This window comes from Scyliorhinus torazame, chromosome 10 (genome assembly GCF_047496885.1).
Source record: "Scyliorhinus torazame isolate Kashiwa2021f chromosome 10, sScyTor2.1, whole genome shotgun sequence".
Lineage (NCBI taxonomy): Eukaryota > Metazoa > Chordata > Chondrichthyes > Carcharhiniformes > Scyliorhinidae > Scyliorhinus > Scyliorhinus torazame.
In genome coordinates, this window is record NC_092716.1 from 34,976,227 (window position 1) to 35,048,315 (window position 72,089).

Sequence of the window (72,089 nt, forward strand, 5' to 3'; positions counted from 1 at the left end):
GGACTTCAACACAGTTATGGACCCTGGCTTGGACCGGTCAAGCTCTAAATCGGGCAGAGTGCCAGCAATAGCAAAGGAACTAAGAGGGTTCATGGAGCTGGTGGGGGGTGGGGGGGGGGGGGGGTGGGGGGGGGGGGCTGGATCTCCTTCTACTCACATGTGCATAAAGTGTATTCCCGGATTGATTTCTTTATTTTGAGCAGGGTCTTTCTGGCAGGGGTGGTGGACACGGGGTAGTCGGCGATCACAATCTCAGACCATGCTCCGCACTGGGTTGACCTGCAGGTTAATAAAGACAGTAACCAGCGCCCGCACTGAGGTTAGATGTTGGACTTTTGGCAGATGAAGGGGTGTGCGAGCGGCTGAGGAAATGCATTCAGAACTACATGCAGGTCAATGACACGGGGGAAAATTCGACAGCGGTGGTTTGGGAAGCACTGAAGGCAGTGGTAAGGAGGGAGCTGATCTCGACCTGGGCTCATAGGGAGAAGGTTGACAGGGCAGTGATGGACAGACTGGTAAAGGAGATATTACAGATCGGATGTAATGTGGATGGGGCAGCACGGTAGCCTTGTGGATAGCACAATTGCTTCACAGCTCCAGGGTCCCAGGTTCGATTCCGGCTTGGGTCACTGTCTGTGCGGAGTCTGCACATCCTCCCCGTGTGTGCGTGGGTTTCCTCCGGGTGCTCCGGTTTCCTCCCACAGTCCAAAGATGTGCAGGTTAGGTGGATTGGCCATGATAAATTGCCCTTAGTGTTCAAAATTGCCCTTAGTGTTGGGTGGGGTTACTGGGTTATGGGGATAGGGTGGAGGTGTTGACCTTGGGTAGGGTGCTCTTTCCAGGAGCCGGTGCAGACTCGATGGGCCGAATGGCCTCCTTCTGCACTGTAAATTCTATGAAATTCTATGAAAAGATCGATAGGAGGTATGCGGAGACCCCAGAGGCAGGGCATCTCAGGGAATGGTGGAGGCTGCAGGCGGGGTTTAGCTTGCTGACCACAGGGAGGGCGGTGGAGCAGCTGAGAAAGGCGAGGCGGGCGTTTTATGAACATGGAGAGAAGGCCAGCAGAATGCTTGCACAGCAGCTTAGGAAGAGGGAGGCAGCTAGGGAGATAGGGAAAGTAAAGGACAGTGAGGGGAACCTGGTTGGTGATTCGGTCGGAGTGAATAAGGCATTGAGAGATTTTTACAGCAGGCTGTACTGGTCGGAACCCCCAACGGGGCCGAAGGGGATGAGGCGCTTCTTGGAGGGACAGAATTTCCCAATGGTGGACGGAGAGCGGGTAGAAGGGCTGGGGGCCCCAATTGGGCTGGAAGAGATAGTGGAGGGCTTGAAGGCCATGCAGACGGGTAAGGCCTCGGGTCCGGACGGGTGCCCAATGGAGTTTTATAAAAAGGTCTCGGGGATATTGGGGCCGGTGTTGATAAGGATGTTCAATGAGGCAAGGGAAAGAGGGGTGCTGCCCCCGACGATGTCACAGGCAACGATTTTGCTGATTCTTATGAGGGAGCTGTGTGGGTCCTACAGGCCGATCTCCCTGCTGAATGTGGATGCCAAGTTGCTGGACAAAATCTTGTCCTTCAGGATTGAGGACTGTGTTCCAGACGTTATTGGGAAGGACCAGACGGGGTTTGTTAAGGGTAGGCAGTTCGTGGCCAATGTAAGAAGGCTGTTAAATGTGATCATGATGCCCCCGAAGGTAGGGAGGTTGAGGTAGTGATTGCAATGGATGCAGAAAAGGCTGTTGATCGGGTAGAATGGGACTATCTGTGGGAGGCACTGGGATGGTTCGGATTTGGGCGGGGCTTTATTGACTGGGTCAGGTTACTGTATCAGGCTCCGGTGGCAAGTGTGCGGACGAACAGGACAACTTCGGACTACTTTAGACTGCACCGGGGGACGAGACAGGGATGCCCCCTCTCCCCACTGTTGTTTGCACTGGCTATAGAGCCGTTGGCAATTACTCTGAGAGCTTCAAGGGGCTGGAGGGGACTGGTCCAGGGGAGTGGGGGGGGCGGGGGGGGGGGGGGGATGTTGGAGCACAGGGTTTCGCTCTATGCGGATGATCTGCTTCTGTACATTTCGGACCCAGTAGAGGGGATGGAGGAAATCATGAAGATTTTAGGTGCGTTTGGCCGGTTTTCGGGGTATAAGCTAAACATGGATAAGAGTGATATGTTTGTGGTTCAGGCGAGGGGACGGGAGGGGCGACTGGGGGAGCTGCCGTTTAGGTCAGTAGGGGGTAGTTTTAGGTACTTAGGCATCGAAGTGGCGCGGGAATGGGACCGGCTGCATAAATTGAATCCGGCCCGGCCAGTGGACCAAATGAAGGACGGTTTCCGGAGATGGGACGCGCTCCCGTTGTAGATGGCCAGGGGGGTACAAACGGTGAAAATGACGGTCCTATTTGTATTTCAATATCTCCCCATTTTTATTCCTCGATCCTTTTTTAAGTGGGTCAACAGGGTGATCATGGGCTTCGTCTGGGCAGGCAAGACCCCACGGGTAAGGAAGGTAATGCTCGAGCGGAGCCGGGGAGAGGGCGGGCTGACACTGCCAAATTTTAGCAATTATTACTGGGTGGCTAATGATAGCCATGATCAGGAAGTGGGTGGTGGGGGAGGGGTCAGCGTGGGTGCGAATGGAGGCGGTTTCTTGTAAGGGCACCAGTCTGGGGGCGTTGGTAACTGCGCCTCTGCCGCTCCCGCCGGCGCGGTACTCCACCAGCCCCGTGGTGGTGGCAACCCTGAGAGTTTGGGGCCAGCGGAGGCGGCATGTGGGAGCAGTGGGAGCATCGGTCTGGGCCCCAATTTGTGATAACCACCGGTTTGCCCCGGGGAGTATGGATGAGGGGTTCAGGATACGGCGGAGAGCGAGGATTGAGAGGATGGGGGTTGTGTTCATAGAGGGGAGTTTTCTGAGTATGAGGGCATTGGAGGAAAAGTTTGGGCTGGCGACGGGAAACGAATTCAGGTATCTGCAGGTGCGGGACTTCCTACGTAAACAGGTGGCAATCTTCCCGCTCCTATCGCTGAGGGGGATTCAGGACAGGGTAATTTCCAGAGGGTGGGTAGGAGCAGGGAGCGTCTCGGACATCTATAAGGAACTTATGGGGTTGGAGGAGACGCAGACCGAGGAGCTGAAGCACAAGTGGGAGGAGGAGCTGGGAGGAGAGATAGAGGAGGTTTATGGGCAGACGTGTTGAGTAGACTCAACGTGTCTGCAACATGTGCCAGGATCAGCCTGATACAATTTAAGGTTGTGCACCGGGCTCAGATGACAGTGGCCTGGATGAGCAGATCCTTTGGGGTGGAGGACAGGTGCGCAAAGTGTGCGGGAGGACCGGCGAACAATGTCCACATGTTCTGGAACATCCAAAGCTTCGGTGATTTTGGCGGGGTTTTGCGGACGTCATGTCCAAGGTTTTAAAAACAAGGGTGGCGCTGGGTCCAGAGGCGGCGATTTTCGGGGTGTCGGAAGATCCGGGAATCCAGGAGGAGAAAGAGGCAGATGTTCTAGCCTTTGTTTCCCTGGTAGCCCGGAGACGGATAGTATTGGCATGGAGGGACCTAAAGCCCCCGAAGTCGGAGGCCTGGCTATCGGACATGGCTAGCTTTCTCTGTATGGAGAAAATTAAGTTCGCCTTGAAAGGGTCACTGTTAGGGTTCACCCGGAGGTGGCAACCGTTCGTCGACTTCCTTGCGGAAAATTAATCGTCAGCAATGTCGGGGGGGGGGGGGGAGGGGGGAGTAGTGTAGGTTAGAATAGGGGGGTAATAAGGGTGGGACCTGTATGAGAGGTAAACGGTTTTTGCACTATGTTTATGGTTTCATGTATCTTGTTTATTTTGTTGTTGTTGCTATACCAAAAATACCTCAATAAAATGTTTATTAAAAAAAAAGAAACAGGTATTCCTTTGAAATCATCAATGAGCTGAAGACATTCTTTAACTTGTGGAGTGAAAGATCAATACACACATCTGCTTGGTTCACATGCAGCTCTCTAACTGAAAGCGAAACTAAACACAGAGCCAAAGCCAGCTTTCAGCACAAAACAAAAGTAAAAAGCAGAGCAGAGGCCAGCTCCACCCACACACTGACATCACTGCAGCTATTTGATAAACACACATTTCTTAAAGGTACATCCACCTGACACTCATTAATCTAGGATAGATGACATTTGGCCCTGAGGATTTGTCTACCTTAATGCTTTTTAACACACCTGACACTTCCTGCCTCGTAATAACGACTTGTTCTAAAGTATTTACATATCCCTCTGAGACAGCATCAATCAGTGTGCCCCTCTCCTTTGTGAATACCGATGCAAAATATCATTAAGAATCTCACCTACTTCCTTTGTCCTCGAGTAGACCAACTCTTTCTTGAGCCACCCTCGTGTTCATAATATATGTATAAAATGCCTTGGGATTCTCCTTAATCCTGTCTGCCAAGGACATTTTGTGACCCCCTTTTTGCCCTGCTTGAGCTCTTTTCTATTTTTCTTGTATTCTTCCAGGGCTGGATCTGTTTTTAGCAACCTAGACCTCACGTGTGCATCCTTTTTCTTTTTGACTAGACTTGCAACTTCCTTGGTCATCCACGGTTCCTGCATCCAGCCTTTCCTGTTTTTCTTTTTCATCGGCACATGCCTGTCCTGCACTCCCATCAACTGTAGTTATTTTTGAATTTTGTTTGCCCGGGTTAAAGGTGGGTCGATTTTCCTGCTGATCTATGTCAGGGACCACATTTACATCTTAATAATTGCTCATTGAAAGGCCAAATTGCGAGGATTAGGCAACCCTCCAAATTAAATGTCCCGCCAACAGATAATTGCACCCTTTTGTTTCCTGGAGAGTATCAATTCATCAACAAGGTAGGTAGAGGTGGATTTTGCCTACCTTTAAGAGCATTACAGCAGGATTATGAGTACCTGTATTACAACTACATCAAGGTTGGGATGGAATGTATTACCAGAGGAGAGAAGGGAGATGAAAGGAGGATTGGGGAGGTGGAAGAGAGAAAGAGGACAGCGGGGTCGATTTCGGACATAGGATGGGAGGGAGAAGACAGAGGCAGAACTAGGAGATTGTCAAAGAACAGAGTGGAGCAGTGAAATATTGTCCTGGGGCAAAGGTTATATATAAGATTATCCGAGGAGGATTCTGGGACTGTCCTGGAGCTGAGATCACAATATCAGGGGTATATTTTCAAAAATGTTTCGAGTACCCAATTCATTTTTTCCAATTAAGGGGCAATTTAGCGTGGCCAATCCACCTACCCTGCACATCTTGGGGTTGTGGGGGCGAAACCCACGCAAACACAGGGAGAATGTGCAAACTCCACACGGACAGTGACCCAGTGCCGGGAACAAACCTGGGACCTCATGCAATGAGGGTGCAATGTTAACCACTGCACCACCGTGCTGCCCTGCTGTCAGGGGTATATTGAAGAGACTATCCTGGGGCAGACGCAACAATGTCAGGGTATATTGAAGAGACAGTCCTGGGGCTGAGGACACAATGTCAGGGGTATATTGTAGAGACTGTCCTGGGGCTGAGGACACAATGTCAGGGGTATATTGTACAGACTGTCCTGGGGCTGAGGACACAATGTCCGGGGTCTATTGTAGAGACTGTCCTGGGGCTGAGGACACAATGTCAGGAGTATATTGTACAGACTGTCCTGGGGCTGAGGACACAATGTCCGGGGTCTATTGTAGAGACTGTCCTGGGGCTGAGGACACAATGTCAGGGGTATATTGTAGAGACTTTCCAGGACTGAGGACACAATGTCTGGGGTATATTGTAGAGAACGTCCTGGGGCAGTGGGTCACAATGTCAGGGGTATATTGTACAAAATGTCCAGGGGCTGAGGAAACAATGTCCGGGGTCTATTGTAGAGACTGTCCTGGGGCTGAGGACACAATGTCAGGGGTATATTGTAGAGACTGTCCTGGGGCTGAGGACACAATGTCAGGGGTATATCAGGGGTATATTGTAGAGACTGTCCAGGACTGAGGACACAATGTCCGGTTTATATTGTAGAGACTGTCCTTGGGCTGAGGACACAATGTCCGGGGTATATTGTAGAGACAGTCCTGGGGCTGAGGACACAATGTCAGGGGTATATTGTAGAGACTGTCCTGGGGCTGAGGACACAATGTCAGGGGTATATTGAAGAGACTGCCCTGGGGCTGAGGACACAATAGAACCTAGATCATAGAACATTACAGCGCAGTACAGGCCCTTCGGCCCTCAATGTTGCGCCAACTTGTGAAACCACTCTAAAGCCCATCTACACTATTCACTTATCGTCCATATGTCTATCCAATGACCATTTGAATGCGCTTAGTGTTAGCGGGTGCACTACTGTTGCAGGCAGCGCATTCGACGCCCTTACTACTCTCTGAGTAAAGAACCTACCTCTGACATCTGTCTTATATCTATCTCCCCTCAACTTAAAGCTATGTCCCCTCGTGCTAGACATCACCGTCCGAGGAAAAAGGCTCTCACTGTCCACCCTATCCAATCCTCTGATCATCTTGTATGCCTCAATTAAGCCACCTCTTAACCTTCTTCTCTCTAACGAAAACAGCCTCAAGTCCCTCAGCCTTTCCTCATAAGATCCTCTCTCCATACCAGGCAACATTCTGGTAAATCTCCTCTGCACCCTTTCCAATGCTTCCACATCCTTCCTATAATGCGGCGACTAGAATTGCACGCAATGCTCCAAATGCGGCCGCACCAGAGGTTTGTACAGCTGCAACATGACATCATGGCTCCGAAACTCAATCCCTCTACCAATAAAAGCTAACACACCGTACGCCTTCTTAAAAACCCTCTCAACCTGGGTGGCAACTTTCAGGGATCTATGTCCATGGACACCAAAATCTCTCTGCTCATCAACACTGCCAAGAATCTTACCAGTAGCCCAGTACTCTGTCTTCCTGTTATTGCTTCCAAAAGGAATCACCTCAGACTTTTCTGCATTAAACTCCATTTGCCACCTCTCAGCCCAGCGCTGCAGTTTATCTATGTCTCTCTGTAACTTGTAACATCCTTCCGCACTGTCCACAACTACACCGGCTATAGTGTCATCTGCAAATTTACTCACCCATCCTTCTACGCCCTCCTCCAGGTCATTTATAAAAATGCCAAACAGCAGTGGCCCCAAAACAGATCCTTGTGGTACACCACTAGTAACTGGACTCCAGTCTGAACATTTCCCATCAACCACCACCCTGTCTTCTTCCAGCTAGCCAATTTCTGATCCAAACTGCTAAATCACCCTGAATCCCATGCCTCTGTATTTTCTGCAGTCACCTACCATGGGGAACCTTATCAAACGCTTTACTGAAATCCATATACACCACATCAACAGCTTTACCCTCATCTACCTGTTTGGTCACCTTCTCAAAGAACTCAATAAGGTTTGTGAGGCACGACCTACCCTTCACAAAACCGTGTTGACTACCTCTAATCAAATTATTCCTTTCCAGATGATTATGCATCCTATCTCTTACAAACCTTTCCAAGACTTTGCTCACAACAGAAGTAAGGCTCACTGGTCTATAGTTACCGGGGTTGTCTCTACTCTCCTTCTTGAACAATGGGACATTTGCTATCCTCCAGTCTTCTGGCACTATTCCTGTAGACAAAGATGACTTAAAGATCAAAGCCAAAGGCTCAGCAATCTCCTCCCTAGCTTCCCAGAGAATCCTAGGATAAATCCCATCTGGCCCAGGGGACTTATCTATTTTCACACTTTCCAGAACTGCTAACACATCCTCCTTATGAACCTCAAGCCCTTCTAGTCTAGTAGCCTGAATCTCAGTATTCTCCTCGACAACCTTGTCTTTTTCCTGTGTGAATACTGACGAAAAATGTTCATTTAGCAACTCTCCTATCTCCTTGGACTCCAAGCACAACTTCCACTACTGTCCTTGACTGGCCCTACTCTTACCCTAGTCATTCGTTTTTTCCTCATATATCTATAGAAAGCTTTTGGGTTATCCTTGATCCTACCTGCCAAAGACTTCTCATGTCCCCTCCTGGCTCTTCTTAGCTCTCTCTTTAGGTCCTTCCTCGCTAACATGTAACTCTCGAGCGCCCAAACTGAACCTTCATGTCTCATCTTTACATAAGCCTCCTTCTTCCCCTTGACAAGTGTTTCGACTGCTTTAGTAAACCACGGTTCCCTTGCTCGACTACTTCCTCCCTGCCTGATAGGTACATACATATCAAGGACACGCAGTAGCTGTTCCTTGAACAAGCGCCACATTTCCATTGTGCCCATCCCCTGCATTTTTCCTCTCCATCTGATACATCCTAAGTCTTGCCTCATCGCATCATAATTGCCTTTTCCCCAGATATAACTCTTGCCCTGCGGTATATACCTATCCCTTTCCATCACTAAAGTAAACGTAATCGAATTGTGGTCACTATAACCAAAGTGCTCACCTACCTCCAAATCTAACACCTGTCCTGGTTCATTACCCAATACCAAATCCAATATGGCCTCGCCTCTCGTTGGCCTATCTACACACTGTGTCAGGAAACCCTCCTGCACATATTGGACAAAAACGGACCCATCTAAAGTACTCAAACTATAGCGTTTCCAGTCAATATTTGGGAAGTTAAAGTCCCCCATAACAACTATCCTGTTGCTTTCGCTCCTATCCAGAATCATCTTTGCAATCCTTTCCTCTACACCTCTGGAACTTTTCGGAGGCCTGCCAGGGGGACATTGTAGAGACTGTCCTGAGACTGGGGACACAATGTCAGGGGTATATTGTAGAGACTGTACAGGGGCTGAGGACACAATGTCAGGGGTATACTGTAGAGAATGTCCTGGGGCTGAGGACACAATGTCAGGGGCATATTGTAGAGACTGTCCTGGGGCTCAGGACAGAATGTCAGGAGGATATTGAAGAGACTGTCCTGGGGCTGAGGACACAATGTCAGGGGTATATTGAAGAGACTGTCCTGGGGCAGAGGACACAATGTCAGGGGTATATTGAAGAGACTGTCCTGGGGACACATGTCAGGGGTATATTGAAGAGACTGTCCTGGGGCTGAGGACACAATGTCAGGGGTATATTGTAGAGACTGTCCTGGGGCAGAGGTCACAATGTCAGGGGTATATTGTAGAGACTGTCCTCAGGCTGAGGTCACGTTGTCAGGGGTATAATGACGAGACTGTCCTAGAGTTGAGGCCACAATGTCAGGGGAATATTGTAGAGACTGTCCTGGGGCTGGGGACACAATATCAGGGATATAATGTAGAGATTGTCCTGGGGTTGAGGTCACGACTTCAGGGTATTTTGTAGAGACTGTCCTGGGGCTGGGGACTCAATGTCAGGGGTATATTGTAGAGACTGTCCTGTGGCTGAGGTCACAATGTCAGGGGTATTTTGTGGGACTGTCCTCAGGCTGAGGTCACGTTGTCAGGGGTATAATGACGAGACTGTCCTAGAGTTGAGGCCACAATGTCAGGGGTATAAATATGAGACTGTCGTGAGGCTGAGCTCACTATGTTAGGGTATAATGATGAGAGTGCCTTTGGGCTGAGTTCACGTTGATGAAGCAAGCAAGGCTGCCTGAACTGTGGGATTCACTGAGACTTCAGGCTTTTTTCAAGTGCAGAGCACCATCGGCTGCACACATGTGGCCTTGCGAGCTCCCTGGCAGCTGCCTGTGAGACTCATTAATAGTCAGTCCCAGGCACCAGAAATATTTAAGGGTGTTTAGAGGATTGGCGCCATGGTGAAAGATGGTACCCTATGAAGACAGGGGCAGGTTTAGCACTGTGGCTAAAACAGCTGGCTTGTAATGTAGAACAAGGCCAGCAGCGTGGGTAAATTCCCGTACCGGCCTCTCCGAACAGGCGCCGGAATGTGGCGACTAGGGGCTTTTCACAGTAACTTCATTGAAGTCTACGTGTGACGATTGGCGATTATTATGATTATTATTAAGATGATGCCTGTTTGTCAGTCACAGAGTACATCTGAGGAGGGACATAATGCACATGTCCTCAATAGAGCAGGCTATTGACCTCCTAAAGTGGCACTTCAAATGTTTGGACTGCTCAGGCAGTGTTCTCCAGTAGCCAAAGCAGAGTATATCCTGCGTCGTCATTATTTGATGACTCTGCACAACCTAACCCTGCAAAGATAGTGGGTGTTACCACTGGGAAACATGGAGGAGATGCACATCTTCTCGGATGAGGAGGAAGTTGAAGCGGATGAATTTGAAGAGGGCGAGGATTCAGACCGGCCACATGGGCATGACATGGAAGCTACGCCTGTGACAACTATAGCTACAAGATTCCAGGAGGAATAAGATGAAGACAGGTTGTTATGGGTGCAGTTCTCTGCACACTTTAATGCAGGGAAGACAACAAAACCTGAGTGGCACTGCGGCACAGTGGCTAGCACTGCTGCCTCACAGCTCCAGGGACCCAGGTTCAATTCCAACCTTGGGTGACTGTGTGGAGTTTGCATGTTCTCCCCATTTCTGCGTGAGTTTCCTTCGGGTGCTCCGGTTTCCTCCCACAGTCCAAAAATATGCAGATTGTGTGGATTGGCCATGTTAAATTGCCCCTAGCATCCAAAAGTTAGGTGATGTTGCAGGGTAGTAGACCTAGATAGGGTGCTCTTTCATGGGATCGGTGGAGATTCAATGGACCGAATGGTCCCCTTCTGCACAGTAGGGATTCTATGGTTCTACCTTCACTGCCATCTTCAACATCTCACAAAAGGTTACCAATCTCAAAATGATCATGGAGGAAGCATGATCAAACCTAATGATGGTGTCATCCTTGGAAGGTACAATAGCCTCAGGACCATGTGACTGCTATGGAATGGGGTAAGCACTGCACAAGCACACATCGTTAAGCAACCACACATAGTGCGGTACTTTCAACCACGGTACTCAAAACTTAGTGGCCATGGCATCCTTCAAGAGGCTGAAATGATACTACACACACAGATGCACTCATATCAGTGTGACAGCAGTTTAGCAAGGCGGCTCAAAGATGAATAACATTTGTAAATGGTTAGCGCTTGACCATCCCAAGAGGGAGCTACATCCGGACAGCACCATATTTCCAAATACCAAACCTTGTGCAAGATTAAGGCTGAGCCTAAGATGCCATGGGACATCAGGACACCGTGATCTGCAATGTGGCATCATGTAGCCAAGCTGGGAGTCAAATTCACATTGTCCTCACAGAATTCAGCTGGACCACTGTGTGATTATTGACAAACACTCATAATCCTACATGCTTTAGAAGCCTGCCAAGGTTGCCATTGCATTTGGGAGAGATGTCGCCCAGTCAGTTTTGACACAGCAGGCAATTTGCTTATTCCCTTCATCGCTACTGCTGAGCACTAAGGAGATGCTGCAGCATTGTTTTCATACTATTACTGTCCTCGGCATTGTCCGTCTCACAAAGGCCAATCATTTCTAGCAACCCTAAGTCAATGAGTGCACAGTCATGCCATGAATTACGTATTGATTTGCATTCTGTGACTTCACAGAGGGGCGACCACTCAGGAGCAATTTATGATCCTTGCAGGTAAGTGGTCAGGTTAATCAGGATGAGCTCAGCGCACACTCATTGCCGTCTATCAGCCATTCCAAATGTCATCGAGTGGAACCAAGTTCCATCACTGGACAATTAGAATTGGGAGCACGGGAACTACTAAAGGAATAAGGTTCATCGTTAAATGTGGGAACAAAATGATGCTGCAGGGTGGTGTGAAAGTCTAGGGTGCTCGACATTGAATACTATTTCAACCAAGACTTCATTATCATGAAATAAAGTGGATTTGGGTGAAAAGACTCCACCATTGGTCACGTCAAATGCCAATAACATCCACAAACTGCAGACTTCAATGCGACAGCATCAGGATAATCACTAACCTAGATCAACAATTCTCATGAGGTCATATAATATCTGCCAAAGATGCTAGGGTTAAATGTATCTTGTCCGGCCATCATTTTCATACAGGAAGTGCCTTTGTTCATGTTGCTGATGCGCAACTAAAGGTGTTTCACTGTGATGAGATTGATTGAGACTTGATGAAACTGAGCCACAAGGTGGGAGTTAATTGATGGGGCTGGCGGGCAGTTCATTTTGTACTCTTGAATGAACCCAGGACCTTCCATCACATTGAGCAGACATTCAATACCTGAAACTTGGAGCAAGATAAATGCAAAATATATTTACAATAGAGCACATTATGGACAGTGAAGGAACACTTTGTGCATTCAAAACTTAATTTTCCTAACTCTACTTCTATGCCTTGGTGGAACCTCTACAACCACAGCAGAGGCAGGGCAGTCTGTTGACCTATTGCTTGAGATTACTTTGGCAGGTATCCTCTGCAGGTTTGAGGTCTCAATGGCCACAATCTACTATGGTTCTTCTGCATCGGGTTAGGTGCACCCTCCTCGGCCTGGCCTGCTGGCATTTATGGAGTCACAGGCAGAAGGGACTTGAAATGACAGAACAGCCTTGAAGTGCCCTGGGTGGATGCCCCGGGGTACATGGCTGGCACATTTCTTCCCTTTGGTTGCCCAAAAGCCGCACCCTGATTCCTTGAGGAGAAGGGAAACCTTGAGGGAGGTAGATGTTCCCTGTCCCCTCCCATCTCGCCCCTGTGTCTGCTAAGCAATGGTGTGCAGGTCTGAGAGCAAATTGGGCAGAAACTGCTGGATCTGGGCCTCCGATGTAGATGTAAATTTCCAATGTAGATTTCAATGTGCTCGAATGTTGGAGCCACAACATGGACAGAACATGGATGGACTTATCCATCCTTCATTCCAGTCTGGTGACAGCCTCTGACAACCCTGTCTGATGTTCCCTTGCCTGTCTTTGCATCCCCAACATTTCTCTCAAGGCCAAATGCAAAGATTTATCATCAGATTCAGCAGGAGCTTGGTCCACTGCAGTCCTCTGAGTGTCAGAGACTTCAGCTGTCACTGCCTCCCCTTGCTGCGGACACATGCCTGTGAGGGGAACACCAGACTGTGGCCCCATGTTTACTCTAGCACCACTGAGGTGCATGTCCCTGCGCTGGTGGAGGGTGCAGGTGACCATAATGATGGGTCTTCTTTGGATGTTTCCTCAAAATCCTCATCTGAGGAGCTCTGGGTTCTGCGGCTGAGGCGTTTGCTTGGTATCTTCCTCCGACGTTTCTTCTTTTCTTACTCCTCTTGCGAGGAGTGTGTCCTCAGCTCTGGCGTTCCCCCTCTGGTCTTCACCTTCTCCTACCATTTGTGTGTGACCTTGACCTGCATGAAGACAGGTGGTTTGACTGTGATGTGAGCAGCCCAAAAGCATGCATGCCTGTTGTGTGTGCTGAGCACCACCAGCCCCTCCCACCCTCCCCCCCAGTAAGGGATCCTTGTGTAGGATCTTATATGAGATAGTGATCATAAAGTGGCTATCAGACATTCAGTGCTGGTATCCTATCAGCTGGTAATATATGACATCCCTGTGTGCCTGATGCCCTTATGAGACTGTGAGTTTGAAGTGAGTTTCACTTACCTGGCAAGGTGTATCAGATCATCCATCCTTTTCCTGCACTGCAGGGTTCCCCACAGGAACTGGCTGATGTGTTGGGTAAGCTGGGTCTGCGGGGACTGTGTTTACTGGAGCAGAGAGAGAGACAGGCTTCCAACACTTGAAGAAATGCAACTCTATTTTATTAAACTCTTAACTATTAAACATGCTTGAACTGTGGGTTGACACTATGCTGAGTTGACTGGAGACCTGAGGCTAACCTGACCAGACTATCTTACTACCACATGGTGTATGTTCTAGTTGTTGCTCACAGGCTCTGACTGTCTCAGAGGCTGCATCCCAAGAGAGCGGGAAAACTAGTGCCCCCTGGCTATATAGTTGCTGTGTCCTGTCTGGTGATTGGCTGCTGTGTTCTGTATGTTCATTGGTCATCCTTTGTGTCACTAACTGTCTGTGTGTACCATCATATACTTGCATGTACATTATGACACTGACCACCCTGGTGACCACGTCCCAGGTGGGAGGATCTGCTGCTCCCATCCCTCGGAAAGAGGACCTCCCCGTTTCCTGGAGTGCATGGAGGCGAATCCCCAGGCTAACCTCGCTAAACCGTGGAGGATTTTTTGCATTTGTTCATCATGGTAATGCAGATGCTCAGCTCACATCTCGACTGCAATGAGTGAATGCCTATGTGCGTGCTGTTAAGGTATGGTGCCAGGACCTTCGACCCCATGAGGCAGGTGCGGGCAGATGAATCACTGCTCGCCCTGCCCCGTGAATCGATGAGCTCCTTATTGGTGCATAATTATTGAACTGAAAAATGGGAAATTGGGCTCGAAAATGTGCCCCACCAACTGTCTTAATATACATCTATGTATACAATGGAGTGCACACAGGCAGTGATTGACACACAGGATGACCAGTAAGCACACAGAACAGAGCAGCCAATCACCAGACAGGACACGACCACTATAAAGCCAGAGGGCACCAGTTTTCCCGGGCTCTCGGGACCCAGCCTCTGAGACAGTCAGAGTTTGTGAGCTAGCCAGTGCCTACACCATGTGGTAGCTAAGTTAGTCTGGTCAGGCTAGTGTCAGGTCTCCAGTCAAGTCAGCATAGTGTCGACCCACAGTTGAACATGTATAATAGTTTGGATGTTGAATAAAGTCGTGTTGCATTTTATCAAGTGTTGGAGGTCTGTCTCTCGCTACACTGCATCAAGTGCAGTTCACCTCGACCCGGCCTACCCAACACATCATGGTATCAGCTGAGTGATGCTGAAAATTTGACGGACCTACCTTGAGTGAATTATCGCTGACCAGCAAACAGCCATCCGGTGACATGGAAAACGTCAGCCCTCCTCCGCAGCTCCGCATCACCGGCAACCTCGGTCCAAATTGAAGGATCTTCAAACAAAAGTTCCAACTCTATCTCGAAGCCACCGATCTTGAGGCCACATCGGACGCCAGGAAAATCGCACTCTGCGAACCATGGTTCCAACCATCCATGTTCCAGACCTTAACCACCTCACGGTCATACAAAAGATGCAGCAGTCTCTGGCCCAACATAAATCAGCATACGACGCTCATGCCACGGATCTCCCCGAGCTGGTCTCAACTGATCGTGTTCGTGTGCAGTTGCCTGACAGCGGCTGGTCCGCCACAGCTGTGGTGGTCAAGCAAGTGGCCCTGAGATCGTTCCTCGTCCGCATGGCTGATGGCTCCTTCCTGCGATGCAACAGATGGGCGCTGCGCAGAGTTCCACGCCCGCCACCTAACCATGATGTCCCGCCTCACATAATGCTTCCTCCGGACGTGCCCTATCACGAGGCCACCGATCTACCAGCAATCCTGCCGACCTCTGTGACAACCGCATTGGCGGCGGTCCCGCCTATCCAAGTGCAAGTGGACCCTGATCCACCCTTGAGGCGGTCAACCAGAATTCATCGCCCGCCGCAGAGACTAAACTTATAGACTGAACGTTTGCACAACTGTGTTACCTTATTGTTTTGACCTCTGTAAATATCGTTGTTACCGTTTCATCTGCCCTATATCTGCACTACCGACACCTTACTGAGTAGATAAGGTCATTTTAGCACATGCTGTATGTAGTCACACACATATACCCATCCACACGCACATGCACATTAATATTTATTATCTCAACACACACAATATAGAGAAAAAAAAGAGAGGGAAATGTCATAACATACATCTATGTATACAATGGAGTGCAGACAGGCAGTGATTGACACACAGGATGACCAGTAAGCACACAGAACAGAGCAGCCAATCACCAGACAGGACACGACCACTATAAAGCCAGAGGGCACCAGTTTTCCCGGGCTCTCGGGACCCAGCCTCTGAGACAGTCAGAGCTTGTGAGCTAGCCAGTGCTTACACCATGTGGTAGCTAAGGTCGTCTGGTCAGGCTAGTGTCAGGTCTCCAGTCAAGTCAGCATAGTGTTGACCCACAGTTGAACATATATAATAGTTTGGATGTTGAATAAAATCGTGTTGCATTTTATGAAGTGTTGGAGGTCTGTCTCCGCTACACTGCATCAAGTGCAGTTCACCTCAACCCAGCCTACCAAACACATCACCAACCAGCAGGAAACATGTCAAATCTCCCATCTACCACTGCTCTTGGTCTCCAGAATGGAAAATTCCAACCTATCTTTCCTGCTTCCTGAGGGACAATAAAAATACAATGCAGGATACAAGAATGAGCAGTCCTAACTGCCAAGAGGATGCAAAGTTTCAGTACAGAAATTAATTAAGTGGGGTCTGTGAGTGAAGAGTGAGTTTGGGAGAATTGAGGAAAGATCATGGAAAGTAAAGTTGGATCCAATATAGGAATACTTAATATTTTCCTACCCCTTTGTTGGACATCTAAATCAACCGCTGAAAGACACGAATAATTCCTTACCTGCTATTGGTGATGGGATAGTTGAGAGCTGTGCAAGCTATCTTAATGAGATTAACAAACTTGTTTTATTTTCAGAAAGAAGTTGTGGGGAAATGTTTGTATCAGACAGCAGAGTTCAAATCCAGGATTTTGTTTCCAGGGAAATGTGTTTGGTCACTGCTTCCAGAGGTGATAACGGCAACCATTAACTCCCATTAAACCACAAGGTTTAAAATTAAGAATTTGCTGTGAGTTCTACAGTTGTACCAGTGGCAGATCTATCCTGTAAGTGTAAGAAAAATAAATGTTCTCGATTGGGATGAAGCGTCGCTAGAAAGCTAACTGTGGCCCTTATAAATTCTGCTAGAGATGGAGAGAGCCAGTTCTATCTCTGATTATTAGACCCATTTAAAGCAAAACTGCTTAAATAGAAAAAAAATGGCACACCATAAATACTAATTGGAAAACAGTCTGTTCTGACTACCCAATTGCAATCATTAAATTAATAGACCAATTTTGTAGTACAGTTAATGAATAAAGGGTTAAGTGTCGGCCCTTATGTAATGGCTTAATTGCCATTAAATTATCTTATGACCACAGGTGTGCAGGTTGCCCGCTGTAGTAGCACCCTGTACTTAACCTTTTGTTTGCTAAGTGTGTCACAAATTAATTCATTCATGCAAAAGAAAATCTACACTTGACCTCCACTAGTGTGCTAGCCTCCAATTGTTCACTGCTTTTTCAAATAGTGTTAGTGATTATGTGAACATTGTTGAAAAATATTCTATTGAAAATGACTGTGACTCTTCGGAATCACATTTGCACCAAATATGTTATAGCCCCTGAAAGTGTACAGAGGCAAGTGACTAAGATGGCCCCAGGCTTCTAAATGACATGGAATGTTAAGGAAGTTGGGTTTTTCCCTGAACAAAAGAGGAGACTTTGAAGAGACCTGCCTGAAAATTTTTCAAAGATTTTGAAGGTTGATTTAGACAACTTTCTCCAGATGGACAAAGGGTTCAAATACCAGGGGACACATTTCATAGACTTGAAGTGAAGGCCATTGAAGCAAGAAACACAAATGGATTCAAGATGTAACGGCATATTTCAATGGGGAAGGGATTGAGAGATATGGGGCGGGATTCTCCATCCCGCCGCTGCAGGTTTTTGGTGCGGCTTGCCCCCACCGGCAGCGGGATTCTCCGTCCCGCCAGACGGCCAATGGGGTTTCCCATCGTGGGCATCCCCGGGTGTGGGTGCGCTGCCGGCTCAACGGAGAATCCCGACAGCGGAGAATCCTACCCATGATGATAAGACCAGGAACTGAAGTTGAGATTAATAAAAAGGAACAGGTCTTGCAGGTATTTTGGTGTTCCTAACATTTTAGATTCTAAAATAGTGCCAGATTGTAGGCAGGTGATCTAAATTCTTCATAACAATAAGATCAATTACTCATTGCCTGAAACCACCATGTTCCTATTCTGAAGAATTTCTGAATTCTGCCTATTCAATTATTGATTGCAAATGAAAAACTGTTGTTTAGATTAACATACAATTTTATATTTAATTACAAAAGGAGCAAGCAGGGTTGCACTACTTTAGTAGAAGGAACTGATGTGCAAAATATTTCCTAAATGGTAAGAAATTAGAAAGTGTAAATGTACAAAGCTGTCCTTTTCCATACATCACTGAAGGTTAACGGTGACACAGTGGTTAGCACTGCTACCTCACAGCACCAGGGACCCAAGTTTAATTCCGGCCTTGGGTGACTGTGCGGAGTTTGCAGTTTCTCCCCGTGTCGGTGTGGGTTTCCTCCGGGTGCTCCGGTTTCCTCCCATAGTCTACAAATGCAGGTTAGGTGGATTGGCCATGCTAAATTGCAAGAGGATTTCAGTACAGGATTCACAAAGTCTTGCTGCAATTGTATAGGAGCTTGGTTACCCCACAACTGGAGTACTGTGTGCAATTTTGCCCCCTTACCACAGAAAGAATATTATTGCCACAAAGGGAGTGCAATGAAGGTTCACCAGACTTATTCCGGGGATGGCGGGCTGTCTTGTGAAGATTGAGCAAAGTGGGTCTGTATTCTCTATAGAGTTTTGAAGAATGAGAGGTCATTTAATTGAAAACAGGAATACACAGGGTGGTTGCATGTAAGATGTTTTACTTGTTTGCGGGGTCCAGAACTGGGGACACAATTTCAAAATAAGGGGGATGCCATTTGGAACAGAGATGAGGAGAAATATCTTTGCACAAGAAGGTTGTGAATCTTTGGAACTCTACCCCGGAGGGCTGTGGAAGCTCAGTCACTGAGTATGTTTAAGGTAGAGATTGGTAGATTTCTGATTTCTTTTGTTAAATTTGTAAGTACCCAATTCTTTTTTTTCCAATTAAGGGGCGATTTAGCATAACCAATCCACATACCCTGCACATCTTTAGGTTGAGGGGGTGAGACTCATGCAGAACACAGGGAGAATGTGCAAACTCCACACGGACAGTGACCAGAGGCCGGGATCGAACCCAGGTCCTTGGCGCCGTGAAGCAGCAGCGCTGACCACTGCGCCACCGCACCTCCCTTGGTAGATTTTTGATTAACTATAACGTAAAGGATTATGGGAATAGTGGGTGTAAAAGGTACTGACGAGTCCGATCAACCATGATCGTATTGAATGGCGAAGCAGGCTCGATGGGCTGAATGGCCTACTCCTGTTCCTACGTTCTAACTTGAAAAGCCCAAAGACAGCCTTGATATAGTGGGGTAGTTTGCACCTAAGCTGTACATAACTGCCTCACAGATTTTGGTGGTAGGAAATTTAAATCTTCAATTTTAAAAAGATCAACACGCAACAGAAAAACTATCTATCTATACGTGAGAAAAGCTAAATGGAAAAATTAAGACCAGGTTCTACGAGGAGGAGTTGAAGAAATTGCACAATTATACAACCATCACTTCTCAGAACAGATAATTCCACTCGTGCAGGCAAAAATGGAGGCAAAACGTAATTTGACATGGACAATTGGAAAATAAAGATTCTCCAAATGTGTAGCAAAATAGGAAATGAGAACTGTTTGATCAATTAGAAGTTGGGCTAAAATGTGTTCAATTTCTCATATTGTCATCTCAGATAAGATCCTTTCAGTGACTCGTGGAATATTTTACATCGTTTTGGATGTGTACATTAGAATCTCGAAACATCAATACCCTATGGGAATAGACACAAAGGGGAGAGTCTACCCAATTAAAAACCAGTTACAAGACAGCTCCATGTTTTTTTTAATTAATGATGTGTAACAATATATCATGTCCGACTCTTTTGGTATGTATAATATAATTACTAGAGAACAACATTTGCTTCCTTATCAAACAATTTGCTTGATTTTGTTTTTATTTGTCAAGAGAGCAGACCAAAGCATAAAAGAAGATTGAACTGGTCAATTGCCTTGGAGTTGAAGCCTTACCTGCTCCTCTATTAGCTCTGCACATGACTGACAAGCTATCAGAAACAAGACAGATGAATAATATTTCCTGACGTCACTCTTCAAGAAAGGAACATCCCTCTATTTGCGCTCTTACCAAGACCCGACGCTCAGAATTACCCCGCCCCTAACAGCACTGTGAGTACCTACACCACATGGACTGCAGCGGCTCAAGAAGGTGGCTCACCACCACCTCCTCAAGGGTAATTAAAAATAGGGAATAAATGCTGGCCTAGCCAGAGAAGCTTACATCCCATGAATGAATAAAAAAAAACAATCACCCCACTCCTGACTCTGCTGATCCCCATGGCTCCTCTGATTTCCTCTACGAGGCCTTTGATCTTCCCTCCCATGCCAATCCTTCAGATCTCCCCCTACCTCAGCCTCTAATGTGGCCCCCACCCCTGATCTCCTCTGACTTTCCCAGATGTTGCCTATGTCCGGATCACCCTGTGGATCCCCCCCCCCCCCCATCTTTCCCAGCTCTGGACTAGGATCTTCCTAGCTCACTCATCAGCCCCTTACCTCCCAAATCTTCCTGGCTCCTCTCCTCTGTAAGGATTGTTCCTATTTGTTCCCTGTCTATGGAAACTATTTGTTCCTTTCCATTTTTCTCTAGAAAGCCTGCTGCCTGTGAGTGAAAGCCAGTTTGATGAGAAATAAGGTGCTTCTCCAGAATGTCTGCTGCCTGTGAGTACCACTTTTTCTCACCTACAGGGACCCCAAATGAATGACTGGCTCTACAAAGAAGGCCATTACTGTCTGTGAACCAGAATATGTAATCAGCAAGTCTGCTGTGAAGAAAATGTGCTAAAAGAACTTCAATCCGAAGCAAAGACTCTTATCTTTCATCCTTATTATTTTTCCCCCTTTTCCCCCTCTGTGTTTGTCTGCATTGAGTATGTGGGTAGAGGGTGGGACAGTTAAAAGGGGTAAAAAGGTATTGGTTGGTATTACAGTTGTATTTACTGTATATTTCACGATAGTTCTTGGTATAAATGTAGGGTAATTATTATTCACCTTACAAACCTGGTGACTGCAATTATTGGGCAGCCAAGGACCAAAGACTTTGGGTATTTTTATCAGAATTATTGATAATTTCCCTTGTGTTGTGACTCCAGGACGAGTAGGGCTTGATCTGACCCCGTACTTGCCCAGCCCAGTGTGTTGTAACACCTCTCTGACTCGGCCTGGAGTCCAAGGACTTATGCAGCAACCTCTCAATCTGGCTAGCCACAGCCAGGAAACGGAAAGGAAAAATTGTAATCAGGCCCGGTTCAATTTGGCAGGAGTTGCAGAAAAGCTGTCAACCCAGGCTCCCCAAAATCAAGCCTGCCCTTCACCACCACCACCCCCCCCCCCACTATCCCTTCCTCCATTGTTGCTCCTCCCCATCTCCCCTCCACTATACGTTTCCCCATCATTCCACCCCCCCCCCCCACCTCACCCACTATTCCTTCCCTGTCACTGCTCCTGCCCAACCACCTCCAGTATCTCTTCCGCCATCACTGCTCCCCCCTGCCCCCACCTCCCTCATCACTCTAGCACTCTCCTTTTCCCCATCGCTGCTCATTCCTATCTCATTCCTCAATCATGATCTGCATTATTTTCTCATACGATTGTGAATTGTAAGAATTCTTTGTTTATTCAGTTACGGGATCTGGCCTTCGCTGGTTAGGCCAGCATTTATTGCCCATCCCTAGTCACCCTTGAGAAGGTGGTGGTGAGTTGCCTTCTTGAACCGTTGCAATCTATGTGATGTAGGTATATCACAGTGCTGTTAGGGAGGTGCTTCCAGGGTTTTGACCCAGTGACAGTGAAGGAACGCTGATATATTTCTAAGGATGCTGAATGACTTGGAGGGAACCTCTAGGTCGCGGTGTTCCCAGGTCTCTGCTGCCCTTGTCCTTCTAGATGGAGTAGTCGTGGGTTTCGACGGTGCTGTCTCAGGAATCTTGGTGAATTACTGCAGTGAATCTTGTAAATGGTACACACGGTTGTCACTGTTCGTTGGTGGTGGAGAGATAGAATATTTGTGGAAGGGGTACCCAATCAAGGGTGCTGCTTTGTCCTGATGGTGTCAAGCTTCTTGAGTGTTGTTGGAGCTTCACTCATTCAGGCAAGTGGAAAGTATTCCACTATGCTCCTGACTTGAGCCTCATTGATGGTGGACGGGCTTTGGAGAATCAGCAGGTAGGTTACTCGCCGCAGGATTCCTAGCTTCTGACCCGCTCTGGTAGTCACAGTATATATGTGGCTGGTCCAGTTCAGTGTCTGGTCAATGGTAACCCCCTACTCCAGAGAAACATTGATGGTCAGTCATTCAGTATATTCAAGACAGAAGTATTTTTGGTACTATGAGAAGTAAGAAATATGGGGATAATGTGGGAAGGGAGAGCTGCAATAGAAGACATGATCATGTTGAAGGATAGAGCATGTTGCAAGTGCCAAAGGCCTTTTACTCATCTTATTTTGTTTTGTTCTGTGTTTGTATTAGTTTACCAGCAGTGTCCACAGACGCCCTCTTAATCAGTGGTGAGATAATTGGGCATTAACGTTGACCATCCAAAGTTTGAGAACTATTTCATGAAAATGCACGGAAGTTACAATCTGGGAAGAGGCCATTCAACCCAACAGATCCATTGTCAGCGTGTCCTCTCCATGCAGGAAATCAAACCAAGTCACATTTACCCACTTGTTCCCGTATCCATTCTACCCTTTTTCCTTCATCCTCTAATTTTGCCTCATCTAATCTTGAAAGTTTCATAGATTCCACCTCAACCATTAATCCTCGTGGAGAGTTCCAAAGCCTCACAGCGGTGAGCGTAAAAATAAGTCTTTCCTGCCCTCCATTCTAAATCACTAACAACTACCATTCTTGACCCCTCAATTACAATCTGCAATTATGTATCCTGTCCCATCCTTTCGTATGGTATTTTATTGTATCAACCTACAATCTGCATTGTTCCAATGAAAAAAGTCTGACATTTCAGGCTCTTTACATGTTTGTATTTCCTCATAGCAGGCAGTATCCTAGTGAATTTATGTTGCATTCTCACTGAAGCCTCAATATCCTTCCTATAATGTGAAGCACAAAACTGCAGACTGTACTCTATCTGAGGTTTTATTGAGGTTTTATACAGGTTTATTTTTGCCTCTTGGCTTTTATGTTCCATTCCTCTTGATACAAAGCCTAAATTTTTATTAGCTTTATTTCACAGCCTGACCAACTTGAGTGTCTTCTGGTAATACTCGATGAGCCTGCACCCCTAAGTCTGCCACTTCTATTCAGAGTGCAGATATTGCTGTGTTCTTTTACCAAAGCACAATACAACACATTTAGTGCCAATGAATTTCATCAATGACTTTTGTCTCATTCCCCGATTTTATCAATAATTCCTTTTGAAATTTCCTTTGTCCTTCCAAAAACAAAACAATGGGTGGGGTTTTCCCACCGCGCTGTGCCCGGTGTCGATCCCGTTACGCCGGGGGATCGTGGGAGAGGCCAAAAACGGGCTTTGTGCCAGGCACAATACTGTGTGAGAGTCATCCAACCCGCGGCACGATCTGGATCACGCCCACCCATTAGGGTTGTGGCCTCATTCTCCGGCACCCGGGAGTCACCAGCTGCATCAACCAGGCCTCATCTGGGTGCCGATTAGTACTGGGCGGGATTATCCTGTCCCCCAGCCACATGTCTCTCGGCAGCGTGCCTTTCACTGGCGGCAGGATTCTCTACTCCCACTGCTTGTCAATGGAATTTCCCATTAACGCCACCCCACGTCGCTGGGAAACCCGTGGGCGGGATGTGCTGCCAGCGGGAAAGAGAATCCCAATAGCCGGAGCATTCCAGCCCTCGTCACAACAAGCGGACATCGGGCACCCTGGCAGTGCCAAACTGGCAGTTAGGGTGCCAGGTTGCACTGCCAGGGTCAGGGGCACTACCTGGGTGCCAGGAAGGCAGTGCCAGGGTGTCAGGTTGGCACTGCCAAGGGTCAAGCCTGAAGGGGTCATAGAATTTAATCAAATTTACAATGCAGAAGGAGGCCATTCGGCACATCGAGTCTGCACCGGCCCTTGGAGAGAGCATCCTACTTAAGCCCACACCTCCACCCTATCCATGTAACCCAGTGACCCCACCTAACCTTTTTGGACACTGAGGGCAATTTAGCATGGCCAATCCACCTAACCTGCACATCTTTGGACTGTGGGAGGAAACCGGAACACCCGGAGGAAACCCATGCACACACGGGGAGAACGTGCAGACTCCACACAGACAGTGACCCAAGCTGGGAATCGAACCTGGGACCCTGGAGCTGTGAAGCAACTGTGCTAACCACTGTGCTACCGTGCTGCCCTATGGGGGTCATGCTCATGAAAGTGGGCTGAAGGGTTGGGGGATGAAGGGAGGATATGAAAAAATGAAAATTGCTTATTGTCACAAGTAGGCTTCAATGAAGTTACTGTGAAAAGCCCCTAGTCGCCACATTCCGGCGCCTGTTCAGGGAGGCTGGTACGGGAATTGAACCGTGCTGCTGGCCTGCTTGGTCTGCTTTAAAAGCCAGCGATTTAGCCCAGGGTGCTAAACCAGCCCCTGAAGGGGCATCATGAAGATTGGGGTGGTGAAGGGGGACCTGAAAGGGGGAAGACCTTAAGGTGAGGGGACCCTCAGTGACCCCATAGCGTGGAGTGTTCACTTGGGCAGGGGGAGGTGGTGATGTCCATAAATGTGGGTTGTCGCATTGTGTGTGGGTGGGGAGTGTGGGGGACAATCAAGCTCACTAAAAGGTCGGACACCCTTTCAAAATGGCACCCCGATCTCTGAGCAGCCGATCTGGCTGGCGAGTTTAGTTCCCCACTGCAGAAAACGTTTCGAACTGTGCATTTGACCTGTAAGAAACTCCTCAAAAATGAATAAGCATTGGTGAATACAGGTCTGGATCTCACCCCAAAAACCCGACGGGAAACACCATGCCAAACTGCACAAAAATACACTTATTTTGATATGGTCCATTGTAATCTGGTCCATTGTAATATGATCTATTGTAATTTAATCTATTGTAATCTGGTCTATTGTAATCTGGTCCATTGTAATATGATCTATTGTAATTTAATCTATTGTAATCTGGTCTATTGTAATCTGGTCCATTGTAATATGATCTATTGTAATATGGTCTATTGCAATCTGGTCTGTTGTAATCATGTCCATTGTAATCTGGTCCATTGTAATATGGTCCATTGTAATCTAGTCTGTTGTAATATGGTCTATTGCTGGTCTCTTGTAGTCTGGTCTATTGTAATATGGTCTATTGCGATCTGGTCTATTGTAATCTAATCCATTGTAACATGCCTTCAAAGGATAACGGCATGCCGTCGCTATAAATGAAGCCTGTCATGTGATCCAGCCTTAGTTTCATGTCAGCCTGGAGCAGGATAATGGGGTTCGTGCTCCGTGGCGGCAGCATGCAAAACAAGTATTTGCATTCATTTAACTGCGATTAGCGGGTTTGACCCAGTGTGCTCCAGGCCACCGCGATGCTCCGCGGGCATGGTTTACTACAGGTATTTCCAAACGGGGACAGAGCGCCATGGCTGCTGAGGGGGAGAGATAAGGTAAGCAAAGTTTAAAAAACTGTTGAAAACTGTACCACTTGCTGGAGCTGCCAAGGTCGGGGGAGGAACGGGGAGCGACTTGCTGACAGCTCCGTGGATTCGGGGTGTCAGCCTTGGGATCGGGGAGGCCTGGCTCAGAATGCCATTGCTGCAGTATTTGTTTTAAACACACCCATTTGGTACAAGTTACAGGCCCCTGGCTGCTCATTTGGCTGGCTGCTCACTGAGTCCTGTAAATGTTCACAGAGCCTCTGGTCATTTGGGAACCCACCAGACCACTCCTCTGGAAACCCTCAGACCCCAGCTGACTGATCAGCAGGATGGGCGTGGCCAAGCTCAATCAGTGGCACACCAGGTGCCTGCACACCTTAGTGCGCTCATCCCACTGCAGGGGAAGCAGGGGAATAGCAGAGGTCACCCCAAACAAAGGACACATGCACCGTGGCCTTTGGCATCCTCGCTGGCTCCTCTCAGGGCAGAGGCCTCAACATTTACATTATCAGCTAGCCCACTCTACAGGACCACCAGCAGTCTCCAAGCCCTGTCTGCCCACCACACCCCTGCTCCCCCATCCTTCCCCTGGACAGGTTTTCAAAACCTGTGTGTGACACCCAGGACCCACATCACACTGCAGCTATACTCCCGGCAGATGCACACTTCCCTGCCCCACCCCCACCTGTAGGATCGCCCACACACAAGCCTCTAAGCATGGTGGTGATTGGTGGCACCACGTGATCCTCTCCACAGCATAACCAGGTGCCACCTTGCTGGCAGGATAACACACTCAGTGAGAAGACCCACACTAGACCCTACTGGGAAGACATGACAGGAGCCGCAGAGCCTATCATTGATATAGGTTGCGGCAGCCACCGGTACCTCTGTTGTCAGGGATGGGTGGTGAGGATAGAGGCTCCCCGGTGTCACTCACCAATGGGGACATGGGTGCAGTGTGGAGGGCCACATGTCGGGGGGAACGGCTGAGGGGTGGGGTTGGTTTGGGGATGGGGGGCATGTGGAGGGTGGAGCTGAAGTGCAACTCAGGGTCACCATGTACCTGTTGAATCTGGATGGGCAAGGGAATACCGCCTATCCACAGATAGTGCTTTCCGCACCCTGTGGTCTTTGATGCTCTTGGTGGGCGTTCTCCGGAGAGCCTGGAGCCGGAGGGGGGAGATTCGGAAGAACTGGAGATCGCTGTTGTCTCCTTAGTGCATGGCCCCAGGTTGACCTTCAGCGCCTTCTCCTCCCTGATGGTGCCCATGGGGCCCTGGGGGTCTCCAAGGGAAAGAGAGGCAGCTGGAGTGAGCACCAAAGGCCTCTGTATCATCTGGCTCTGCCAGCACTGGCAGTTCCCCATTGTCTGCACCATGGTGTTGATGCCTTCAACGATGGTCCTCAGCGAATGGACCATGCTCTGGTGTGCCTCAGCAATGTCCACTTGCATCTGGGACATGTCCCTCGACTGGGACATGATGTCGTGGCGCGCAGCCATGGTTGTCACAGACCTGGCCATGTCGTGGGCACCACCACTGAGACGCTGATGTCGTGCTCCAAGTTTCTCACTGCTGTTGCCACCCTAGCAGTGTTGGCTTTGGCGCCATGCATTGTCGGCATCATCTCCAGCATCCGTAGCCTTTGGGACTCCTCTCATCAGCTGTGCATATGCTCAAATGCCCCTGACATCCCCTCATGAATCTCATCCCCTGACCGATCATCTGCATCAACTCTAGCATAACCTTGCCCAGAGGCTCGGCATCTGACTGGGACTCAGCTGAGTCCTGGGATCCAGCGAACCTCCGACTGCTGACTCCCTTGGATGTTCCCATCTCCACCTGATGTGTATCAGCAACAGTGTGGTGCTCACCAGATTGTGCCCCAGAAGCCTGTTCATTAACGTTGCTCACCGAGGTGTGTGTCTCTGCACTGGTGGAGGGTACAGGTGATAGCGATGGTGCCTTTACAGTGGCCTCATCAGAGCTCTCCTCTGAGATGGTCTCTTGCGTATTTGGGGTGGGGGGAATGACTCCAGATGACCCAGCCCATCAGATGGAGGTCCTGCGAGAGAATGGACATGTGGTCAGTGAGATGGAAGGATCATTTTGTCTGACATGAACAACTCACCTGAGACAGGTCATCTGTGTGAAGGGACAATGGATCCTGACCTCTTATGGCACAGCCCCACCTCACAGTCTGTGACTGTTATCTACTCGGCCAACAATGCGCTATCCAGGGCCAGCTCTTCATAGGGGGTGAGGATTCAAATCTCTGATACGCCGCCACCCGTCTAGGCTCTTTCCCACTTATCATGTCGCTAACGTATCTGCCTCAACCACCTTACTTGGCAGTGCATTCCAGGCCTCCACCACCCTCTGTGTAAAAAGCTTCCTCCGCACATCTCCACTTAACCTTTCCCCCCTCACCTTGAACTTGTGGCCCCATGTAATTGTCATTTCCACCCTGGGAAAAAGTCTCCAACTGTTCACCCTATCTATACTCCTAATCATTTTAGAAACTCCTATCAGGTCACCCCTCAGCCTTCGTCTCTCTCGGAAGACCAATCCCAGTTTACTCAATCTGTCGTCATAGCTAAATCCAACCAGGCGACATCCTGGTAAACCTTTTCTGTACTTTCTCCGAAGCCTCCACAGTATTCCAAATGTGGCCTAACCAAGGTTCTATATAATTGTAACATAATTTTCGAGCTGTTATACTCGATACCCCGCCCTATGAAGGCAAGCATGCCATGTGCTTTCTTTACCACCATTTCCACCTGCACTGCCACTTTTAAAGATCTGTGGACCTGCACGCCCAGATCTATCTGGGTCTCTAAGCTCCTTAGGTTCTGCCATTTATTTTACAACTCCCACCTGAATTGGATCTACCAAAATGCATCACCTCGCATTTGTCTGGGTTAAATTACATCTGCCATTTCTCTGTCCAATTTTGCAGCCTATCTATATCCTGTTGTATTCTCTGACAATCGTCATCACTATTCGCAACTCCTGCAATCTTAGTATCATCCGCAAACTTGCTAATCAGACCCGCTACGTTCAAGTCATTTATATATATTACAAACAGCAGAGGTCCCAGTACTGATCCCTGCGGGACACCACTAGTTAGAGACCTCCATTCGGAAAAACACCTTTCCACTGTGTTGCTAGTTTCTTTTTCTACTTGGTCTTTTCTGTGGCTCTGTTCCAATTGGGAAATCGGTGAATTTGCCTTTCTTTCTATGCTATCTATGTCCGAATGCTTAGAGTCGCCAGGTATCGAATGATACCACCGCAAGTTTCAACCGGCTATCGACCAAAGTGCCAAACACCAGTTAGTTAGTTCAAGGTCAAGGATACTTTATTTACACACAATTAGTCATGCAACATAAACACTACTAGTTAACTGCACTTATCAGCTAAGACAACCTGTACTTAACTTAACTTCGGGCACCCGGCTCAGAAAACAGTGGCCGCTGTTCAATTCTGGATCTCTTGGGTTCGAAGGAGTAACTGCTGCTCAGCTGGGCTCATCCGTCTGGTAGCAGGCGTTGAACTTGGACTCGCTTCTGGTGTTGCTACAATTGGCGATGACCGTGACCGGGCTACCAAGGCCAAAAGAGAGTGAACATATGGCGAAGTTATACTCAGGCGGTTTTTGCGCTCTTTTGGGTGGTCCTTCGATTTGGGCCTTACTAATTGGGTGATCCCTGATCACTCCGTTTGATTCCTTAACCAATAAGTGGGCGGGGATCTGGATGGCTGGGCGTGTTCCAAGCGGTCACTGACCCCGTTGTTTGCGTTTTCCTTGAACAGGGAATGGCGCCGAAATGTCTGGGACTGTCCTGGTTGCTTGAGTACCAGTCCTTTGTTTTGGGGAAGATGGGCCATCAAATGATAATCGGCCTGATTAACATACTAATGGGATGGAGTTTTGATACCGTCTGGACTTTTGCTGACAAATATGCATTTCAGGCTCTGAGCCTGCCTGATTCTTGGCTTGTCCATTTTACCCGCCCGTCTTTGCGAGTTCCTCTGCACCTAGTTGGAAGTGGCCATCCCAGATGGCTACAACTGCTACCCTCTGTCTTCTATGTCCAAGCCAGTTCTGGATTCATCCAGAACTCCAAGAAGGCACCTCACTACCACCTTCTGAAGGGCAACTAGGGATGGGCATTAAATGCTGGCCGAACCAGTGACATCCACGTCCTGTAAAAAAATGTTTAATCTTCTCCTGCGATGTCAAAGAGAGGGCATTGTGAGCTACACACTTGATGGGTCATGGGGGTCTATGGCAGATGGCATGTATGGACTCCACGACCTCGACATGAAGGGGTTGTGCTGGTGGGTGCCAGTGGGTTTCGAGGAGCAAGCACGAAGATCAGATGTGGGAGGGTGCGAGGTGTCAGCCAGTGATTTGTAGGGGGGGTGGGCGTTGTGAATTTGAGGGGTGCCGGGCAGAACTGGTGCCAGGAGAGGAGTGGTAACTTACCCTTGCAGCTCGGTCGAGGTCGTTGGTGTTCTTCTGACATTGGACGTCAGTCCTCCTGGTCATGCTACCCGCAATGACAGCCGCTGCCACTGACTCCCAGGTGGTATTGGTGACCCTGCTGCTTGTCCTCCGACCCCCTCAGGCCAACAGGATGTCCAGATTTGCATCAACGGCATCGAGAAGCCTGGCCTGGTCGGCATCCCCAAAGCAAGGAGCAGGTCTACGCGTTGCCATGCTTGTGTGTTGAGTGGGAGTGAGCGATGAGGGAGTGTTTAAAATCAGCTCCCTCTTGTTAGCGGCGAGGTGCTGAGGCGCGATTCTGGTGAATCAGACGGCGAGACAGCGAGTGATGGCAAGAAGCTCATGGGTGCTCATTTCCTGCACTAAGTGCCACTAAGTAAGGGAAATGATGTCGCCAACACGGATGTTGAGAAACACCCGCTAATCGCGCCCAAATTAACACTTAGAAATTTCTTCGTTAAATCGTGCACTCCATTTCCCAAATGGAGAATTTAGCCCCTTAACTTTCCAAAATTTGCTCATCGCCCCGAGTGGGGAAAACAAATTGAAATGTGCTGCCCCCCCCCCCCCGCAACAGCATCCCACATAGTGAAAGCTGCCAGGCTACCCACATTGCATTTGTCGTCACCTGCCGTGTCCTCAATATTATCCTTTGAGTTTAAGAGCATCTCTCTTTATTCCCATAGAATATTATTCACATATTCTAAATGTAACAGAGTTAGAATATAGATTCATTTGTTTGCCACTTAGCAAGCAAGAACCGACTAGGCTGTTAAAATTAGATCCACTAAGGCTTTACCTGAGATTTCGATCTCCTTACAGTCCTGAAGCATTTTTTTTTATCCTTGAGCTAGACTTTACAGGGGGTGGACTGCTGGCGACCCTCAACCCTGGAAGGAAATTTAGTCCTGAACTTTAAAAAGCCTTCCCCAAAGTGATAATGCATTGCTAGCAGACTAAACAGGCCCGTGGTCAGACTTCTGCCCCTCAGTGGACAGGACATTTCACCCTTGGAAGATGGACCAGCATCACCAGAACTTGGTACTTGCCGCAGCTGAGACTGAAACGAGGCACAGGAAGAAGAGCACTAGTGACCAGAAACAGCAAAGTCTTGGGCTTTTCGGGTAAGGGGGGATTGGAGAGTCTGCGACCAATTGATGTGGTCCTCCTTTCTTCTTGCCTTCTCAAGGAAGCCCTTTCATAAATAGCTTTCGCACTCTGGGCCTCCAGCCACTGTCCAGCATTTTGTGGCCGTTAGGGCAGAACGATGCCCTTAATTGTCAATTAATGTGACAGTTATGGGCCTCACTGCAGGATGTGCAGTTGAGTGGTCAACGTACCCGGATTATGGGGAACAGGTCAGGGTGGGCAGAAAAAGTGGGCTAGGAGCACCCAACACATTTTACATGCCCCCTGCTGAAAACATGCTCGGCAGGGTGGGGTGGCTTAAAATCCAGACCCTCATCTTCGAAACTCTGAAATTTCACTCACAGTAAGATCAAAAGTAAACCCCTTAATTTTTTAATTTTTTTGACCAAAATATGCAGAATCATATATTTCCTGTCAAAGGTTCATAAATATTTTCTGAACATATTTCCTCAGATAAGTGACCTTGTATGCCCAGCAGTGATGACCACTTATGCCAGGCACCTTTGATTATTGTTGAAACCAGTGATTTAGGCAGCTCACATTCAGTAAACCATGGCTGGTTTAGCTCAGTGGGCTAGACAGCTGGTTTGTGTTGCAAAACAATGCCAGCAGTGCGGGTTCAATTCCCGTACCAGCTTACCCAAACAGGCGCCGGAATGTGGCGACTAGGGACTTTTCACAGTAACTTTATACTTGTGACAATAAAAGGTTATTATTAGTAGATTAGAGGGAAATATTTCACCTGTAGTGTTTTCCTGGATGGATATGGAGATGTGCGACTCCAAGCAATAATGTAAGACACCATTGATCAGGCTCTAGAAAGTTTGATAAGTTCGAAGACACCTTCAGTCACTATGATCTGCTGGTAGTCCAATCAATTCGGGTGAAACATTAAGGAGCCTAGACCGTATTTTATATCTTTGCCTTTGTCACTACAATTGATGTGGGAAATCTAATTTACCATGATTTTATGAACTGTTAAATCATTGATCATTTGAAGAAAATCACCGTTTACCATTCTACTCCCCTTCATTCTTCTCATTTTGTCGTTTTGTGACCCAACCTTTTGACTTCCTCTTCCTCCTTTCTACTTCCAGGAATGACTGACCATTTTTCGTCCCAGAAATCTTCTGAATTCTGATCCAGAGTCGACAAACCAGACGGAGTAGACTACAGTGTGGCGTTTCTGCTCTGTTCCCTCTTGACACCATCCCCACGAATGGTCTTTGGTGTGAATTTATTTTACATTTTTTGCCAATCCTGTTTCGCAGCTATGAGTAAATCTGTGTTAACTTGGTATATTATTCCCTCATATATTGATCCATAATTGTTTCACGTTGATTGGTTTTGCAGGTCGGAATTTAAATCTGTAACTGTGCAGGATACGTTTGGGCCCACTTTGCAACTCCTTTTAAATCCTATATCACCCCAAATTCTAAAACTCATTTCAAAAACTGTTGCATCTGATCTAAAGCAGTCTACCAGTTAATATATTCATGATAAGCCATATTATTGCACATGTACAAAAACAAATGATGAGAAAGCTATCCTCATCTCTCCTGTAATTTAGTCACATGAGCCCAATGGTCCATGTTAGCCATTCACTTTTTATTGTTACACTTAAATATTAACCTGCTGTTTAAGAAACATATTATATTGCCACAATGCATCATCTAAATAGATTTATTTTAAGTTACAATAATATGTGTACATAGTGTAATTGCAATCACCATCTAATGTTTAATTTTGGTCATAAATCTGTGTGTGACTGGCAATCACTGCTTGGAAATGCTAATTCCTATTTAATTAAACAAATGCCTCTCTGGGTGGCCCAGTAGATCAGTACGTCAGTGTGGTGCTTCAAGTACTGAGAGATCTGGGTGTGAGTCCCAGCTTTGGCTAATGTTTCCACTTGGGTTTTCTCCAGATGGCAAGGTGACAATTTGTTAAGATAGAATGAAAAGGACTTGAGGTCTCACCTCACTACCACCGAAAGCTGGCCACACAGTGACATAGGTGGGGTTTATAGAGATGATCACAAGGGTCCCCGAAAAAAAAAATGTACTCGTAGATATTTTAAAATAAATATTCAGGTCTGTTACAGGCGGACTATTGACTAAACGTAAGAAGGAAGCTTTATTTAAGTGTATAAACAAAAATGTCGTCATATGGGGAGATCAAATTCTTTGCAGGCCAGCAGAGCTGGACAAGAACCAACGTTCTTTCTTTCACAATGCAAAACCTAATTGCATATTTTTGTGCAATTTGTCAGAAAAGCATATTTAGTGACTTGTATAAACTACATTGGATAGGGGAGACACTTTGGACAGATTTGTAGACTTGTGCGTGATTAATAGCAAACCAACAGAACTGGTACAGGGAACAATAGCCAATATTTCAGTACCTAGTTTCCTTCCGCCATTATATCAGTTCCACTGTCAAAATGCCAGAGGAGGCACAGAAAGTAGTTTTCTTTTTAAAGGATCAGCAATTTTATTGCAATAAATGGCTACAATAATGCAGGTCATAATAGGTTCATTTAATTTTTTGTTATTTAAATCTTGAGCCAGCCTGGTTTTGAATCCTATTTATCAAAATCATCCTTAAAATGAAGGGTTAGTTCCTACTACCAGCAAAATATGAGATAAAGGCTGAATGTACCCAGGCTAAGACAACAGAACAGGAACCTTGCTGGCATAATGTAGCCAAAGACTTAATTTTGATTAAATTCATATATATTTAACTATTCAGCAATCATTTAATGTAAGCCCGGTGAAGAATATTATTTGTTTTAAATTCAGGACCATAGCAGTCTTGTTATGCAGCTCCCTTCTGAACAGTTTCATTTAAGAACAATAATATTATAAACTTGCTGTATAAATTGTGAAAATTTGCAATATCGATTGAGAATTATTTTTCTGCTCTTTCATTATAATATTGCAATGAAGATTTTTAAAAAGTCCACCACATTGGCTGTAGCTTCAACATATTACGGGCGGCATGGTAGCACAGTGGTTAGCACAGTTGCTTCACAGCTTCAGGGTCACAGGTTCGATTCCCGGCTTGGGTCACCGTCTGTGCGGAGTCTGCACGTTCTCCCCGTGTCTGTGTGGGTTTCCTCCCGGTGCTCCGGTTTCCTCCCACAGTCCAAAGATGTGCAGGTTAGGTGGATTGGCCATGCTAAATTGTCTTTAGTGTTCAAAAAGGTTGGGTAGGGTTACTGGGTTACGGGGATAGGGTGGAAGTGTGGGCTTGGGTAGAGTGCTCTTTCCAGGGGCCAGAGCAGACTCGATGATATACATCACATTATGTATTTCAGAATGTGCATCAAGGTACACCTATACAATAAATAGATTATATACTATTGGGCATGACAACAGTTCTGCAACGCGTAGAAAAATATCAACATCAGTCAAAAATGCCCTTCATGGATATTTCCCACCCATGAAAGAACTACAATGCCAATCCTGGTCTGATAAATATATTTGTGTTTGTAACCAATCATTTCATAGCTATAAGACTGTATAATTCCTGCAAATAAAATGAAAATGTGATAAACGTGCATATTAGCAAATATTTATTTCTTGAGTCACACCTTCCTGCATTGCCCTCAGTTGCTCATATAAACAACAATATCATGATTACCAGTTTAATGCATTAACTTATCAATCGACTCTTAATCTGAGGGTAGAGGATAAATGCCATGTGATTTTGTCACACACAATACATTTTACAAGTGCACAAAACAAAACAATTCTGTACTGTTTTGTGACTACTGAAGATCTTTGTGGAACTACTGGTACTGGAAAACTTAAAGTGTGCCTCTGTCAACCATAGCAAAAGTTTGTACTATGACCAGGAAACATGAACACCAACTTTCCTGGAACCTTGTAAGTGTGAAGCATGAATTAGAATCCTAGTGATAGGAATCTCTTACTTTTCAGTACACTGTCAAATCACTAGCTGATTACACAGGTTCCATGAGGACTTACACTGAGTAACAAAGAGAACAGACAAATGCAAAAGCAAACTGCTGCCAGTGCTGGAAACCTGAAATAAAAACAGAAAATGCTGAAAATCAAACTCAGCAGGTAAGGCAATCTCTTTGGAGAGAGAAACAGAAGCCCAGATTTTCGTTCGGAAGGAGAGCCTCTCCAATGTAGTGAAAATCCCAATATCTAAGTCCTGTCCCGGAACAGCATTTCCCACCTTTGTGGGGGCAGGGCTGGAGTTGGGCTGGGATTTGCGCATATGCGATTCACATAGGCAGCCAGCCATTTAAATCACAAGCTGCTTCCGCTGAAGTGAGATTTTAATAACTGTTAATAAACAGGTGTGAAACCCAGAATGAAAAATGAAATGAAATGGCTTATTGTCACAAGTAGGCTTCAAATGAAGTTACTGTGAAAAGCCCCTAGTCGCCACATTCCGGCACCTATTCGGGGAGGCTGGTACGGGAATTGAACCGTGTCTGCTGGCCTGCCTTGGTCTGCTTTCAAAGCCAGCGATTTAGCCCAGTGTGCTAAATCAGCCCCTGACCTTAATAACTGTTAACAGATTTTAATAACTGTTAATAAACAGGTGTGAAACCCAGAATATGCAGATTAGAACAGGTAAGAGAAGTTGTGAATTTGCTGGAAACGTTTGGATAGCCGGGAGTGATAGGGTACCCTTTGGATATGGTTCCAGGACACCTTTTGGAGTGGAAGGAAGCCTGTGAGAGAGGCAATGCAACCATTGGGAGAGATAAGGCACCGTTTAGAATTGTTCAAAGTGAATAGGATTATGTACTTTTTAATGCACAAATTAATTGGAACTGTCAAGCTGTCAAAGAGCTGTCCGGCTGTCAAGGAACTGTTAGAGAGAGAGCTGTCCAGCTATCAAGGATGTTTGCAGATGTCAATTGTCTGAGTGTTGGACCTGTCAAAGCTATCAAAATTCTTTGGGCTCTCCAGGAAGTGGTAAACTTATCAAAGTTGTCTAGGAAGTGTCAAAGTTGTCCAGAGAGTGTCAAATCTGTAAAACCTGTTAATAAACCAGGTAAGTATCTTAGGTACATTGGCATGGAGAGGATATAGCCAAATTGTAGTGGGTTGGTGCTGAATTGGCATAGTAAATATAAGGGCAATGGGAGTTGGGTAAAGCCGCACTAAGTTGGCATAGGGCTATGGGGGCCATAGAGGATGGGTAGAGAGTCACTAGGTTGGCATAGGTTGACATGAATGGGGTATAAAGACTATGTGTGTGGGTGGTGGGGGCTGGAGGAGTGTTTTTGTTTTTATTTATTTAAACACAGAGGCACGCCTTGCCCCCAGCCCACCTCTGCACCTAACAGCCTGCGTTTTCATTCCAGGATTGCCCACCCTGACTCCTGTTTCAGTCCATCCACCTGACTGAAAATCCAACCTGTCGGTGGACATTTTCAAAGGTTGGGTTCACCAAGCTGGGAAATCACCTGACTCGGCGAACTCAGCCCAGGGACAAAAATCTGGGCCAGAGCTAACGCTTCAGGTTGGTGAGTTCTAACGAAAGGTCATCGACATGAAGCGCTAACTGTTTTTCTTCTCCACAGGTGCAACCTAACCTGCCAGAGTATTTCTAGTATTCTGTGAGTAATGATTGATTCGGTTCAAATTAGTGAACCATATTCTGAAGAGCTATTACCACAGATGTACACCAAATCTGATGCAGCCCTGCCAAGATTTTTCATTTTGCATACAATTTTGTTAAGCCCAGGCTAAAATTTTACTCTGGAATTCTGTCATGACTTCATGTTGGTTAAGGTCCATCCCAGACCTTGATCAAAGATCGAACCCATTTCCAAATCCTCATAAATAAATGTAAAGTAACGTCAGCCGGAATGGGAATTGAACCCATGCGGTCGGCATCGCTTTGCATCATAAACAAGCAATACAGCCAACTGAGCCAACCAAATTAACTTATTTTCCCTCCAAGTTCCCCGATTCCAAGCAGTTCCTCGACTAAATTTTTCTGTCTTGGAAACTGGGAAGAACACAAGTATGGATATGAATGTTGCTGCCTCTGGAATTTGCTTGCAGACTGAACGGGATTTGAGATGGCAAAGTTCTCGACTTCATGCAAATCCCCTATGATTCTGTAACTGCAGATTTTAGAAGGGAAGTTAACAGAAGCATTGCAACAAAGATAAAGGGGGCTGGTGTGGTCAACGTCAGAAAACGTCAGTAGGGGAGTGATGATTAGTTTTGTAAAGCTGTCAAGTCCTTTGGAAGTGTACTCCACTGAAACACCCAGAATTCAAAAAATCGTCAATTTCTGACATTTTTCAGTTTTATTTGCCTTGGGGGGGAAATAATAACTCAGATCTTTCATTTGTAATTATAAATGTACGCAATACTGAAATTATTTTCAAAGCAATTTATGTGCACCATGGGAAGGAGGACCAATTCAGAATTGACTTCGAATAGTTAATGGCGAGTCAGTTAATACTGGCACTTCAACCGTGTCCTAATTAATAGGTTGGATCACAAGTTGGGTTACATCATTGTGTCGTGAAACGTTGTTGTTGAGCAAAATCTTCTCCGGCCTTCCAACCTGTCATAATTCAGAGTTTCAATGCATCAAGAGTCAGAGAACCATAGAGTTTTTACAGCATGGAAAGAGGCTCTTCAGCCCATCGTGCCTACGCTTACCTTCAAGCACCTATCACCGCTAATCCCATTTTTCACCGCTTGACCCGTAGCTATGGCATTTGTTCCTAGACTTTCTAGTGGGGCGTTAGGAGGTGGTCAGCAGCAGCAGCAACCCAGAGCGGGGGAGGGGGGGGGGGGGTACCTTGTATTTTCTACTGTGTTTATTATTGCTTAATGGGGGGTTTGTATATTGGGGGAATTTGTGATGTAGTTGTAAGATGTTCATTTATGTGTTCTTTGTTTTTCTTTTTTCTGTTTGTTGAAAATATGTAAAAATTTGAATAAAATATTTCTAAACATAAAAGCTATGGCATTTCACGAGCTCACCTAAATACTTCTTAAATGCAATGAGGGTTCCTTCCTCTACCACCCTTTCAGGTAGTTCCAGATTCCAACCACCCTATCACCCTTGGTTATTGATCCCTCGGCTAAGGGGAACATTTCCTTCCTATCCACCCTATCTATGCCCCTCATAGTTTTATACGCCTCAACAGGTTCCCCGTCAGTCTTCTCTGCTCCAAGTAAAACAACCCCAGCCTCTCTTGATAGTTGAAACACTTCAGCCCAGTTGACATCCTGGTGAGTCTCCTCTGCACCCTCTCCAGTGCAATCACTTCCTTCCTGTAGTGTGGTGACCAGAATTGCACACAGTACTCCAGCTGTAGCCGAGCCAGCATTTTATACAGCTCCATCAAAATCTCCTTGCTCTTATATTCTATGCCTTGGCTAATAAAGGCAAGAATACCATATGCGTCTTTAACAACCTTATCTACCAGTCTTGCATCCTTCAGGGATCTAAAGACATGAACACCAAGGTCCCTCTGGCCCTCAGTACTTTCAAGGGTCCTACCATTCATTGTAAATTCCCTTGCCTTTTTAGTCCTCCCAAAATTGTCAGGGTTAAATTCCATTTGTCACTGTTCTGTCTATCTAACCAGTCCGTCTATATCATCCTGTAATCTAAGGCTTCCTCCTCACTATTTACTGCACCACCAATCTTTGTATCATCTGCAAACTTATTGATCATACCTCCTACATTCACATCCAGACCATTAATGTACACTACAAACAGCAAGGGACCCAGCACCGATCCCTGTGGAACACAACTGGACACAGCCTTCCAGTCACTAAAACAACCTTCGACCATCAACCTCTGCCTCCTGCCACTAAACCAATTTTGGATCCAATTTTTCAAATTGCCCTGGACCCCGTGGGCTCTTACCTTCTTGACGGTCTCCCATGCAGGACCTTGTCAAAAGTCCATGTAGACTTTTATATCAACTGTAAAAGTAAAAGTAAAATCACTATAGTCCCAGATGACATTAGGCTGCTTTCCTCTTTGACAAGGGGAGCTGACTGGTGGTGATTTAACCTAAGGATCACCCCACCTCGGGTGAGGGCCAAGGTTGAGTAGGCATCTCTTCATGAATAACCTCAGCTGGTATGGGAATTGAACCTGTTGGCCTTGCTCTGCATCACCAACCAGCTGTCCAGCCAACTGAGCTAAAGCATTCCCCCTGTATCAACTGTACTACCCTCACATTCCGACACATTTTGTCACCTCCTCAAAAAATTCAATCAGTTTGTAAGACCAGATATTCTTTTGACAAAACCATGCTGACTATCCTTCATTAATTCTTGCCTCCCCAAGTGGAGATTAATTCTGTCCCTCAGAATTTTTTCCAATAGTTTCCCTACCTCTGGAGTTAAACGTACTTGCCTGTAATTTCCTGGCTTATCCCGCCCACCCTTCTTGAATAATGGTACCACAGTAGCTGCCTCCAGTCCTCTGGCACCTCTCCTGTGGACAGACAAGATTTGAAAATTATTGTCAGACTCTCTGCAATCTCCTCCCTTGCCTTCTCCAGCATCCTGGGATACATCCCATTTGGGCCTGGGGATTTATCCACTTTTAAGCCCGTAAAAACCGTTAATTCTGTCTCACTCTCAACGTTAACTTGTTCAAATACATCACAATCCCCCTCACTGATTTCTATACCTATATCGCCCTTCTCCATAGTGAACACAGATGCAAAATATTCACTTAAAACCTCACCTACGTCTTCCAATGCCACACACAGATTGTCACGTTAGTTCCTAATGGGCCCTAGTCTTTCCCTGGTCAGCCTCCTGCCCTTATTATACTTATAAAAGACCTTAGGATTTTCCATTATTTTACCTGCCAGTGTTTATTCATGACCCCTCTTTGCACTCCTTTAAAAAAAAATACATTTAGAGTACCCAATTCATTTATTCCAATTAAGGGCAATTTAGCGTGGCTAATCCACCTATCCTGCACATCTTTGGGTTGTGGGGGCAAAACTCACACAGACACAGGGAGAATGTGCAAACTCCACACAGACAGTGACCCAGGGCCGGTATCGAACCTGGGACCTCGGCGCCATGAGGCACCAGTGCTAACCACTGTGCCACCGTGCTGCCCTTCTTGGTATTTTTAATAATGTTGGTGAACCACAAGCCTTCCCTTATATCGATCAAATGACCACACAACCAGTTAGTTAGTTGAAAAAATGGTTTATTTACATACACAAGGGTTAGGTCGACATGCAAACACAATATCTACTGCGAATTAAACTACACCTATCAGCTACAATAACCTAGACTTAACTTCAGGGTGACCGGCACTGTGCAAATGGATAAGGCCTTTATCTGGATTTCACTTGGCTGGTTCGAAGAAATTGGCTCTGTCTCTGCTAGGCTTATCCGTCAGGTCGCGATCGTTGGTCTTGAACTTAGCTGGCTGTTCCTGCTGCAAATGGGTTGGCACAGGCCGGATCCAAAATAGACAGAACACACGGCTGTGCTCTCTTTTATCCCTCTGGGATTTCGCGCTCTTTGGGGCGGTCCTTCACCTTGGACCCAATAGTTCGACAGGGCTCTGATCACTGTCTTCGATTTCGACCAATAAAAGGGTGGGTGCCTTGGTAGCTGGGCAGGTCTTTAGCGATCATTGACCTTGGCAGATGGGCTGTCTGAGTAAAAGGAGTGGCGCCGATCAGTCTGTGGCTGTACCGGTTGCTTGACTGGCATTCTATTTTCCTGGAAAAATGGGCCATTAAAATGCAAACGAGTGGGGGTTTCGATCAGGTCTGGTTTCTTGTGTTTCAGATACACATAGGCTCTGTATCTGTCTGAGTCCTGGGTTGGCCATAATTCCCATGGTCCTTTGCAGGTGGCCAACTTAGATGTATGAAAGGGGGTTCCATTTGGCAACGTTTTCGCACCAAGTGGGGGTTTCGATGTCTGTCTTTATGTGTGGTGTATTGTCCGGGCTGGTGGTGGCCTGTTGTGGGGTAGTGTTCGGGGCTGGTGTGGGGTTTGTAACAAAATTCCGTTGCACGTGCAGTTGCAGAAGTCCAGCGATGATCCAAACGCATGTCAGCAGTCCTTGCTTCATCCTGTGTTTTCTGTTTTCCGGGTGATCCTGGGAGTGCAAGCATTGTATCTGTTATTATCTTTGGTTAATATCTCATTTTCTTAGTCTTTCTCTCCTTACTCCAATTACCCGTTATGATTGTCACCATGTGTGACTCCCTCATTTTTTCTTTCGAAATACCATTTTGAGAGACAGGAAATGCAAATTTTTAAAGTACAGAGGCTCTCACAGCTTATGGTCATCGCGGGGAGTGGACAGACAATTTCTTCGACCAGTCTTTTTAAAATCACAACCATGGGAGGTGGAGGCCGAATTTCAGGGTGGTCGGTTTTATAGAGTTTCGTCCCAGGGTTCAGAGGTAGTTCGCATGTAGCAGCGTGTACAGCAACCAATTGTATCATGTGTGTAAATAGCAGGGTGGGGAGCGACCAGGGGGTCGCGGAAGGTAAAGGAAAGAAGGGGTGAGCGTACAGACCGTGGCAAAATGCATTCTTTATACCACAACCAAAGGGAGAGTAGAGAAGGCGAAACTAAGGCCTGCCAAAGACAGTGCAGAGTGTAGAGAACCATTCCAGAGCGTATCAAGTGACGGGAACATGAGGTGCATGTGGGCCGCAGCGGGATAAGAATGGGTGGAATCCCCGGGTAGGGCGGGGATTAGTGCCGTTACTCCACTACCCAAGTTTAACTGACCGGATGCATTTGGGGTCCTCAGGTAGGGCAGGGATCAGTGCCGTTACTTCCTACCTGGGTGACCTGGGTGGACGGTAAGTGTTTGTAGTTGTGTGGAAACTTGTCATACAGACTGGGAGAACAGTGATCTGTTTCTCGACAAACTTGTGCCTTTAACTGACATTGGGTTTCATAGCCTCGAATTAGAAGAGTAATTTTGCGTCGGGCGACATGAATTTAAACCATGTAGTAGAAAAAAGAAGAAGGAAAAAGGTGGGCAGGCTCCATCAGAAATTAGGACACATTAATACTAGGCGGTGTCTCTTTCTCATCATCTGGACACCTCAGGGTTCTGTACCAAACTGTTGTAAAAGCATTACCGAAACGAGAGTCAGTATCTGAATCATCACCATCTCCCGGTGCCAGACTCATGTCTGCCGTTTCTGTGCCATGGCCGCGTGGATTGTCGGATAATCCGAATCGTTGTGCCTTACTAGTATGCAAGAGTTGTCGCGGTGCCAAAGAGATGCTTGTTTGTCGTGAGGCGTAGGGGTGGTGGGAGTGGAGGGCAAGTTACTGTGGTCGGGCGGTGGCTGTGGCGGTGGCTGGGGGAGGGCATATAGGAGGTCAAAGATATCTAAGTCGTGGTTCTGGGGGCTGGGGTGACTGGGGGCAGAGAGATCACGCCAGTGTTCAGGGATAGTAATCAAATCTGGGAGGCTCTCACTGTCGTCGGAGTCAAGTTCAAGGTGAAAGTCTGTACCTGTGGGGATAGACAAGTTCGGGTCCGTGGGCGTGGACAAGGGATAAATGCCGGCATGGCTGGGGGAGGGTTGGTGAAGGGGTTGGACTAGGTTGTCGATGGGCCGGGCATAATCGTCTCCTATTGCCAGAGAGATGTGGTGGGAGTGGCTGCATTGGGATCCAAAGACTTTGAGTTGGTTGCTGTGGAACCAAACAGTTTTACCGTTGGGGTACGTTATCTTGTACACACAGGGGCTCACTTTGTCTGAAATGGAGTAGGATCCTGCAAATTTGGGGGAGAGGAAAGAACTGGGTTTGTAAAGTGAAACCATTACTTGCTGACCGACTGTGTACTCTAAGGGGTGGACGGTTTTGTCAAAGCAGGCTTTACTCTGCTTCCTTCTAGCGCCTGATCGGACAGCTGCCGCGAGTTGAGCCGCTTTAACATTATCTGTAACCTGCTTTTGTGCTGCTTTTTCGTGGGTGAGATCGGTTACTGTAGGGCTTGCCAGATCGAAGCCTAATAAATATTCAACACCCTTCATGGGCCGTCCGGTCATGAGAGTGTGGGGGGTGAAACCTGTGGAACTGGAGACGGTGTTCCGAATGAACATGAGAGCAAATGGGAGGACCATGTCCCACGTGGTATTGTTCTGTTGCACTATCTTCCTAATGGTCGCTTTTAAAGTTCGATTCATTCTCTCGACAGTGCCACTGGATTGGTGGTGATATGCTATATGGAATTTCTGCCTGATCCCAAAAATTGTTAAAACATTTTGCATGACTCTGCCGGTGAAGTGGGAACCTTGGTCTGACTCAATGCTGCAGGGGAGACCCCAGTGTGTCAATATCTGTTGGGTCAAAATCTTAGCGGTGGCCTTTGCTGTGTTTGTCCGTGAGGGAAATGCTTCTACCCATTTAGTAAAGGTGTCGATTACAACCAGCACATACTTGAAACCACTTCTGCAAGGGGGAAGGGGGCCAATGTAATCGAGTTGCAAATTTGTCCAAGGGCCATTCACAGGTCTGGTGTGACGTAACTGTCCTTTCTTTGAGTAATGTTCAGGATTGTTCTGAGCACAGAAAAGGCAATTCTCAACATAATGGGTAACATCGCTTTTTAAATCGGACCACCAACACAAAGGTCTTAAATGGGCAATGGTATTGTCCATACCCTGATGTCCATGTCCGTCATGAAATTAGTAAATGAGCTGGTTTCTCTCCTGGATGGGGACCACATAAATTCAATTTTTTAAAACTATGCCGTCCTGTACAGTCAATGCGTCCTTCCATTTATCATAGGGAGCTGGGAAATTGCTGGGAAATTTGAGGGTGTTGTCTTCTTTTTGGGCTTGAGATAGATCCTCAATATTGGTCTGGGAAACCTGGATTGAGTGTATTGGTTCGCTATCGGGTGGCTGCCAGAAGTGACCATGGTGTGATCCTCCTTTGGCTAAGGCCTTTACATTACCAGGTGGGGAGGAGCGATGATGGCTTTGTACTTTAATAATACCATATGTGCGATCTGAGGCTGTCTGGAGAATGTGCTTTAACAATGGGGCAGAGGGTAGGGGCTTTCCATCGGCTGAAACAAAACCTCGAGATTCCCACAGGGGCAGGGATTCTGTTAAGCTGTTGCACACATACTGGCTGTCTGAGTATATGTCTGTGGGGGTTGGAAAAGAGTTGGGGTGCTGAATTACATAGGCTATGGCTGCGAGTTCTGCTGCTGTGAACCTAGGTGGCCGGCCAATTTTAAAGAGATCTCTTCTAGTGGGCGTCCCTGCGTGTCTTCCACGTAAATTCTACAACCAGTTATTCCAACTCCATTTTCGACTGTGGAGGAACCGTGTACATAAATTTTTAAAGCATTCCCTGTGGCTCGGGAATCCTGTGTCTTACTCGTGGGTGTAGTGACTTTGGGATAAAGGGTCCTGTGTGGTGTTGGGCTGCTATGATCGGCACTCATGTGGGGCCCCTGCATATTGGAGATTATCAGCCAGAAATGTGTGGGTTTTACCGTAATGCCCCTGCCTTGTAACAGTAGTGTCCAGCGAGCTGCTCTGATTTGGCTGACTGAACCGTCCTTTAATTTACCGTCTAGTAATAGTTGCGTGGGGGGCTGCTCGGTCAAGATCGTAACTGTGTTAAGGCCTGTGATGTACGCAAAGTACTGTACTGCCCAAAAGACTGCAAGTAAGTGCCGTTCGCAGGCTGAGAATCCTTGCTCTATGGGGTCTAATACTCTTAAGGCATAGGCTACGGGTCCTAAGTGATCGTGTCATTCTTGCAGGAGTACTGCTGATTGGGTTCGATCGGTGGTTGCTCCTTCGATGGCATAGGGCATGTCTGGGTCTGGAACTTGTAAAGCGGCGGCTGTGCCTAGGGCGCGTTTTAAATCATCAATGGCATCTGTGTGCTGCGGAAGCCATTCCCATGGGGCGTTCTTTTTAAGGAGCTCTGAGAGTGGGGCTGCTTTAGTGGCAAAACCATCTACATGATTTTGCAATATCCTATCAAACCTAGGAATGACCGGAGTGCAGTGACATTTTGGGGCAGGGGCAATTTAACGATTTACTTGATCCATTTTTGCTCAATTTCTCTCTTCCTGTGGGTGATGATGGTGCCTATATAAAGAACCTTTTCCTTTAAAATCTGGGCCTTTTTGGGGTTGACCTTACATCCGATGGATTGCAGTAGGCCTAGTAATTCTGATAAGAGCTCTACGTGTTCCTCTTTTGTGTCCATTTGTAAGAGCAGATCGTCTACATATTTTATTAGGCATTCAGGTCGGGAAAATTTAGTAAGTCCGTTGGCCAATTGTCGGTGAAAAATGGAGGGGGAGTTATGGAATCCTTGTGGGAGGCACGTCCACGTGTACTGCTGCCCTTGAAACGTAAATGCGAATTTATACTGAGAGGCCCTGTCTAACGGGATGGACCAAAAGCCATTGCTGATGTCCAGCACTGTGAAATATTTTGCCTGTACTCCCTGTTTGAGCATGGTTGCGGGACTCGTGGCAACAGTGGGGACTGCTAAAGGGGTTACCTTGTTAAGTTCTTAATATTCGATCATTAGTCGCCATGAACCATCAGGCTTTTTTACAGGCGAAATTGGGGCATTATTTGTGGACGCTACAGATCGAATAACTCCTTGGTCTAACAAACTGTTAATAACCTTCAAAATCTCATCCTCAGCTTGCTGTGGGAAACTGTATTGCTTTTGCGGCTTTGGATTGGGAACTGGGATCTTCCCACAGTCGTGTTTGTGTTGTGCGAATTAAGTTTTGTGTTTTATGAGGACCTCTCTAATCATCTGGTCTGCACTAATTGGTTGCAGATTAAACCAATAGTACCCTACTGAGTAAACCCTGTTTTCATAATCTCCTACTGTGAGCGTAGCGGGAGCCCTAGCTGTTTTGTACATTCGCCAGACACATTTATTTACTGGGTCAAACGAAAGGTTATGAGAGCTCATAAAATCAATGCCTAAAATGTGCTCTGCAGTTTAGGGTAAGTCAACTAAAACGACAGGGTGTTTGGTGTGAATGTTCCCTATCTGGATGGGTACTGGAGCTGTGATATATCCTTGCTGTATGTGGCCAGTGAATCCACTCACAGTGATGGTGTCTGTGGTGGGCCATTTGACCTGTTGAAACATGGTGGAGGAGTTTAAAGTGGTGCGGGATCCTCCTGTGTCCCAAAGAAAATCAACTGTATGTCCCCGGACTGTGCCTGTAACTACTGGTCTGCCTGATTTGTCCCAGCGTGTGTCACAGACCCAAGTTGGGGAGTCCGGGCACCATCAATCTATGGAGTTAAATGCTAAGCCATCTGAACGGGTGCTAACATTATGCATGGGCCTAACATTGTTCCTAGGTGGGGGGTTTGGTTGTTGGTATCGGTGCTGGTTCGGGGGTTTTGTCGGCAATAACGGGCGTAATGTCCCATGTGGCCGCAATTGTAACAATCTTGTGATGCCTGTGCTCTGGGATGCTGTCCCTCGTGTCTACCCTCGTTTATCCATGCTGGGTCCTGGCTAATCCTAACTGGGTGCATGTTTGCTTCTATCTCGTCCTGATCTGTCTGTCGGTGTAGGGTTTGTTCCCATGCTCTAGAAAGTCGTTTCAATACCCAAATTTCATTGTGTGTGTGGTCTGCGGGGTCGTAGTTACACAAGCCTTTTGACCTGTGTCTGTGGCATGCGAGACGAAGGTGCGGGACCATTTAGTGGTGTCCTCCTCATTTAGGTGTGCCCGGTTCAATTGTCCATAGACTGCCATGAAATGAATCCATAGGCGACCAGCAAATGCGGTCGGATGCTCGCCCTTCTTTTGCCAGCAGTGATTTAAACCCTCGACTGGATCTCCTTTGTTATACCCGATGGCATCTAATATGGCTTTTTCATTTCCTGTAGGGTTCCTCTTGCTACATTTTGGGGTTCGGGCAAAGCTGATCTTACGGACTGGCTAAGGGTCATAACTATTAGCTTTACTTCCTCTCCCTCATCTAGACCGTACATAATCTTTTGTTGGCGCACCTCCTCAAAGAAGCTGTATGGGTCTGCGGTGGGCTGGAACGGAATAATTTTCGTGCAAGCTTCTCTTAATTGGGTTATGGATAGTGGGGTGGTGTAAATGATATCAGGCTCATCCTGAGCCGATGACTTGCGTTGTGTGGTAATCGGATTCATGGGGGTCGAATTGTGATCGGGGGTGTATGCTGCCTGTGCAGTCGGTGGTGTGGGTGCTTTACTTTTGGGGTTGTGGGGGGGCTCGATTTTGATTTCCCGTGTCCTCTACGTACCTTTGGACGCTTTTGTTTAACTCTTGCCAATCGGGAGCATCTTCCTCATCTAAATCCTGCCCGAAAGTGTACCTGAAGCCATTCTGTACTGAGAGCAGCGACTGTAACATTTCTATCTTCTGTCGGCATTTAACATGGTCAATGGTACTCTGTCTCTGTTCCTTAGTGGAGTTGTGGAGCGCTTTCAAAGCTGCTTTTAAATCTGCACATTTGCTAGTTAGCTGGGCGATCTGTTGTTCTGTTTCCTCTCTTACCAGAACTGCGTGCTGTGTATCTTGTTAGGCTTTATCGTACTGGGTCTGGAAGCTACTAAGATGAACTAGACAAGATTGATGTGCACGTTTTACATCGGCCATTTCCTTATCCTTAGTTGCTAACTGTTCCCGGAGTTGCTCAATTATCTTCTCGCTTTCGTTACTGTTTCCCTCATTCTTTTCTTCCTTCTCAATTAACTGCCCACGGAGCGTCTTCATGACCTCCTCTGTGCCTCGCAACTGTGCCAAACAGGACACGATTGCCACCGGCTTTCTGACTTTCCCTACATTTTTCTTGTGGACCTCGCTTAGGTTCTCCCACCAAGTTTGCCCTATCTTTCCTGCACCTGACTCATCATTAGAGCAAAAATTCGACCAAATGGGCCATCCTTTCCTCTTTAAGTATTTCCTTAACTCTTCCTCCCATATGGGGCATTGCTCCGCTCTGTTGGTCGCTGCGATCTCGGGTTCCTGTGGATTCATCAATCTTTCCATTGCTTTAGTGGCCATTACTTCTCTTATCTCTTTCTCTACTTTTAATTTGGGACAGGGGAATAGGCAGCGATTTGAACAGCAGGTATGGCTTAAGCTATTTTCCGGCTCACAATCCCTCGATAGTTGTACACAATTCTATCGAGTTTACCTTACTCTTCCTGTTAGTATGCATGCGGGTTAGTGCACACATCCAAAATTCGGTTATTTGGTCGATATGGGACTTGCACTTGTGGTTCTTTCTCTTTCTCGCAATTGGATTCAAAGTTTGTGGGTTCTCTCGGAACGTTTGCACTGAGTGCTGAGTTTGGTGCATTTGAGTGCGATAGTGAGAGTTTGGTGACCGAGGGAGTATAAGGCTTCATTTTTATCTAAAGTTTAGTCTTTCTTTTATTTAGTTAATTAACTTAAAAGTTGCTGTTTGGTTTAGAAGAAGGTGAATTTTCACTAAGCTTTAAACCGGCTTCTACTTGTAGGCACTTGCAGCTGGAGCTTGTTAATTAGTTAATTGGATTAGGCCAGTTTTACAGAGGCTAGATTCACAGTATAAAAGTGATCCCCTACAGTGCAGACTTTGTTTGCACTGAGTGCTGAATTTGGTGCATTTGAGTGCGATAGTGAGAGTTTGGTGACCGAGGGAGTGCTGAATTTGGTGCATTTGAGTGCGATAGTGAGAGTTTGGTGACAGAGGGAGTTAGGTGAGGAGGGAGTAAGGCGCTCCTTTCATTTTGTTTCCGACATTTCCGCAAAGAGTGCGAAGAGAGCCAGGAGTTTACAGAAAGTGTAGCTGACTGGGAGCAGGGTCGGTGGGCGGAGATCTAGTTAGTCCACAGGGCAGCTATATTCTGTCAGGTAAGAGGGGATGGAGGCTAGGCCAGTTACATGCTCCTCCTGTAGGATGTGGGTGGTGAGGGATACCACCGGTGTCCCCACTGACTATACCTGCGGGAAGTGCACCCAACTTCAGCTCCTCAAAGACCGTGTTAGGGAACTGGAGCTGAAGCTGGATGAACTTCGGATCATCCGGGAGGCAGAGGGGGTGATTGAGAAGAGTTACAAGGAGGTAACCACACCCAAGGTACAGGACAAGAATAGCTGGGTTACAGTCAGGGGGAAAAAAACAAACAGGCAGAAAGTGCAGGGATCCCTCGTGGCCGTTCCCCTTCAAAACAAGTATACCATTTTGGATGCTGTTGGGGGGGATGACCTACCGGGGGAAGGCCCTAGCGGCCAGGTCTCTGGCACTGAGTCTGGCTCTGGGGCTCAGAAGGGAAGGGGGGAGAATAGTAAAGCAATAGTTGTAGGAGATTCAATGGTTAGGGGAATAGATAGGAGATTCTGTGGTCGCGAGCGAGACTCCCGGAAGGTATGTTGCCTCCCGGGTGCCAGGGCCAGGGATGTCTCGGATCGTGTCTTCAGGATCCTTAAGGGGGAGGGGGAGCAGCCAGAAGTCGTGGTGCACATTGGTACCAACGACATAGGTAGGAAAAGGGGTGTGGAGGTAATAAACAAGTTTAGGGAGTTAGGCTGGAAGTTAAAAGCCAGGACAGACAGAGTTGTCATCTCTGGTTTGTTGCCGGTGCCACGTGATAGCGAGGCTAGGAATAGGGAGAGAGTGCAGTTGAACACGTGGCTGCAGGAATGGTGTAGGAGGGAGGGCTTCAGGTACTTGGATAATTGGAGCGCATTCTGGGGAAGGTGGGACCTGTACAAGCAGGACGGGTTGCATCTGAACCAGAGGGGCACCAATATCCTGGGAGGGAGGTTTTCTAGTACTCTTCGGGAGGGTTTAAACTAATTTGGCAGGGGAATGGGAACCGGATTTGTAGTCCAGCAACTAAGGTAGCCGATATTCAGGACGCCAAAGCGTGTAATGAGGCAGTGGGGAAGGGAACACTGACAAAGGAGAGTACTTGCAGGCACGGAGAGGGGTTGAAGTGTGTATACTTCAACGCAAGAAGCATCAGGAATAAGGTGGGTGAACTTAAGGCATGGATCGGTACTTGGGACTACGATGTGGTGGCCATCACGGAAACTTGGATAGAAGAGGGGCAGAAATGGTTGTTGGAGGTCCCTGGTTATAGATGTTTCAATAAGATTAGGGAGGGTGGTAAAAGAGGTGGGGGGGTGGCATTATTAATTAGAGATAGTATAACAGCTGCAGAAAGGCAGTTCGAGGAGTATCAGCCTACTGAGGTAGTATGGGTTGAAGTCAGAAATAGGAAAGGAGCAGTCACCTTGTTAGGAGTTTTCTATAGGCCCCCCAATAGTAGCAGAGATGTGGAGGAACAGATTGGGAAACAGATTTTGGAAAGGTGCAGAAGTCATAGGGTAGTAGTCATGGGCGACTTTAACTTCCCAAATATTGAGTGGAAACTCTTTAGATCAAATAGTTTGGATGGGGTGGTGTTTGTGCAGTGTGTCCAGGAAGCTTTTCTAACGCAGTATGTAGATTGTCCGACCAGAGGAGGGGCAATATTGGATTTAGTACTGGGTAATGAGCCAGGGCAAGTGATAGATTTGTTCGTGGGGGAGCATTTTGGAGATAGTGACCACAATTCTGTGACTTTCACTTTAGTAATGGAGAGGGATAGGTACGTGCAACAGGGCAAGGTTTACAATTGGGGGAAGGGTAAATACGATGTTGTCAGACAAGAATTGAAGTGCATAAGTTGGGAACATAGGCTGGCAGGGAAGGACACAAATGAAATGTGGAACTTGTTCAAGGAACAGGTGCTACGTGTCCTTGATATGTATGTCCCTGTCAGGCAGGGAAGAGATGGTCGAGTGAGGGAACCATGGTTGACAAGAGAGGTTGAATGTCTTGTTAAGAGGAAAAAGGTGACTTATGTAAGGCTGAGGAAACAAGGTTCAGACAGGGCATTGGAGGGATACAAGATAGCCAGGAGGGAACTGAAGAAAGGGATTAGGAGAGCTAAGAGAGGGCATGAACAATCTTTGGCGGGTAGGATCAAGGAAAACCCCAAGGCCTTTTACACATATGTGAGAAATATGAGAATGACTAGAGCGAGGGTAGGTCCGATCAAGGACAGTAGCGGGAGATTGTGTATTGAGTCTGAAGAGATAGGAGAGGTCTTGAACGAGTACTTTTCTTCTGTATTTACAAATGAGAGGGGCGATATTGTTGGAGAGGACAGTGTGAAACAGATTGGTAAGCTCGAGGAAATACTTGTTAGGAAGGAAGATGTGTTGGGCATTTTGAAAAACTTGAGGATAGACAAGTCCCCCGGGCCTGACGGGATATATCCAAGGATTCTATGGGAAGCAAGAGATGAAATTGCAGAGCCGTTGGCAATTATCTTTTCGTCCTCACTGTCAACAGGGGTGGTACCAGGGGATTGGAGAGTGGCGAATGTCGTGCCCCTGTTCAAAAAAGGGACTAGGGATAACCCTGGGAATTACAGGCCAGTTAGTCTTACTTCGGTGGTAGGCAAAGTAATGGAAAGGGTACTGAAGGATAGGATTTCTGAGCATCTGGAAAGACACTGCTTGATTAGGGATAGTCAGCACGGATTTGTGAGGGGTAGGTCTTGCCTTACAAATCTTATTGAATTCTTTGAGGAGGTGACCAAGCATGTGGATGAAGGTAAAGCAGTGGATGTAGTGTACATGGATTTTAGTAAGGCATTTGATAAAGTTCCCCATGGTAGGCTTATGCAGAAAGTAAGGAGGCATGGGATAGTGGGAAATTTGGCCAGTTGGATAACGAACTGGCTAACCGATAGAAGTCAGAGAGTGGTGGTGGATGGCAAATATTCAGCCTGGATCCCAGTTATCAGTGGCGTACCGCAGGGATCAGTTCTGGGTCCTCTGCTGTTTGTGATTTTCATTAATGACTTGGATGTGGGAGTTGAAGGGTGGGTCAGTAAATTTGCAGATGATACGAAGATTGGTGGAGTTGTGGATAGTAAGGAGGGCTGTTGTCGGCTGCAAAGAGACATAGATAGGATGCAGAGCTGGGCTGAGAAGTGGCAGATGGAGTTTAACCCTGAAAAGTGTGAGGTTGTCCATTTTGGAAGGACAAATATGAATGCGGAATACAGGGTTAACGGTAGAGTTCTTGGCAATGTGGAGGAGCAGAGAGATCTTGGGGTCTATGTTCATACATCTTTGAAAGTTGCCACTCAAGTGGATAGAGCTGTGAAGAAGGCCTATGGTGTGCTCGCGTTCATTAACAGAGGGATTGAATTTAAGAGCCGTGAGGTGATGATGCAGCTGTACAAAACTTTGGTAAGGCCACATTTGGAGTACTGTGTACAGTTCTGGTCGCCTCATTTTAGGAAGGATGTGGAAGCTTTGGAAAAGGTGCAAAGAAGATTTACCAGGATGTTGCCTGGAATGGAGAGTAGGTCTTACGAGGAAAGGTTGAGGGTGCTAGGCCTTTTCTCATTAGAACGGAGAAGGATGAGGGGCGACTTGATAGAGGTTTATAAGATGATCAGGGGAATAGATAGAGTAGACAGTCAGAGACTTTTTCCCCGGGTGGAACAAACCATTACAAGGGGACATAAATTTAAGGTGAAAGGTGGAAGATATAGGAGGGATATCAGAGGTAGGTTCTTTACCCAGAGAGTAGTGGGGGCATGGAATGCACTGCCTGTGGAAGTAGTTGAGTCGGAAACATTAGGGACCTTCAAGCAGCTATTGGATAGGTACATGGATTACGGTTAAATGATATAGTGTAGATTTATTTGTTCTCAAGGGCAGCACGGTAGCATTGTGGATAGCACAGTTGCTTCACAGCTCCAGGGTCCCAGGTTCGATTCCGGCTTGGGTCACTGGCTGTGCGGAGTCTGCACGTCCTCCCCGTGTCTGCGTGGGTTTCCTCCGGGTGCTCCGGTTTCCTCCCACGGTCCAAAGATGTGCAGGTTAGGTGAATTGGCCAATGATAAATTGCCCTTAATGTCCAAATTGACCTTGGTGTTGGGTGAAGGTGTTGAGTTTGGGTAGGGTGCTCTTTCCAAGAGCCGGTGCAGACTCAAAGGGCCGAATGGCCTCCTTCTGCACTGTAAATTCAATGATAATCTATGATTAATCTAGGACAAAGGTTCGGCACAACATCGTGGGCCGAAGGGCCTGTTCTGTGCTGTATTTTCTATGTTCTATGTTCTATGTCAGAGTTCGTCAATACTGCTGGTCTATTAATAATGTTGGTGAACCACAAGCCTTCCCCTATATCGATCAAATGACCACACAACCAGTTAGTTAGTTCAAAAGATGGTTTATTTACATACACAAGGGTTATGTCAACATGCAAACACAATATCTACTACGAGTTAAACTACACCTATCAGCTACAATAACCTAGACTTAACTTCAGGGCGACCGACACTGTGCAAATGGATAAGGCCTTTATCTGGATTTCGCTTGGCTGGTTCGAAGAAATTGGCTCTGTCTCTGCTGGGCTCAGCCATCGGGTAGTGATCGTTAGTCTTGAACTTGGCTGGCTGTTCCTGCTGCAATTGGTTAAGAGGGGTTACAGGGATAGGTCAGGGCAGTGGGCCTATGTAGTTTTCTCTTTCAGGGGTCGGTGCAGACTCGATGGGCTGAATGGCCTCATTCGGCACTGCAAGGAATTCTATGGTTCTATATGGACTCATTTGAGGAACCTTTTGAGATTACTTCCTACTGCAGGAATTGACTCCTTGATCAATATTGCAACACCATCTCTTTTAACCCATCCCCCCTCAGTCTCACCTGAAGATTCTATATCCTGGAATATTGAGCTGCCAGTCCTGCCCCTTCCTCAACCATGTCTCTGTGAAAGCTATAATATCCCCACAAGGATCGTAGTCCCATTCCGGGTCAGGTGCAACCTATCCAACTTGAACATGTCCCATCTTCCCCAGCAACGGACCCAGTGATCCAGGAATCTAAAGCCCTCCCTCCTGTACCATCTCATCAGCCATGCAACGTTTGAGGTCCTGCTTTTCAATCTGTTACCTAGCTCACTAAATTCTGTTGCAGGACCTCATCCCTCTTTCTACTTATATTGTTGGTATCAATGTGAACCACGACTACTGTCTGCCCACCTTTCCCCTTCAGAATACCCTGCAGATGTTCAGTGACATCCCTAACCCTGGCACCAGGGAGGCAACACACCATCCTGAAGTTATGGAGGTGACGGCGGCTGTGAGCCCCGGGTGTGTGACCTGTAGGACTGGCCTCCATGCCGGAAAAGGGTCAACAACCTACACTGGGCAGCACGTGTGAGTAGAACCCCCCCCCACCCCCCCCCCCAACCCTGGGACCATTCCACCCCTTCATATCCCCCCTCCCATCACTGTGAACCACATGTGAGGCTAATGATGTCCTCTCTGTGTCTCTTCAGGGAAAGCTGTCCCACAATTGCCGGGAGAGGGCCCAGACTGGCGGTGGTGTGCCAGACATTTGAATCCTCACCACCTTCAAGGAGCATGCCATGGAGGTGACTGGGATGGCCGAGGACAGAGCGGTCACCAACGCGGAAGCTGGCGGACGCTGCAAAGGTGAGGAACCACTGGGCCCCAGCCATAGGACCTCTCAGATGGGAGTTGTTATTGCCTTACTGATTGACCCATCCCTCCCACTTACTACATGTCCATTCTCGAGCAGGTCCTCCAGCCAACAGTACCGCCCATCCCGGGTGACACCTTCTCCAACCTTCCAGGAGAACACCTCAGAGGAGAGCTTTGAGGATGCCACCATAATAACTGTGTTACAGCTGTCATCTGCACCCTCCAGCAGAGTGCATACGGGCACCTCAGTGGGAAATTTTAGTGGTCAGGTTTCTGGGGCACAATCTGGTGAGCACCACACTGCTGCTGATGCACATCAGGTGGAGCAGGCGAGACAGCATCCAGAGTTCTGCTGGATCTCAGGATCCATCTGGATCCCATTCTGATGCTGAGCCTGTGGAAGAGGTCATCCCGGAGCTAAGGTGACATTATGGTGTGGCTGGGACACTCAGAGGGAGAAGTCAGCAACACTCCAGCAGGTCCATACCCGCTTGGAGGAGTTCCAGAGGCTATGGGCAGAGGAGATGGCAGCGGCAATGCGTGGCACGGAGACCAACACTGCTAGGGTGGCGACCACAGTGGAGAGCCTGGTGCACGACGTCGACACCATTAGTGAAGGTGTCCAAGGCGCCACGCAGTCGGTGACGATCATGGCTGAGGGTCTCGGCAGAATGTCCGAATCGCTGGGGGATATGACCCAGTACCAGGCTGACCTTGATCAGGTTCTGCGGCACATATCCCGCTCTCAGATGGGAATGACTGAGGCGCTGTGAGCTTGTCCCAGTCGCAGGTGGGCATTGCCGAGATGTTGCAGAGTATAACCCAATCACTGAAGAGCATTGCCGAGGGCTTTGACATGATGGTGCAGACATTGGGCAACCACCAGGGCTGGCAGAACCAGATGATGCAGGGGCAGCCAGGGCTCGAACCTGCAGCCCATTCGTCCCTTGGTGAACCTCAGGGTCCTATGTGCAACGAGCGGGAGGAGGCGCTGGGTGGCTACTCGGACCCATCCCATGGAGTGGCAACGGTGGCCACTAGCTCCACCCCTTTGATCGAAGGCCACGGGACGAGGTAAGAACCTAGCTGCCTCCACCTCTGACATACACCAGACATAGCGTGAGAGCTAGGAAGGCCAAGTTCATCCAGGATTACTGAGGGCACTGGGGGAGGGGGTAGGTAGGGGGTGAGGGGGTGGCACCAACGGGAGAGTGGGAAATTGTTGCCCTTGTTCACAACCGGTTTTGGTGCCTCTGTCACTGTCTTCCGCATTTTGGGCTGAACCCTTGGCCCATCTCTCCAAGCATCTCCCTCTCCCCATGGCACTCACCCACCCTCCGGCCGTGGACATGTCCCCGTAGCTGTGTTCCATCCCCTGGCTGTTCGGCTGTTGCGTCTGTGGTGTTACAATTTAAATTTAGTTTAAAAAGCTGGAACTGTTACCTTACATTATTGTAGTTTTAACGTGGAGAAAACGGCTTACACACGACCTACTTGTGCTGAAGTCACTTTTCAGAAATTGACCTCAACTCCTCCGAGTGTTGGGAGTGATCTGCTCCACCTCACTGCTCCCTCACAGCTTAGCTTCTGCAGCTGTAACTTAAACTCTTATTATTTATCTTCCTCAGTCATTGATATATATTTGAGAGATTCCACCTCTGCTGTGAAACCCCCAGTTGCCAGGGTTTTCCATTTGACTTTGAGCAATGGGATCCCATAGTTTTATTTTAACTTGCGCTGCAAAATTGCAGTGTAAGTGCACCATTAGAGACATCTAGTGGTAATAGTCAATTCAGCAGCTTTGGCATTTTTAATTTGTTTTGCACTTCTCATTCCTTAATTCCAGTTAGTTGCCTAAGCATTTGAACAGAATTATACCAGCTATAACAGGAAAGCCATAATTAGGTGAAAAGAGGGTGAAAAGTTTAACCTTGTTCCTCCATTTAAACACTAATTAAAGATGCCTGATTGAACATTGAAAACATTGTACAACGGGTACATCATTTTGTTAATAACATGATAGGCTCCAAACTTAACATGGCATTGAGTATGTTAAAGAGAATACAGAATATTCTTCTCCTCAAGTTCTCTGCCCAATGGCAGATCCTTGGCAATTATCTACTGAATAAAAACAGAGTTTTAAAAAAATATATGGGTAGGTCACCCAGGCCTATTGGGATTGAACCCACAGAATTGGGATTGAACCCTGTTCCTGATTCTAGTACACAGCCCCAGAATATTTGTGTGAAACATATTTACACTCAAACTGATTTTTACCCCAACCAACTATCAGGTTACATGCTGTATACTTTTTGATGCCCATCTGTCCTTTACATCATAGTGGAGTGGCTGTTTAGGGCCTCTCCCACTGACCCTGCCTTAACCTCTTTATGTCCCCAAGTAAAGCAACCAATCCAGGAAACAATCTTGTTTTAAAATAATCCTCTTTGAGGTAATGCCTGCTTACCAGACCTGGACACCACACTGCTCAAGTGACGGATCCATCAAGTCCCAATCCACAATAAAGCACAGGAACTCTAACGTTAAGCAGGCCCTGCCTTGGCCAAGCAGTTGTCTTGAATGAGGTAGGTGGAAGACCTTTCCTTACAAGGTAATGGGGAAACTGGGTCTCTTCACCTTCCTTGAGGGTTCCACCAATCCCGAATGAATTTCTAGTAGGGGAGTGCAACCCATGGAATCGCAGGCCTGTCATTTCTTTAAACATTTAGATGATGCAACGATGCAATTTTCAAAGCATGTAATTGTCATGATATTCAAACACACATATCATGATAGACACACCAACAGACAAATCAGCACACACAACATGACAACCAATCATAGACAAGGACAGAGACAGTATAAGAGAAGAAACACGACACCTGGTGGCCAGTAGATCTGGAGACCAGGACAAGGACAGGACCTGATTAACATCACACACAGGGAGTCACCACGTGCAGAGTATCAAGACAGAACTGTAAATAACAAGTTGAAATAAAACAGCGTTGTACCAAATACAACCGTGTTGGTTCATCTGTACATCAGAACACCCAACGCTACATGGTACAGGAGTGGATCGATACCTGCCGGCAAACCTGCCATCCTGAGATATGGACATCACCAAAAAACCGCAGCCGTTGCAAGTCGCTGGGAACCTTGGCACCAATTGGAAGCCTTTCAAGCAGCGATTTGAACTGTACATGCGGGCCAACGAGAAACAGAGTGCCTCGGACGAAACAAAGATTGCGATGCTCCTCACCACCGCAGGTCAGCACACCATCGATGTATTCAACTCACTGGTGTTCGCGGAAGGCGAGAACCAATCCAAGTATGACACGGTCCTCCTCAAGCTAGACCAGCACTTTAACGTTGAAGTGAATGAAAGTTTTGAAAGGTATATCTTTCAGCAACGCCTGCAAGGTAAGGATGAGCTCTTTCAACCCTTTCTGACGCACCTCCGCATACTCCACGTCTGTGGTGGAAGCTGATGTCCTCCATGAAAATGCAACCAGCCGTTTTGCCCAATTTCAGGCGACCGAGTCGGCACGGAGGGGGTCCCTAGCCGTCGAATCGGCAAGCCAGGCCGTCCACGAGGCCGAACGCATCCAGGCAATTGATTATCTCCCGGCCCGCAGCCCGGACGAGGGCGGCCGTTTCCCGCGTTTTTCGCGGTCTCCCGCGCTTGTGCCAGCCAAAACCAATGGCAACATCGATGGACGCACTGCGCAAGTGCGCCCGATGCAAGACCGAACTGCGCATGCGCAGTGGCGTAACAAACGCCGTGATGTCATGACGTGCGGCAACTGTGAAGCAGTACATTTAAAAGGGCAATGTCCTGCTAAAAACCGACAATGCCAGCGATGTGGCAAGATGGGCCACTACGCTGCCTACTGTCGAGCGGTTCAATCGATGGATCCTACACATCTCCGACAACCTCGCAGACACGTCAGGACCGTCCAGCCCGTACATCAGGACATCCAGCCAAATGACACAGATGACCAAGATGCCTTCCGGGTTTCAGTCATTGATGTGAACCGGGTCAACACCATCAATCCGGCCGATGAATGGAGTGCCACCCTGACGGTCAACCGATCGCAGATCACTTTCCGCCTGGACACTGGCGCATCCGCCAACCTCATAGCATATTCAGCATTCCATGCCATGAAGGTCAAACCACCTATCCAGCCACCCCGGTGCAAGATGGTTGACTATAACGGGAACGTCATCCCGGCCATGGGATCTTGCCAGCTCCAGGTGACACACAAAACACACACGGCCACACTCCCCTTTGAAATTGTTGGCTCATCGAAAGATTCCTTGCTGGGCGCACAGGCATGCAAGGCTCTTCACCTTGTACAGCGAATTATGTCTCTCTCTCCAGACGACACATCCGACTTCCTGGATGCTGACTTCAACGCAAATCTCCAATCCCTCCTTGCTCACAACCAGGAAGTATTTGAAGGCATGGGGACACTTCCATACACATACAAAATTCGCCTCAAACCGGACGCCATCCCGGTCGTTCACGCACCTCGCAGGGTTCCTGCGCCACTTCAAGACCGCCTCAAGTTGCAGCTGCAGGATCTCCAGGACCAAGGGGTCCTATCCAGGGTCACGGAGCCCACGCCATGGGTCAGCTCCATGGTGTGTGTCAAGAAGCCCTCTGGCGAGCTCCGCATCTGTATAGACCCTAAAGACCTAAATAATAACATTATGCGGGAACACTATCCCATACCTAAACGAGAGGAAATCACCAGTGAGATGGCCCAAGCCAAAATATTCACCAAACTGGATGCTTCCAAAGGATTTTGGCAGATCCAACTGGACCCGTCCAGCCGAAAGCTATGTACTTTTAACACCCCTTTCGGCAGATTATGCTACAACCGGATACCATTTGGCATCATCTCGGCATCCGAGTTCTTCCACAGAATAATGGAGCAGATGATGAAGGGCATCGAAGGGGTACGCGTATATGTGGACGATATCATCATCTGGTCCACCACTCCGCAGGAGCACATACATCGTCTCCAAAGCGTTTTCGCCCGCATACGAAACAATGGCCTGCGCCTCAACCGCGCCAAGTGTGCCTTTGGCCAGACCGAATTGAAGTTCCTGGGGGACCACATCTCCCGATCAGGGGTCCGTCCCGATGCGGACAAGGTAAGCGCCATCACAGCCATGCCGCGGCCGGCCGACAAGAAAGCTGTACTACTATTCCTGGGCATGGTCAACCTCCTCGGGAAATTCATTCCCAACCTTGCTTCCCACACAACGGCTCTGCGCCATCTCGTAAAGAAATCTACAGAGTTCCAGTGGCAACATACACACCAGCTGGAATGGGAGAAGCTCAAACACAAACTGGCCACGGCACCAGTGTTGGCGTTCTTCGACACGTCTCGTCCCACCAAAATCTCAACTGATGCCAGCCAATCTGGTATTGGAGCAGTGCTCCTGCAGAAAGATAACACGTCGTCATGGGCCCCGGTTGCCTATGCATCACGGGCCATGACCCCTACGGAACAGCGCTACGCGCAAATTGAAAAGGAATGCCTGGGCTTGCTAACTGGTTTGGACAAGTTCCACGATTATGTATATGGTCTTCCACGATTCACGGTCGAAACTGACCACCGCCCCCTGGTCAACATAATAAACAAGGACCTGAACGACATGACCCCTCGCCTCCAGCGCATCTTACTTAAACTCAGGAGGTATGATTTCCAACTGATCTACACTCCAGGGAAGGACCTCATCATGGCGGATACCCTATCCCGAGCAGTGAGTACACCACCAGATGCGGAGGGGTTCGTATGTCAAGTTGAGGCACACGTGGCTTTGACAGCGGCAAATCTGCCAGCTAATGACCCCAGTCTGGCTCGCATACGCGCAGAGACAGCGGCCGACCTCCTTCTACAGCGAGTGATGCGCCACATGACGGAAGGTTGGCTCAAAGGGCAGTGCCCGCAGTTCTATAATGTGTGAGATGACCTAACCACCATTGATGGGATTCTTCTGAAGCTAGACAGGGTCGTCATTCCGCACAGTATGCGCCAGATGATTCTCAATCAAATACACGAAGGCCACTTGGGAGTCGAGAAGTGCAGACGGAGGGCCCGAGAGGCGGTATATTGGCCGGGCATTAATGACGATATTGCCAACATGGTACTCAATTGCACAACCTGCCAGAGGTTTCAGCCGGCGCAACCTCCTGAGACGCTTCTGCCCCATGAGCTGGTGACGTCCCCCTGGGCGAAGGTGGGTGTTGACCTATTTCACGCGCTTGGCATGGACTATATTATCATCATAGACTACTTCTCCAATTACCCAGAAGTCATACCCCTACACGATCTGACGTCGTCTGCAGTCATCAGGGCCTGCAAGGACACCTTTGCTCGCCACGGCATTCCGATGACTGTCATGTCGGACAATGGGCCCTGTTTCGCCAGCCGTGAATGGTCGTCCTTTGCCGCATCATATGGTTTCACACACGTAACATCCAGCCCTCTACATCCACAGTCAAATGGAAAGGCGGAAAAGGGCGTTCACATTGCCAAGCGGCTCCTCTGCAAGGCTGCTGCTGCCGGATCGGACTTTCACCTCGCCCTGCTGGCCTATCGATCGGCCCCGCTAGCCACGGGTCTCTCGCCAGCACAGCTACTGATGGGTCGCACCCTCAGGACAACTGTGCCTTCCATCCTGACACCAACAACGGACCATGCTAAGGTACTGCACAAGATGCAACTGCAGTGTGATCGCCAGAAGAGTCTGTACAACACAAGGGTGACTGATCTTCCCCCCCTGTCCTCCAGGGATAAAGTCCGCATTCATCTGCCAAATGGTGGCTGGTCAGCACCTGCCGAAGTTCTCCGACGTGTGGCACCCCGCTCGTTCCTGGTACGCATGCCGGATGGATCAGTGCGTCGCCGCAATCGGCGAGCCCTTTGCCGCCTTCCACGCTCGCAACCGAACAGTGCACACACGCCGGGTCCTCCACTGGTTCCCGAGGATGACTTTGTGGAGCTGCCACAGATCATGCCCCTTCCATCGCCACCCATGGCCAGGCTCGCACCTCAGCCGGTGGTTCTCGACCCACCCTTGAGACGGTCAACCCAAATTCGTCGCACACCTACTAGATTGGACTTATGAGACTGTTCACACGTCAAAGTTAAAACACTATTGTATTGTAACATGTTACTGTTTTATCATTCCAGATATCGTTTGACCGGACCACACTTCAAAGTTTTTCGTCTTCCTGTTTTGTTATGGTACAACCTCGTTAGCATGGCACACCCGACATCGCCCCATGTATATAGTTACGCCACATGCACCTGCTGTAAATATCACGCACACACACATTTAGATGCACTCACGCCACATTCTTATTTATAACCACGTAGGCACATAATTTTGTAAAAAAGGGGGGATGGCATGACATTCAAACACACATACCATGATAGACACACCAACAGACAAATCAGCACACACAACACGACAACCAATCATAGACAAGGACAGAGACAGTATAAGAGAAGAAACACGACACCTGGTGGCCAGTAGATCTGGAGACCAGGACAAGGACAGGACCTGATTAACATCACACACAGGGAGTCACCACGTGCAGAGTACCAGGACAGATCTGTAAATAACAAGTTGAAATAAAACAGCGTTGTACCAAATACAACCGTGTTGGTTCATCTGTACATCAGGGGCGAAATTCTCCGTTATCGGCGGAAACTCCGCCGATCGGCGCAAAAAACGGCGCAAATCCCACTTGCGTCACGTCATAAAAATGGGCCGATAGTCTGCGGCCCGAAATGGGCTAGCAGCGACGTAACGGGATCCGCGCTTGCGCAGTGGTTCACGCCGTGCAGCGTCATACGCGCTGCACGGCGTGACGGCTCATAAGGCCGCGCAGCTCCCCCCCCACCCGACCGGAACAGCCGACCGCAACACCCGACTTGATGGCTGGCCGTCGCTCAGCCCCGAGGTTCGAGTCACGCGATGTGGAGGCGCTCCTGGATGCGGTGGAGCAGAGGAGGGACGCCCTGTATCCCGGGCACGGCCGCAGAGTTGCCCCACGCCACAGCCGGCGTCTGTGGAGGGAGGTGGCAGAGGCCGTCACCGCTGTGGCCCTGACACCACGGACAGGCACCCAGTGCCACAAGAAGGTGAACGACCTCGTCAGAGCAGGCAGGGTGAGCGTCCCCCATATCCCCCATATCCCCTCTCCCCCAAATCCCCCCCTCCCCCATATCCCCCATATCCCCCCTCCCCCATATCCCCCATATTCCCCCCTCCCCCATATCCCCCCCTCCCCCATATCCCCCATATTCCCCCCTCCCCCATATCCCCATATCCCCCCTCCCCCATATCCCCCCTCCCCCATATCCCCCCCTCCCACATATCCACCCTCCCCCATATCCCCCCTCCCCCATATCCCCCATATCCCCCCTCCCCCATATCCCCCCCTCCCCCATATCCCCCCTCCCCCATATCCCCCATATTCCCCCCTCCCCCATATCCCCCATATCCCCCCTCCCCCATATCCCCCCTCCCCCATATCCCCCCTCCCCCATATCCCCCATATCCCCCCTCCCCCATATCCCCCCTCCCACATATCCCCCATATCCCCCCTCCCCCATATCCCCCATATCCCCCCTCCCCCATATCCCCCCTCCCCCATATCCCCCCTCCCACATATCCCCCATATTCCCCCCTCCCCCATATCCCCCCTCCCCCATATCCCCCATATCCCCCCTCCCCCATATCCCCCATATCCCCCCTCCCCCATATCCCCCATATCCCCCCTCCCCCATATCCCCCCTCCCCCATATCCCCCATATCCCCCCTCCCCCATATCCCCCATATCCCCCCTCCCCCATATCCCCCATATCCCCCCTCCCCCATATCCCCCCTCCCCCATATCCCCCATATCCCCAAGTGAATCCAGCCCTAACCTTAACCTCTGCAATGCACGCGCAACCGATGGCGTGCATTCATATACCTGCCTAACACTGTTGCCTTTTACCCCTGCCACCACCCCCCCCCCCCCCCCCCCAGGAGAAGCGCGCACACAACAATAGGGAGCATGTGAGGACTGGAGGAGGGCCCGCTGATGAGAGGCCACTGACCGTACACGAGGAAAGGGCCCTGGAACTGGCTGGCGGACCTGACGACCGGGAGGTTGCTGATGCAGAGGTCGGGGCCCCACGAGCAAGTGAGCCACCAACAGCCCGTCCCCATATCCCCCCTCCCCTATATCCCCCTCTCCCGTATCACCTGATCACTGCCTGATGTCTAACCATGCATGCTTCATTGTGTATCGCAGGACCAAACGTCCAGGCACCCATCCCCGCAGATGCAGACCGCCCGCAGGATGCCCCTCGGAGACCACGGGAGACGGAGAGACCCGAACCCTCCAGCATGCGACGCCCGCAGGATGCCCCTCGGAGACCACGGGAGACGGAGAGACCTGGAGCAACAGGGAGACGACACCCCCGTCACGTGCGGGAGCGACCACCCAGCGATGAGGGGGGCAGCCACAGGCCCCCGTCACATCCGAGCCAGGACACCACTACCCAGGACACCACCATCCAGGACACCCCTACCCGGGACACCACTACCCAGGACACCCCTACCCGGGACAGCACTACCCGGGACAGCACTACCCAGGACACCCCTACCCGGGAAGACGAAATACCGGACAGTGACTCAGAGTGGATGGGTGGAGACGAACCCCCACCCCAAAGTGCCATGGACTCAGAGTGGGACGAAGAGCACGACACAACGCCACTGCTGTCACCAACACCCTCCACCATCGCAGAAACACTCACCACGGTTGGGCACTTTAGTGATGAGGCGTCTGGTACACTCACTGGTGCGCACAACACAGCCGTCCCGGTACAGCAGGTGGAGGTAGGAGCAGCAGAGGGACCGGGCGGTCGGAGGGCAGCCCAGGCCAAGCGAACATCTGCCGCCCAGATGGATCCCGGGTTCCTGCAGTTACCACACCCACACATAGATCCGATGCAACCACCGACACGGAGACGAGCGAATAGGGTGACGGGTGGCTTGCGGCGGCTGCGGTCGCAGGTGGAGGAGTCCACCCGCGTCCAGGAGCTGGGAGTGGTCCCGGTCATGCGTGCCACCCAGGCTGACACCGCACGGGTGGCGTCCGCGGTGGAGGCAATGGGTGCGACGGTGTCAGACATGGGGAACGGTTTGCGAGGCCTGGGGCCTTCCGTGCAGGCGGCGTCTGTGGCCCAGGAAATGGCTGCCCTCTCACAGGAGGCCATGAGCCAGTGCCAGCGCCAGATGGCAGAGGCGCTCAACGCCATAGCCCAGTCTCAGCAGGCCATGGCCCAGTCTCAGCAGGCCATAGCCCAGTCTCTGCAGGCCATGGCCCAGTCTCTGCAGGCCATGGCCCAGTCTCAGCAGGCCATCGCTGAGGGCATCGGCGCCAGTGGCCATGTGCGAGCTGGCGTCGCACTGTCGCAGACAGGGTTCGACAACCCCCTGGGCTCCATGGCTGCAAACCTGCAGACCCCTGTCGATACCAGCACGGGCCTCCAGGACTGGCAGCGCCAGATGTCGGGGGCGCGTCGGATGGCCAGTCCGTTCGCATCCCCCACCCATGTAGAGGCCTGGGGGCCATCGGGCACCCCGAGGGAGGAGGAGGTGGTGTGGTCCATCCCGGCTCCCTCTGTAGGGGAGGTCCCGGTACACCGCGACACCTCGGACTCCCCCCCTTCCGTCCCAGGTGCATCGGGTGGGCAACGGGCAGGACAGGCTGGCAGCTCGCCATCCCAGTCGCCCGGGCCGCAGCCTGGCCCATCTAGGCCAGGACGCCCCAGGAAACGGCCGCCAAAGGGATCCAGTGTCAGAGGGCAGGAATCACAGGAGTCCACCTCCAGTTCTGCTGTACCGTCTGGGGAACCACGTAGACGTAGTCAAAGGGCCCGTAAGGCCAAACAATTAGACACTGAGTAAGTTGGCACGGGTGCAGGGCACAGATGAGTTTTAGGCGCTAGGGCACGTGCATGAACTCCTTTGGTTATTAAAGTCAATGTTACACCTACCGAAGCTGCCTTTATGCTCTGTCCAAAGTGTGCGGGGGTGTCATGTACGTTGAGCGCAAGTGTGTGTGTGAGGGGTGGTCTTACCTCAGCCCCAGGTGAGTCTGCCCCCTTCCCCCTGGGCCGCCATCAACATCCCCCGGGCAGAGGACGGGACCGTGCGCTGCAGTATCACAGCCGCATGCAGGGATGGTCCGGGTGGATGGTGGTACTGTGGCCATGGGTCAGACATAGTCCAACGATGTAGAGCCAGGAGCTCATCGGAGGCGGGCTGTCATCATTCTCCATGGCCTGCGATAGACACGCGTCCACCCGCAACTGGGTGAGCCCGGCCCGTTGTGCCGCCGGTGGATCGGCAATTGGGAGTGGGGGGGTGGTGTGCATGCGGGTGGGGTGTGTGGGGTTGGGGAGGGGGGTGATGGTGCTGGGTGGATGGATGGGTGGGGGGTGTGGGTGGTCGGCTGTTGTCATGGTGTGCGGTCTGTGGCCATACTACCCGATTCCCACGCCCATCTAGTCAGTGAAGCGGGCGTCTATCAGTCTGTCCCGTGCCCGCTGGGCCAGCCGGTAACGGTGGACAGCCACCCGTCTGTGTCTACCCCGTCTGCCCTGACCATTGCCCCCATCCCCCTCATCTGGGGAGGACTGGGCCTCTTCCTGCTGCTCCTCCACTCCGCCCTCCTCTGCCTGCGGCACATCGCCCCTCTGCTGGGCTATGTTGTGCAGGACGCAGCACACCACAATGATGCGGCCGACCCTATCTGACCGATACTGGAGGGCGCCCCCAGAGAGGTCCAGGCACCTGAAACGCATCTTCAGCACGCCAAAGCACCTCTCGATCACTCCCCTTGTCGCTACATGGGCATCATTGTAGCGGTTCTCCGCCTCATTGCGTGGCCTCCGTATAGGCGTCATCAGCCACGATCGCAATGGGTAGCCCCTGTCGCCCAGCAACCAGCCCCTCAGCCGGGGATGGCGTCCCTCGTACATGCCGGGGATGGATGACCGCGACAACACGAATGAGTCGTGTACACTGCCTGGGTAACGGGCGCAGACGTGCAGGATCATCATGCGGTGGTCGCAGACCACCTGTACGTTCATCGAATAGGTCCCCTTCCTATTAGTGAACACGGCCCTGTTATCTGCAGGTGGCCGCACGGCGACGTGCATCCCATCGATCGCGCCCTGGACCATGGGGAACCCGGCAATGGCAGAGAAGCCCACGGCCCGGGCATCTTGGCTGGCCCGGTCCACGGGGAAGCGGATGTAGCGGTGCGCCATGGCATAAAGGGCATCTGTCACTGCCCGGATGCACCGATGCACCGATGTCTGCGATATGCCGGACAGGTCCCCACTCGGTGCCTGGAATGACCCCGTTGCATAAAAGTTCAGGGCCACCGTAACCTTGACGGACACGGGGAGAGGGTGTCCCCCGCCAGTGCCACGCGGTGACAGGTGTGCCAGCAGGTGGCAGATGTGTGCCACGGTTTCCCGGCTCATCCGGAGTCTCCTCCTGCATTCCCGGTCCGTGAGGTCCTGGTATGACTGCCGGGGCCGGTACACACGGGGCGCCCTCGGGTGCCTCCGTTGCCGTGGGGCCGCGACGTCCTCCTCCCCCTCCTCGTCCTGTCGGTCAGGTGTCCCTCCAGCCTGGGCGGCTGCCGCCTGCCCCTCTGCGGCAGCCTGCGCCGCCTCTCTGGCACGCTCCTCCTCCTCCTCCTCCTCCTCCTCCTCCTCATCCAGGGCAACATAGACATGAGCGGCTGCCACCACGGCGGCCAACATCGCTGGATGATCTGAAAACATGACGACCTGGTGGGGGGGAGGGGAACGACGACATGTCATCATTGCCCATATCCCCTCCTCCCCCCAGCCAGGTGGCATGGACCGCATGGGTCCAACTGTTGGAGGCTGGCACCTGGCCAGGTGGACCAACTCATTTGCCCTCCCATCACCCACCCCGGCACGGACCCCCCCCCGCCCCAACCTCCACCCCAGCACGGACCCCCCCCCAACCTCCACCCCGGCACGGACCCCCTCCCCAACCCCCAACCTCCACCCCAGCACGGACCCCCCCCCCCCAACCTCCACCCCGGCACGGACCCCCTCCACAACCCCCAACCTCCACCCCGGCACGGACCCCCCCCCCCAACCTCCACCCCGGCACGGACCCCCTCCACAACCCCCAACCTCCACCCCGGCACGGACCCCCCCCCCCAACCTCCACCCCGGCACGGACCCCCTCCACAACCCCCAACCTCCACCCCGGCACGGACCCCCTCCACAACCTCCACCCCGGCACGGACCCCCTCCACAACCCCCAACCTCCACCCCAGCACGGACCCCCCCCCCCCAACCTCCACCCCGGCACGGACCCCCTCCACAACCCCCAACCTCCACCCCGGCACGGACCCCCTCCACAACCCCCAACCTCCACCCCGGCACGGACCCCCTCCCCAACCCCCAACCTCCACCCCAGCACGGACCCCCCCCCCCCAACCTCCACCCCGGCACGGACCCCCTCCACAACCCCCAACCTCCACCCCGGCACGGACCCCCTCCACAACCTCCACCCCGGCACGGACCCCCTCCCGGCACTCCCCCGGAGCCCAGCCTACTCTAACCACCCCCCCCCCCCCCCGCCGCACACACACACAAGCCGAGACACACCTCTTCTCAGGCAATCAGTCTGCGGCCACGCCATTTCCTGCCCAGAGCCAACCCCCCAGGCCGTCACTCACCTCCTCGCTGGTCGGCGTGAGCCTGGAGCACCGGGTCACGCCGATGAAAAGGAGGTTTGATTGACGTCGACGTGAACGGTCATCACGTCGACGGGACTTCGGCCCATCCGGAAGGGAGAATATCGGCAGGCCGAAAATCGGCTGCCTTGCGCAGGCCCGTGACATTCTCCGCGGCAGCGGCGCCATTAACGCCCCGCCGACTTTTCTCCCTTCGGAGACTTCGGCGGGGGCGGGGGCGGGATTCACGGCGGCCAACGGCCATTCTCCGACCCGGCGGGGGGTCGGAGAATGACGCCCCTGAACACCCAACACTACAGTAATTATTTGTCAAATGTTTAAAATCAATCAATTAACTATTTATGTCGGTTGTAAATAAAAGAAGAGCCTGTTTTGTAGGTTTTATGTTTGATCAATATAAAGAACAAAAGAACAAAGAAAAGTACAGCACAGGAACAGGCCCTTTGGCCCTCCAAGCCCGTGCCGACCATGCTGCCCGACTAAACTACAATCTTCTACACTTCCTGGGTCCGTAGCCCTCTATTCCCATCCTAAATGAGATTGAATCTTTAGCTTGGTATAATGATGTCTTCTTTTCATACATTTTGGCCTCAACACGGGTACCGTGTCCAATTCTGGAAACCACACTTTAAGAAGGATGTACAGGCCTTAGCGAGGGTGCAGAAAAAGTTTACTGGAATGATTCCGGGGATGAGGGACTTCAGATTCGTGGGCAGATTGGAGGAGCTGGGGTTGTATTAATTGAAGAAGACAAGGTTGAAGAAGATTTGGTTGGGGTGTTCAATATCATGAGGTGTCGCGTTAGAGTAGATAGAAGTATACTTCCCATTGGCGAAAGTGTCGCAAACCAGGCAACACCAGCTTAAGATGGTTGGCAAAGGAATCAATGGTGAAACAAAGAAAAACCTATTTGCGTGGCAAGTGGTTTCAATGTGGAATGCACTGCCAGAAGGTGGGGGAGGCCGATGCGATTGTGGCTTTCAAATGGATGAGCAGCTGAAAGGTAAACAAAGTTGCAGGGCTGCAGAAAAGGGTGATTGAGTGGGACTGGCTGAGCTGGTACAGAAATGATGGGCTGAACAGCCTGCTGCTCTGCTGTATCCATTCTATGATTCTATGAAGTTCTTTCTTTAATTTAGCGTACCCAATTATTTTTTTCCAATTAAGGGGTAATTTAGCATAGCCAATCCACCTAACCAGGGCATCTTTGGGTTGTGGGGGTGAGACCCACGCAGTCACGGGGAGAATGTGCAAACTCCACACGGTCAGTGACCCAGGACCGGGACCGAACCTGGGTCCTCAGTGCAGTGAGGCAACAGTGCTAACCACTGCACCACTGTGCTGCCCCTCTGATTCTGTGAAAGTTGTCAGTACTGGCAATGGAGAAAAGTTTGCTCCTCGATCAGTCTGCAGCTTTCAACACCTTGGTTGCAGCCATACCCAGGCTGCACAAAACAGAGGGAACAGTTTTATCAAAACAAGAGCAAGTGCCCACATAATATCAATTCCCCCTTTCCTCCTCCACACAGTCCAAAATGAGAGAAAGTTAATAGTGTAAATAAAGTGTCCTCCTCTTGACAGAAATTAGGGATTTTCTTTTTCATGAAATAATCTAAAAGATGTTGCTTATTACCTTGGCTGATCTACAAGCGGTCCTGCATTACCTGAATTTAGTCTCTGCTTTCACCCCTTTGTAAAAGGGAAAGTCGGATCGGACTTCACTGACAGCTTAATTTACTAAGCAGCCTTATGAATAACGTTTGACAGAAGGGGTCAGATGCCATGCAAATTGTTTTCTCCCTCCCCAATTTAAATTCTTTCCACTTGAATCTCTCCCTCCTGTCTTAACCAGAGAGAAAAATAAAGTTTTCTCCCGAGAACCATAACCCTTCTCCCCTTCTGGTGCTGGTCCGGCAAGGGAAAAATGGGAAGTCAAATTGACAGGCAGGATTGCCTGTTTTCAAACCAAACAGATGGTGAAATTTAGATGACAGGCAATGCCTGGCTTTGAAGTAATTGGAGATAATTTATGCTGTGAGCTTGAGCTTGACCACTGTCACGAGGCGAAGGTCAATATGTAAACGATTTTAAATTATCACATTTCATCCTTCGTTCCTTAATCCTAGCTTTGGGCTATTTATGTTGCTTTTGTTCGGGGTTTGTTGTGTTAGTTGGCTTTCATAGAAGGAAGAAACAAAACCCTAAAGCCTCGCCAAGTGCTCTCCGACTTTTATTGATGTGCTCAAGAAGAAGCAAAAAAAATCACCCAGTCTATCGTTTTATTTTTACTTTGCTTTAATCTTATTTGATGATGTCTCAACAGGCCAGGACATGCTTTCATAGATAGCAATTTCACCGCACCATATGTGTCTCTCACAAGATAGCATAGCAAAATGAGTCTTGGCAGGAAGGGAACTAAACACATCGACCAGAACAGCAAAAAAAATTATTTACTTAACCCCCTAATGTCTAGAGTATGATTCCTATATTGTGCCAACATTCAATTCAAAGTTATTATAATTAGTGCATTCAGACTATACTGGAATGTATAATTTAAAAAGAAAAGAAAATATGCATCTGTTTCATAATGATTTTATGGTATGACTACATGGAATTTGGATTTTGAAACGGATTTGAGCGTTCTATTATTAATTTGGAACAAGTCCTACGTCGACTGGTATCGTGTGTGCTGAGGGAATTCACCATTCAAAGAGTTACTGCCTGTATAACCACATAAAAAAATCCTAATGCTTGCTCTTTGCACTTAGGATCGTACAAAAGGAAGATCATTGCTGGAATACAACGTTTAGATTCGTGACTCATTTTCTTTTAGTTTGAGTCCAAAAACACATACTTAGTGAATAAGCAAAAACGTAAATGAAAATGGTCTCTGCCACTGAAAGGTGATCGTGGAGCAGGCGTGGTTAGGAAAATGAATTCCTTAACCCATTATCGATAAAACTCTGAACCCAGGTGAAATATGCCATGGTGTTAATATTAAAATGCTTATTGAAAATTTCAAACCCTTAAATTTTGCCAATATCAAAATGCTGTAATTTTAAATTGGTTGCAATAAAACATAAAGGTAGCCACACTGGATGGCACTGTAATGTTGGAGTGAAAAGAACAACAAAGAAAATATTTGAGCAAAAATCCAAAATATACTCTACTAAAGTAAATAGCAAGTTGATTAGAATTGCCAGCTAGTTTATGCAGCCCCATGTCTTTCTTGTTAGAAAAATCTTTCAAATAATTCTCTAAACTGCACTTATAACAATGTAATAATTGGGACATTATAATTTGTTCCTGTATCCCTAGATGAGAAATGTCTATCAGGTCTGTTTATTCCAAAAAGGCCATGGTTTAAAAGTTGGTATGATTGTTTTGCCATCGAGAAACTGAAATTATTCAAGATAAATATATTTGTGGCAGAATGTTTTAATACATTAGCAGGCACACTAAATATGCAAAAATAAAATCTAAAATGCAATGCGTATATTGTTTCCAAATCAGTTTCTGCAAGA

General features: G+C 48.8%; 1 long non-coding RNA gene across 1 annotated transcript; it reads left to right on the forward strand.

Annotated features, from left to right (window-relative positions):
- The first annotated feature begins 19,943 nt into the window (after positions 1-19,943).
- Positions 19,944-34,675, forward strand: LOC140384810 (uncharacterized). Its single transcript, XR_011933144.1, has 3 exons — positions 19,944-20,119; positions 20,536-20,606; positions 32,279-34,675. It is a non-coding gene; the product is annotated as an uncharacterized lncRNA (long non-coding RNA).
- Positions 34,676-72,089: the final 37,414 nt, after the last annotated feature.